The sequence below is a fragment of the Harpia harpyja genome, chromosome 4, assembly GCF_026419915.1.
Source record: "Harpia harpyja isolate bHarHar1 chromosome 4, bHarHar1 primary haplotype, whole genome shotgun sequence".
NCBI classification, from domain to species: domain Eukaryota; kingdom Metazoa; phylum Chordata; class Aves; order Accipitriformes; family Accipitridae; genus Harpia; species Harpia harpyja.
In genome coordinates this window covers 82,120,010-82,180,957 of record NC_068943.1, presented here as the reverse complement: position 1 = coordinate 82,180,957, position 60,948 = coordinate 82,120,010, and the positions used below count along the sequence as shown (strand labels likewise).

General features: G+C 50.0%; 1 protein-coding gene across 1 annotated transcript; it reads right to left on the bottom strand.

The window, feature by feature from the left end:
• Positions 1-655: 655 nt before the first annotated feature.
• LOC128140799 (corticotropin-releasing factor receptor 1) lies at positions 656-30,983 on the bottom strand. Its single transcript, XM_052785073.1, has 13 exons — positions 30,529-30,983; positions 21,965-22,049; positions 12,792-12,911; positions 11,462-11,547; positions 10,292-10,398; positions 9,804-9,924; positions 9,455-9,608; positions 9,143-9,203; positions 8,179-8,251; positions 6,931-7,016; positions 4,992-5,127; positions 4,749-4,790; positions 656-3,491 (listed from the first exon to the last, which is right to left on the bottom strand). Exons 1-13 carry the CDS (start codon positions 30,568-30,570, stop codon positions 3,351-3,353), a joined length of 1,254 nt encoding a protein of 417 aa, XP_052641033.1. The 5' UTR covers positions 30,571-30,983; the 3' UTR covers positions 656-3,350.
• Positions 30,984-60,948: the final 29,965 nt, after the last annotated feature.

Genomic DNA, 60,948 nt, shown 5'->3' with positions numbered 1-60,948 from the left:
ATGTTTGCCCAGGGCAGCCTGGCTGGAAAGTGGGCTGAAAGCTCAGATCCTCCACAGAGGATCAGGATCATGAGCTTTCCTCTCCCTCCATTCAGGCTCTGGATGGCAGGTTTTCTCCTTTGCTGGCTCTTGGTTTGCTGGGGATGTAGCACAGGGCAGTCAGGACGCCCAAGCTTTGACCCCGGGTAGTAGGGCTGAGGCTGGGGAGCGACTCCAGGGCTGGAGGCAACCTCCATGGTGGGTTTCATGTGTTAAATAAAGAAGTTAAATTAAATTCCATCTCTATGTGCTGGAGAGGCTCCTGTGAGTCTGCCTCAGTCCCAGCCTGGGATGTCCCATAGCACTGCAGGGTCCCACTTTGCCTCTCCCAGCCATGAGAGGTGCCAGGATAACATCAAGGGTTAATGCAGGATTATCTCAAGAGGCTACAACCTTGTCAAGAGCACAAGGATTGGCAGGTGATTAATCTCAGAATTACTTGATAACTTTAAATACAATCATGTAATCAGCAGGAACCTGTAATTATTATTTATGTGCATGGTGCTTACCAAATTACAGTGCTCTCCAAGGCTCTGTGTGATGAACAAATTAATTCTGCAACGGAAGAGCTTGACCAGAAAGATGTTTGTGTCTGAATTTCACTCGTAAACATTGATGTATGAAATGAAATTTGAGTTTAATTGGCCCTTCCTCCTGCTGCGAAGCACATTACATTTTTATTTCATCTTAGCTCAGCTGGTGAGAGGGAACATCAAAGAAAACTTGGAAGAGTTTCTCTAGCCCTGATGGTACTTGTGTGGGAGACCCACATGGAGTGCTCCTCACCCCCCTTATATGAGATGGTGTTGATACTTTCATGGAGAGCCTGTATCCCACCTCCATGCTATGGGCATGGGGACTTGGGGTAGAGAAGAGACAAAAAAGCCACCAGCTGCCCCAGGTGTCTCTGTGGCCAGTGGGATGCTGAGCCCACTGCAACATGAGGATGGTCCCATGGAAAGTGGGGTTGTCTTTTCCAAAAGATAAACATGCCCCAAAAGTCCTTGTGTGAGGAATTGAAGTAATTTTAATCAAACAAGGCTGAGAATACACACACTTCTCCAGCTACGGAAAGCAAAGTCATGTCAGTCGGAGCAGACCGCCAAGAGGAGAAGGAAAAAAAAAGTGATGTGAATACAGATGCTTCTGTTTGGGTTTCTTTCTTTGGTTTTTCAGTTTCCAGCTTCTTTTCCACCAAAAATGAGCCCGCTTTAGAAAAATCCAAATTGAACGTGTAGCACATCACCTTTTGGTAACATCACTTGTATGTATGATGAAAAAAGCTCCCTGGGGCATTTCCCCTTCTCTGTAGCCAGCAGATCTTTATTAGCTCCTGCCAAAGCACCTGGCAGAGAAATCAAACTGACCCACGGTGGGGACACACAAGTCTGTTCCTTGTAGGACATCAGCAGAAAGTGTCTGTAAAGCTGGGAGCTGCCACTTTTCCCATTGCATAACTCTCGGGGTCTTTTTCTCACCCATATATTGGATAAGAGGCAGTTTCTGGGACTGTTCGTGATGGACAAGCTTGTACAAGGACCAAAACTTGCCCCATGTGCAGGGTATGGTCCTTGTTGTTGTCATTCCATCATACTGGGAGCTGTTGCTGCTCCCAGCACGTTATGGGAGGCAATGGGGTATTTCTGGTTTTGGCCGCACGGTAGACATGTAGGTAGGAAATGTTAGTGGGAGGGAAAGGGGAGGAATTTGCTTCAAACTACTGAACTTCTCAAATATTTATAGAAAGAACCTGGAGGTTTTTGCCTATGCTTCCCTTTAAAGCAAAAAAAGAAAGATTTTATTCCTTTCTGGTGGTGTATCCTGAGGAAATCACAGAGTAGTACAATTTCAAAGAAGCTTAAACCTCCCCAGGGCAGGAAATACTTATGACTGTTCTTTGTAGCAGGGAAACTGAGGCACGGAAGTGTGAAGGGACTCATACCAGACCCGGTATGGCCCCAGTGCCAAAATCCCTGGGATGCAGAGAGCAGACGCAACCTGTAACCCCTCTGGCATCCCCCCTTGCCTGAGCATCCCCAGACCTCATATGGGACAGGGAAACCGTGGCTCCGAGGAGGTCAGGGCAAAATCCTCCACCTTGCATGGACCTCTCTGCTCAGCTGCTTTCGGTGACCACATAAAACAGGGCATTGGGGTCGGATCAGGGACTTGGCAGCTGCACGATCTGAGGTCCCCAGCATGGGGAAGGAGGCTGCCACTCCTCCAAGGCACTTAACCCCAGCGCAGGAATGATTTGGCCCCGTCCCCTGCATAACAGCAAGGAGTAGCTTTGGCACTGAGCCCCCCCACATGGGTTAAAGCAGGGCAGGGAGGAGGGGAGCAAATCCACAGCATGTCCCCACAGTAGCTGCCTTCGGGGAGCTCAGCCACCGCTTCACTGCAGTGCTCCCTTGCCTTTCCACCCCCCGAGCAGGGGCACGGAGTCAGCCTGAGGTCCAGGGGCTTTGCAAAGACCTGTAGACCTATCTGGGCTGGGCTGGACCACAGGATTAACTAAACCTCATGCCTCCCTTCAGACCAAGGCCCCTCTGTGTGGCTGTTCAGAGAGCCTGGGACCCATCCCTATCCCCTGCATGGTTCCGTCTCCTCTCCCACCCCATTGCTCTGCCTCACATCCTCAGTGTTGAGATGAGAAATGACCTGGTCAGACCAAGCAGCAGTTACAGAATGTCCCAGGGACCTAGCAAGGGGTATGGGAAGGGCTCAAATAACCCCAGTGGTACAAAACCACAGCCGCATAAAGCAAGGTCTGCAATCAGCGCAGGGCTCTCCACCCATCCCCTGTCAACCCAGAGGGCTTTGGCTCCCCCAGCGAGTTTTGGCCCCCCCCAGCAACATCCCAGCATGCAGTCACTGGAAGGCTGACCCAGCTTCCCGAGGGATTAGCCCCACAAGCTATCCCAGCAATGTCCTGCTGTCCTGTCACCTCAAAGCAGTGACAAACTCGAGAGAGGCAGCGATGGGACATGGGACATCGTGCCCAGGATGGAGGCAGGCAGGGAGACTGCTGCAACCTCTGTGGGCTCCTCCGGTTCCTTCTGCCACCCCAGCAGGTCACACTGCTGCCAGGGAGATGACAAAGCAGCATCTCAGCTGTCCTATCCTATAGGTCTGCCCCAGCAAGCAGGACAAGATCTTCTGTAGGGTTTCCTACAGCTGCAGCGAGTTTGTGCACCTTCTGCAAAACTGGTGGGTGCAGGCAAGACCTGTCTCCCGTGCTGTGCCATGTCAGGGGTCCCACGCAGAGGGGACGCTGGCTCCCCCATCCCGTACAGCAGCTCGCTCCCGGCTCAGACAGCCGTGGACTGCTTGATGCTGTGGAAGCTGACGCGGGTCGGGGAGGTGGGGATGGACATGGCCCGAGCCACGCGGGCACGGATGGAGTGCTTGTCCTGCCATCGGTGCCACCGCTTCCGTACAGCTGATCGGACCTGGGGATGTGAGACAGAGGAGGGGACATTTAGTCACCATGCAGCTGTCTGAAGTTGTTCAGAGGCACCAGCCATCCTCATCCTCAGTCTTTCAACCAAAAATTCTACTGAAACCCTGATGAGCTCTCTGGGGCCGGGAGGGTCCCAGGAGCCCCTGTCACCTCCCAGGGCACCCACCCTTGTTTGACACCATGCTGGTGAAATGCAGCCCTTGCAGCTATGAAGAGAGATGAACCAAACTGACTGTGCCTCTGAGCGCAAAATGGAAACAAGAAGGAGAAATAAATCTGAGCAGGGGCTTTGCAGGAGAGCCAGCATCTTACACACTGCACTGGATGCTGCTAGGGGCTGGGTGAGGTGCGAGTGACAGTCGAGGAGGTTTTATGGCTTGTCTGGTTCATGCTAGTGGCATTTCTTCAACCTTAATTCCACCCTACAACAGCCCAAGTGCTTTGTGTGGCAGGTAAATAGTGAAGAAATGGCTTTTCGTTGACTGCAGTGTGGGATGGCCCTGGGAGATGGCCACTGGATGCAGATGGCTGAGACGGTGCGGTTGGGTGAATACTGAAATCCCCAGCCAGCCCAGCTGGGATCAAGAGATGAAGGACCATGAATTGCGTGGTGTGATATGCTCCTGGGTCACCAGGTAGCCCTGGTCCAGTCCCTTTTCCTCCTGCATCAATTAGATATGATTTGGTAACAAAGCAAGCTTGTCTGGGGCAAACTCTCCTGAGCCAGCAAAGGTGCAAGAGCATTTGGGAGGAGGCAGGGGAAAGAGCTGCTCAAATGATTGGCCCCAGGATCAGCCTCTACTCTCACCTCCTTTGCTTTCTGCTGTCTGTGTTTTGGGTCAGAGCCTGGGAGGTGCCCTCATCCATGGGCTGGGTACCCAGGTGTGTATGGGGATCACCCTGGGGAAGGATTTCCCAGGGATGGGGGGACCCTTGGCTCTTCTGCTGCACCAAATCACATGGGTGCACCCCTAGAGCATCTGTTCTCAGGGGTGGATTTTCCTCCTCCATAGGAGGAGACCGACAGTAGCCATTCCCATCTGGACAGAACCTGTGGCTGCAGATGTGCCTGGAACTGGAGGTAAAGCACCAACTCTGATCAGCAAATACCTTCAGCTGGGGAACTGGGTGCCAGCACCCTCCAAGCCCTGTGCAGATGCAGAGCCTCAGGCTGAGCTTGTGTCTCCTTGCAAGGAAGAGTGTAGGACCGCCCCCCCCCCAGCACCCCCCAGCACCTGGTGCTCACCTCGCTGTTCAGGAAGCAGTAGAAGACAGAGACGAAGAAGCCCTGGAAGGAGACAAGCAGCAGAGTCACCGCAGAGCTACGGCCAGCAGGCAGCCCCAGGCTCAGGAGCTTTGGAGCAACCCTGGGTTTGGGGACGTCTGGTTTTGGGAGGGGGCAGAAGCGGGGCAAGGCATCAGCCAGGATGAGCTCCTCCACATCCCTTGGTGGGAGGACTGGGATGGAAGCTAGTGCTGAGGACCATACCTGGAAGGACTCCAGAAAGGAGTTGAAGTATATGAAGACGATCCTGGAGATCTCATCCTCCCCTGGGTTGACAAAGAACAGCATGTAGGTGATTCCCAGCAAGGGCAGCAGCACCAGTGTGGCCTTGACTGCTTTCCTGGGGAGGAAACATGGACCTGAGCTGCTGCAGTGCAGCCCTCGGCATGACGACTCTCCCCATCCCACTCCCAGCACCAGCACGGCTGGGACTGGTCTGACTGGGTCTGGGCAAACTAGTGACCGGGGGAGGACGGAGCAGAGTTGAGCTGTTTTCCAGTGCGATTCCCAAGTGACTGGGCTGGTTTGAGCACTGGACACCTTCTGTGGTTTCTCCATCCAGAAAAGGGCAGTGGATAGAGGAGGCCTGACCTTGAGCTGGTGTGAAATGATTGCTTGGCTGATCTAAGGCTCGATTAAAAAGGAATTAAGAAGGGTAAAATAATTCATACCCTTCAACATGGGTTTATGAAAAACTTAGCTCATTAATTTGATATCTTTTCTTGATGAGATTATAAGTGCGGTTTGTGAAAAGCAATAGTGCTGATGCAAGAGAACGTGAGAAGGTTCGGGGCTTGGCATCTCCTTTGTTTGGATTAGGGGACAAGAACAATGCCAAGCCAACAGTTTCTGCTTAAAAATCCTGTTAATGGACAGATTCCAACATTAGCTGAAAACAGGAAAAGTCATCCCTGGCAGGTCTGGGCTGGGCAGGGATGGGGACAGGGACTGTGCTGCATCATGGACCGGGAGGAGAGCCACAGCCACTGACACAAACTGGCAGATGGCACGGAGGAACTGGAAATAACCAAGGACATGAGCATCTTCACGCTGGCAAATCATGGGACGGCACATGTACTGGTGTATCTTCCCCAGGGGAACAGCCATGGTAGTGGGAGATCCATCAGCTTTTTACCAAATGCCGTTGTCTAAGGTGAGCAGGAACCCTCCAGGGCTGTCCCTTGCCTGGTTCAGGCAGGACCGCACAGTTTGTAATCTACCAAACTCTCCAAGTTTTCCTGTCCCACAAAATGTTTCTGGGAAATGAAAATGTTGTTCTGCCCAAAGGTGAAAAACCTTCCCTGCCAAAATCAGGCAAATACTGGAAAACCAAGTGTCTCTCAAAATTGCTGACCGAGGCCAACCAGCCCATTTCAATAACCTTTATCTTTGCTCACCCCAAGCTGAACCATTCATCCCAGCTCAATACTCCATAATCAAGAAAGCTGGCATTTCCCAATGACAACATCTGAATTTTTCCATTCTCAGCCGAAAAAGCCACTCTCCACCCCAAACCTGCTTCTCTTGACCCAGCACACAGTGAGATTCCCCAATTCCTGCCTGGAAAATGATCCAGAGAGAAGCACTGACGAAGACCGAGGTGTTTTCTCCTGTTCCAGGTACTTCAGAGAGCTGCTCTGACTGTGCACCTCCCAAGTTGTCTGCAAAATATGCCCCAGCAGGGAAGGGTTAAATCTTCCTGCCTTGTGCTGCCTTCTCCTTGCGGCTTCGCGAGGAGGTGTTTGGGGTGGCATCGATTCATTACTCCTTCCTCAGCCTTTGCTTTGCTGCCAAGCGGCGATCTAATTCTCACCTCCGTGCCAGGATTTGCAGCTCTGAGCCTGGCGAGCTGACCGGGTCCCACCGAAACAGACTTTTGCAAAAAGACTCAGCTCCCAACAGCTCCCTTCAAAGGCAAACCCAGCCATCCGTGTTCTCCATTGCAAAGCTCTGACTGGCCAGGATTTTTCAACAGCCCCAGATGCAACGGCCACGTGTCTCCAAAAAGCATTTGAGGTGCTCTTAGATGTCTCTCCATACTCCCAGCTCCTTGATACTTGGCTGATGGGGCTGTTCCTATCTCCCCTAATCATGCTAATGCAGTTTCTAGGTCTGCTTTCTGCAGGGTTGTTCACACTCTTACCTGTACTGGATTGTCTCCGACGTGGTTGAAGCTCGGAGCTTCGTCATGAGGATTCGGACAATGTTGAACAGGAAGATGAAGTTGATCTGGAAGGAAGAGGGCACCTGGTTAGTGTCTGCTCCCCCAACATTTCCTCCCATTTGCTCAGCAGAGGCAATGGGCCATACCAGGAGAAGTGGGAAGGTTTCCTCTTGAACCTGATCTATTGCCTTCCATGCACTGGAACAGGACGTCTGCATTTATAATTTTTAAAGCACTTTAGCAATAAGATTTACGAGTTTGTTCAAGGGAGTAGGGCACATGAGGAGACTGGAGAGGAAGGGCAAGCGTTAGAGAAAGGGCTGAAGGTGAAGACATTGGAGGGGGAGGAGGAATATAAGGTGGCCAAAGGGATTTTGGGAGAGTGGCTGCCATCACAGCGAGGAGCCACTTGGCCACACTCCCAGCTGCCGAACCGCTAATGAGGGCACGGGAAGGCGGCACAGGGAGCTGCGCACAATTGACACAAATTAGAAATGGCCTGGCTACCTGACGGGCTGGGAAATGAGAAGCAGGCTCAATTATTCAGTGAGGCCAGTTGGTGCTGGTGATTAGTACTCCCTTGGGTTTTCTCAGCATTGGACAAGGGGGGAGGAAAAGCTGTGGGACCTCGTGCATGGCTTTCTCCCTCCTATCACAGGTTGAACCCCTGGCACTGCTGCCTGTGACTTGCCACCACTGCTCTTCTTTGTCCCTTCCCAAAAGGCCAAAGCCCCAGCAAATTATGCTTCATATGACCCCTGGTTCAAGCATCGCTGCTCTGCCCAGGGCCAAGAGCAAAGTGATGTGGATCAGGGAATGGAGTTGAGGTCCCCAGGCTTCTGCGAATGCTTGGCAAAGCACCCACCTGCACCCAAATAGTGCCAGGGCAGGGATGGAGGGACTTGCTGATGCATGTGGGAGTCCATTGATGGGAGCATCCCTATCAGAGCAAGGTCCCCAGGCTTCCTTTCTAGCCCATCCCAAGCCAGCAGGATTCATGCACGCTCTTTCTCATTGTGGGTTAGGTGCCCAAATTTGCTCGAGGTACAGTTTGGGTGAGGGGAGCTGGGCTTGCAGGGCGAGTGGCATTGCTGCTGTGGAGCAGCATAACCAGCTGCAGCAGGGCGAAGCTGAAGGAGGGGGCAAGACCCTGTTCAGGAGCAGCCTTATCCCACGTGCAGTCAGGAAGGACCCTATATTTAGCAGGCAAGGTCACTTTGCTCTTACCAGAAGCACCAGGATCATGGGGCCTTGGTAAATGTAGTCGGTGTAAACTCCCGCTCGCTTCCCAAACCAACACCTGCAAGGCAAGGACAAGCGGTGTTGTGGACAAGCCTGCAGCATGAGTGATCTGGATTTACTCCTGTCCTTGCACAGTCTCTGTAAGTCACTGTCCATAGGGTGAAAGCACTACAACTTAAACTGCTGTAGCCGCTATAGAATAGCTTCCCCGGGAACCTGGTATAGGGAGGTGCATGGGGGCTTCTGGGGATGTTTATGGATCCTGTATGGATGTGGGAACCAGTTATTGTAGGATAAGCAGGGACAACCTTACACGCACACAGGTCCAGGTTGGCTCTGTCCCCAGCAAACCCCACAGGAGCTCACACGGGTGTATCCGTGTCCTGGGAGCACCTTGCTGAGTTTTGTTAAATCAGTGCTGTGCCTGCGTCTGTAGCACAGGGCTGCTGAAGTCAGGGGGCAAAACGAGCACTGAAAAACAAGACAAGCTGCCATTCATCTAAATGGGCTCCTTTTAACTTCCCAGTCTGCGTGATGAACTCTCAAGTGCCTGCTAAGACCTCCATTAGCAAGTCTCTGTGAAAATGGCTCAGGTGGTGGTAGTTTATATCTCTGCTGGTAGATTAAATCCCAGCTCCATTTAGCAAACACATTGTAGGAGCTCTGGATTAATCTTGCCTTTTCCCCCTTAAAAATCTCATTTGCCCTTTGAAGAGAAAAATGCAGTGGCAGGCAGCTGCAGGCAGGGCTCATGCAGCAGAGAGCCTAAAGGTGGGATGAAAGAAAGAACAGAAGAATATTATCTTTTTTTCCTCCCACCCTTTCTATGTACCCTGCCTGGTGTCGGCCATTCCAGGCAGGATCCATGCCTGCCACAGCCCCTGGCACAACTGATCTCTGGGGAATTGGGATAGAAAGGAGAATGGGGAACGAGAGCAATCAGGCTCACTTCTCGTTGTCGTAGTACAGCTTCCCGATGGCCCAGGCGACGATGATGGGAAAGGGGATACCTGCAGATGAACACAGATGAGTCTCAGGGGTGCAACATTGCCACAAAATCATGCTGTAACAGGGATTTTCTCACACAGGGCAAACCATCGGGTGAGATGATATGGCCATGCAAATCCCATCCTCCTGCTTCTGGCAGCTTTTTTGCAGCTATTTGAGTGCAAGAAGAGCTGGAGCAGAGGATGGAGGTGGGAATCACCCATGACTAAAACCCTGGGTACCCAGTGGGTGAAGGAGAAATCCTGGTACTTACACCAGCCAATGCAGATGAACATCCACTTGCGGAGCTTATCCGTGGAGTAGGTGAGCACGATGGCTGTGTGCAGGTAGCAGCCCTCGCCGAACATCCAGAAAAAGTTGGTGACGTGGAAGTAATTGTAGGCGGCAGTGACCAAGCGGCACCAGACCTGCCGAGGGGGTTAGGAGGGAGACACGGAGGGTGAGGAGCAGAGCTCTGCGTTACAGTGGTGAAACTGATGCACAGAGCAACACAGACCCCAACAGAGCAATTGAACCCATGTTTCTCACAAGCTTGGATTGTCCACCAACCACCAGGCAGCCCTATTTGGCTCAGGCCAGCTGCCTGGCAGAGCTGCACCTACCACGTTGCTCTCGTGCACCTCTGGGTTCATCGTGAGCTGCACCACGAACCACGTGGCATTGCGTAGGATGAAGGCTGCGATCAGGTTCCAGTGGATGATGTTCCTCAGGCACCGAATGCTCCTGGAGAGGGGGAGACAAGGGACCATCAGAGCGTGGTGGATGGCTGGGGGACAGGGCTGTTTGTCTTTGTTGGGACCCCAAGGATAAGCTGCTGGGGCCATGCCCTGGGTGAGGTGGGCAGGACCAAGGCCAGGAGGTGGAAGGCACCAGGGAGGACCCTCTGCCTCCATAACCCACTGCTTTAAAAAAGCAGCAGGAGGAAAATAACCCTGAGATAGGCACGATCCCTCCAGACTGGAGAGCGATGGCTGTGGGGGAGGACACGGCAAAACACAGGGGCTGGGTCCGTCCCCAGCCCAAGGGCTGTGGGGTGACCTCCATGGGCTTGTGCCCTGGCAGGAGCACAGCAGCGGGTCAGGTCACTCACCGCAGGCGCATGAAGAGGACGAAGGCCACCAGGAGGGCCCCCAGCGAGACACAGTGCCCCAGGTAGTTGATGATGACGGCAATGTGGTAGTGCAGCTTGCTCTTCTTCTGGTGGGGGGAAGATGGGGAAGGGGGTCAGCAGCAGTCCCACCTACCACCACAAACCCACCTCCTCCACCGTATCACTTCGGAGAGCTGCACTACAAAATTTGGGTGCTTTTTCAGAAAGTAACTGCAGCCCACCTGGTGCGGGACAGTGGAGATGGGGCTAATGTGGACAGGAGAGGCACCAGTCTGGCCCTGCAAAGGGCTCAGGCATTTCATATCCTACCCATGCCAGGGCAGCTCATGGTTGCTGCTACTACATCACCCCTGCTCAGCCCTGGGACATCCCCAACCCCTCCTCTGGGGAAATCCTGCTGTAATTCAGCTGAGCTCACTGACATCTGGTGTCTCAGTTCATTCCCTGCTGCCCTGGGGGCACCTGAGAGGCTGGGATGAATTTGGGCAGAGGGAGCAGGGGATCTCGGGAAGGTGTGAGTGATAATTAAATTAATTGATCTCTCCTGCTGTTAGGCCCTCATCCAACCTGTGAATTAGCAATTAACTGAGTGAGAAAACCATTCCTGGCAAGAGATATCAGCATCTTAAATACCAGAGGTGGTTATCAACTGCAAATGAACAGTCAGTATCTCTTCTCGCTGCTCTGAGGGGTGGCTTGACCTACTCAGGGGCTTTTAATTCTTGGTCCCCATTTTTTTATCCCTTTTAGCTTCCTAAATTCCTCCTTTATTTCTTTGCCAGCAGGGAGGGACGGGGTTTGCACTGAGTGCTTGTGTCAGGAGAGAGCGGGAGGAGGGTGATGGGGCTAGAGAGCATGCTGATCTGCACCCAGCGGTCCTGGGGCCAGGAGACCTCACATTGCAAATTCTCTTAGATTTTTAACAGGAAAGGAAACAGGTGTGGCTTTGTTTTTGGCAGGGAATGAAAATGCAGATCAAGAAGGGGTTCGTGTATACTGCATGCAGCCTTACATCTGGGATGCTGCTGCACACCCAGCCCACGGCTCCCTTGGGCCTTTCCTAACCTGATGCTGTTGCCCTTCAAAACTCCATTGTCTGTCCCTCACCATCCTGCTAAGATCCCGCCTAAGGGGCTACCAAGGTCCTACCTCTTCACTGAGGATCTCCTGGCACTGGGAATAGTTGACCCGTGCTGCCCAGCTCCCGTTAGCGAGGCATTCCCTGTAGCCATTATCTGAAAGAGAGGGTGCCTGTCAAAGGGTTAACGGTGCGTGGGGATGGGGACAAAGTTGTGACCTGACGATTGTCACTAATGCAGGGGTCATTGGCATCAAGCCAGTGGCATCTTTTGCTTTGAAGCCAGCTCAGATGCTGCCTCGGTTGCAGTTGCAGAACCAAAATCCTTGGAATGTTTCAGACCCGCTCAAGGGCTTTGGGTCTGCACCAGCTCTGCCTCTCTGTGCTGGGGGACCCTGACACCTCCCACCACTGAGATGCAATGGGAGCAGCACGAGTTCGACTTTCCTTTTCCCCTCCTCTGTGCCATTTGCTCGAGCGATCACGTGCCGTCCTGCTGCAACGGCAGTGTGAAGTTTTCACTTCTCTCCCTGCATTAGTTTTCTTTGCCTCCCAGCAAGGATGGCGAGCGGCAAGGCTAATTGGGTAAGAACGGCCACGACAGCCCCGGAGCAGTCTCCGATTAGCGTCAGCACCAGGGTCATGCCAGCACTGGGGCAATGCTGGGCTTCTGCTATTAGCAGGAGAGACTGTGAGCCTCATCAGAGCGATGGGATGGGACAAGGATGGGGATGGCTCTTAGGCAGGCACAAGTATGGATTAATGCAAAGAGACTCCTGCAACGGCATGAGAGGCACCACAAAGCAGGAGCCGTATGCATGTGATCTTCCACTGTGGCAAAAAGGTGTGGGATGGAAAAATTGATGTCTTCTGTGGGAAGCAAGGTGTTTCTTTCATGGAAAGCAGCGCTTGGGTTGTCAGAAGCTCAACCGTGTGCTAGGAATGACTTCGGGCACTTTTCAAGTGCTGTTGCTTTGTCCCCTGCTCCCAGCACGTCATCAGCAGTGACAACGCAGTCACCCGTGCTGGGAGGCGATGAGCCGCAATGTCCCCCCGTCCTTGCTCAGCTGGGTGTTGCAGACCTCTGTGCCACGTCCAGCAGCAGGGCAGGCTCACTCCTCTTCCCCTGTCCCCAAGATGGGTACATCAGCCCTCTCCCCCTTCACAGGGGCATGTCCAGGAGGACCTGCTTATAAAGCTGCTGCTGTGAAACCACCCTCCCTGAAATTTGGGATATGAGGGCTTTTTTCTTTTTTGGTTGATGGATCCCACAGACCCCACAACGAGCTCTGTACCCAGAGATGTATTGTCCCTCGTGCCCCTGCAGCCCCTGATGCACGTGGCTCTCTGAGCTCCCCCATCCCTCCTCCACCATGTCTCCACCAGTGCTGCTCATCTTACTCGTGGTGTTGTACCGCACGCCATAGAAATATTCGGGGCAGGGGCGAGCTACCAGCTGTCCCACTGCACTCCGGGGCCAACACGTGCCGATCAGGTCTACCGAGGCGTTGCACTGGGGACCTGCGAGAAAAAAGGGTAGAGGGTTAGTGGAGGTCTGTGGGCCACTGTGGGCCACCTCCAGGCTGTTGAAGGGTAAAGATTCACCTGGAGAGCTGGGGCTGCAGTCCTGGCTGAGCTGATGGGTCACTGCAAGCTCAGCCCCCAGAAGAGCCTCATGGCAGACAGCAAACAGGGTCTGTGCCAAGAGTCCCCAAGGGCTGGTTGATCCATCCTGGCCATGCCTACTGCCCTGGTCCTGTCTGAGCACTTGGGTTAAGCCCAGTTCTGGCACAAACCTAGTTTTCTGACCTGGCTTCCCATTCAGCTTAGGGTTCCCTGGCTCTGGTCTTCCAGCCCTGCTCCTTTCTTCAAGCATGACTTTGGCATCCAGCCCCGCCACAGCAAGCAATAAGCCAGATTTTGTCTTTCCCAGTGGTGCTGGTGGGATGCTCCTCAGAGCCCCTCCAACCCTCTCACACCTCCTGGCTGCAAGATCTGCTTCCTAGCTGTTCCCGTTGGTCTCTTCCAGCCTTTCCCAGGAAGAAAACTCCAAGTCTGCTGCTGCTATTTCAGATTTCAAGCAGGACTTGTGTGCTTTTCCCAGCTACACAAGTGTGCTAACGTAAGCATTAGGTAGGCCAGATTGCAGGCTCTTTTATGTATAATTTGTGTATATTTAGAACAACATGTACTGCAGCTAAATATGTCCTAGCTACATCTCAAAGTGAGGTAGGAAGCACAACGGCTGTAATATCCCTATAATACAATCCTTGACAGGCAGCAGATGGATGGGCAGCAGTCCGTGGAAGGGGCAGATTTCGGTGCAAACTGCTCCTGGGTACCAGAAATGTTTGTGCTGCCGGCACAGAGGCAGACATTGCCATTTCCTAAGGCAAAACACCCCAATTCACAGTTCTCTGGGTGCGAGAACACAGTGTTTCCTCTCCACCCGGACTCAATGGTTGTATTTTGAATGCCTTTCCTGAAACTTCCTATGGATAGAGCTGGCTAAAGGGTGACTGAACAACAAAAGCAAAATACTGTGTTATGAATATGATGAAGGTTTTCATGGGGGAATATTTGTTTTCATTGATTATCTGAAAAATTTCCTCCTTAGTTTCTTGGGATGTTGTCAGAGCAAATTTTCAGTGCAAAGAAAAGGAGGGTTTTCTTCAAACGTCTTCGCAAGGGAAAACAACTTCCAAGCCTGTGAGCTGGGGAAGCATCAGAGCGTGGTGAGCATTACCTGCTGCCTTCCATAGCTTGTAGTGAGAAATTAATTTCAACAATGACCTTTGCTTTTAGCTTTGCTAATGTGTATGGTTGCTGCGGCAACCTTCACTTTAAGTTAACTGTTTAAAGCCTGTATTTATTAGGAAACAAGGTGCATTTAATCACATGTACTGTGTGTGTCTGTGCTTATCTGCATCCATTAGCATTTTTTTGAGCTCCTTAGTTGTTTTGACCCAAATTTGACAGAGATACAGAGGGTCACAGAAAATGAAGTCCCTGTTTAAAATTTTATGATAATATTCATTCAGGTGGAGAAAAGACAACCGGTAATTGCTTCAACTAAGGACAAAGTTAAATTGCAAGTGCTCTCCCTATTCGCCACTTGGGAATCCACCCAGGTGAGAAGCTGCTTGAATATCTGGAATAGGAAAAGCTTCACTTGGAATAATCCAGCACATAAAAATGGGGCTTGCACAGCGCTAATGCCCCGAGCAGCTCACGCAGTCATTGAAAACGCTCCCTGTGACCAGTGGGGCTGAGCACAAATTCCATTTTCTCCCCATTCCCTCATGTCTCAGTCTCCCTCCTGCATCCCAGGGGCTGTGCTGGGGCACAGATGCAGGCTGCTCAGGGAGGACAAGCAGGGAGACTCAGTAATTAAAAATCAGCAAAGCCAGAGGGCAGCAGTAGCAAAGGTACTTTCCATCAGTAAAACAAAACCACAGCAATGCCATTAATAACCAGAACCAAGATAGATTCATGGAAATGATGTGGTCAGCCAAAGGTGGCATCGTTCTGTTATACGTCTGCTCAAGTCTGGATTTAATATCTCCGCATTTCTCCAAGGCACTTGATTTAATGCTGCCTGGCACTCCCATTAGAGTGCAATGGACACCCACCAGATGACAAACTGAGTGGATGAGTCTTGGAGCCCCACCACGGCAGGGATGCAGAGTGAAGGTGGAGCAGCATCACCAGGAGCTCAGCCCCCTCCTTGTCCCGTGGGTCAGGGTTGTGGGGTGGGGTGACATTTGGGCTTGGGGGCTGTAGTCGGATGAGCAGAGGTCAGGCTCAGCCAGGCTGTAGGAGGCTCCTGGGACTTCACCCTGTGCACAGCAGGCTTTGTCCCAGCACCGCTGTAGGCAGCATTTTGAGGTCTGTCCCACCAGTTTTTAATCTAGTGGGAGGCTGTAATATTTTTCCCGGGCTCACACTGAGAAAGGCTTGATGAAGAAAAGCTGCAGAAAGCAGATGCTGCTCTTTCTGCTCTCTCCGGCATACAGGGAAGAAAAAAAATGTCCTGCTGGGGAAGGGTTAAGTAAAAGAGCAAAGGCAAAGAGTGCCGTGAGGGCTTCGATGTCCCATTTGCCCAGCACAACCGTCTGCTCCAGCTGCTCCCCGGTGGCATGCGGGTCCCAGTATTTGGAGCACTGTTGAGCATGGAAATTATATATATCAGTGCTAAATGCTTTCATATCTGCTTTGCGGCCCATCCATATTTGCAGGGGAATTATTCCCCCAGGTTCTGCAGACATCTGCTCCAGCTTTCTCAGCACCGTTGGCTGCACAGACAGTTTTGGTCTTTGCAGATTTACAGCAAGAAAGGTCAATGAATTTCCTACCTGCACCCAGTCCCCCTGATTTGGCTCCCTCCCATGCAGAAACACAGCATTTGGGGTAGGAAGGAGCTGGTCCTGCTCTGAGATGGGGAAAGTGGCATCGGGGAAGTCACTCGAATCCCTTCTCACCCTATTTCCTTTGGGTTGTGCTACTTTGAAGCAATATAAAGCATTTCCTTTCTTCTGAAGAAAAAAAGTGCCTGTCCAGGGACTTACGCTGAGACAACTATATCACAATAACTGTCTCAGGATAACTATAGCAATATCCCTCCTGTTTATATAAAACATCCCTCTCCAGCCTGCTTCCACCACTCACAGAGGCCCCTGAGATGGCTCCAAGCTAAAGGCGTGCAGCCGTGTGAAGCCTGGTAGTGTAAAGCTCTCCGGTCGCAGCTAATCTGCCAAAAGATTTTGAGCAAATTTAAAGAGGATGGAGTGTGTTTATCCTGGGCCAGCACCACCAGACATGTGGCCACGGTGCTCTTGAGCTGATGCCAGGAGTTCTGAAGTGTTATTGTACCATCAAACCATTGCTAGGATGATATGAAGAGGACTGAAGCAAAGGTTGTGCTGATATAACCATGCTGGTAAACATGTCCTCACCTCACACGGGGCAAAGCAACATACCAGTGCAGCATCTTGGCTTGCTGCTGTGCCCCCAGCAATACTCCGGCTGCTAGAAGGGTGAAGCCTCTCTCCCCTTATGCAATGCAAAGGGGCCAGGAGAGATGATAGAAATCTGAATCACAGACTCATTCCTGTGGTTGGGAGTGATGGGGTTATTTATCTAAGGTGTCCCAGGAGGCTGAGTAACAGCTGAAAGGTGTTAGCTCATATCTCTACCTGTCCTGAGCTCTTACTCAACCACAGTTATCTCTGTCCATCCCTGGTGTCCTCAGTGACTGCATTGCTGCTGCTGCCTGAGCAGGCTGAAGCCTCTGGCTCCTTGAGGGTGTCCCTGCTGTAGCATTGGCATTTGGTAATCAGGGCTTCAACTCCACATCTAATCAAAATATACTCACTGCAGCCAGCATGCAAAAGGTTGTTTGTCCCTCCCAGGCAGCTCCACCACGCTGGTGGAGCAGCAGGAGCCATTTCACACCTTATTGCCCCAAAGCAAGGGCCTTTGGGGGGATGCTCTTATTTCAAGAGGAGGGCTGGCTGGATCCCACCTGTGGAGCCACTCAGGTGCTAAATCCTTGAGTAACACCCTGAGGCATTGAGGGAAATGGCATTGGGGGACAATTTGTGTTAACACAGGCTTGAAATTGGGGTGGTGGAGCTACTCGCCTTCCCTCTGAGTCAGAGTTGGGTGCTCAGTATGGCTGGGAGCAACTGTGGTTGTCTCAAAACACTAGATCCTTGCTCACACTCTACCTCCAGCACTGCTTTCAGTGGCATTGGGTGTTTCTGTTTATATTTATAAGAGTCCAGTCCTTAAAAAATCCCCAGCAATCCTCTCAAGCATTCAAGTTCCATGATCCTCAATGTAAAATTACACAGGCTAATTAAGTGTTATGATAGCAAAGTGTCTTTGTAATGAATTTTCAGCTTGTTGCTATTCACCATCATTGACTGTCCCCTTGGGTCTTTCCTGCTATTCTGGAGAAGAATAAATAGGAGGCATCAAACCTAGCTTCTGCCATTGGTATTTGATGCATCTGCTCAATGTCGTCACTTAAGACTGATCCATGTACAGCTTCTGTGGAGCATATCTATTTATTGAGTATATAATGTAGTGGGTTGGGTTTGGGGCATAGCTTGTTCTCCTGATATGACCCGTAGAGTGGTTGGAGTTGTGTAATTACCAAGGGTAGCAGCAAGTGGTTTATTCCCTGGTATTGGCTGGGCTTTGCTGGTGGGTGAGCGAAGAATCATAATCCCTCGCTGGCAGAGTTTTCCTAGCAAAGACTTCTAGTTTGGCTACAACTGAACAGAGTAGCTGGCAACGATTTTACTGTATCCAGTCCAAAGTACAGTTTAACTGCTGTAGCTGCCGCTCACGCTGAGATGTGCCAGGACACTTTCCTACCAGAAAAACCTCATCACCTTCTTCCCTCCTCCACTACAATAAAATCTATGAATATAAGCAAACTTCTGTTGACACCCCTGTTTCCTAGATGATGGAGAAGGATGGCTTTATCGATACTAGTATACTTTTAAACCACTATGATTTTCCATATAGGTGAGTTCGCATTTTTTGGTTCCCAAACCTGCCCCAGTATCACTGCTCTCCCTCGGTGCTGAGTCCCTGCCAAGACTCATTGCTGCCCCTTTAGCCCCTGCTCAGTTCTTTTATTAGTATTTCTGCCTTGGTGGGAGAGATGCCAACGAGGCTGAAGGGAAAAGAGGTGCTGATGTTGTTAATTTGACCTTTATGAATTTAAATTCCAGTCTCTCCCCAGGGGAGTCAGTCAGTGAGTGAATGAAACAGCAGCGGCATGAGAAGGGACTGCTGGAGCAGCATCAGCGGTCTGGGGAGCCGAGCTGGAGCGGGTGGAAAGTCTCTTGGTCAAACTGTCACCCGCTGTGAAACGTGTTTCCAAACCTGTCTGATAAAGCGCCTGCGAAGGAAATGCTCTCATCGCTCGCTGCTCTCCTGTGCTTCTCAGCCACAGGCTTTTGCTATATCTGGACAACTTGATTTGCTTTATTTAAATGCAAAGCTACGCTCCCTTTCCTTCCTTGTAAAAACCTGCAGTTAAAAAAAAAAAGATATTTCTCTTCAGTTCTGCCTAGCTTTGGTGTCATTTCCCTTTGCTTTAGGTGAACTTGTAGTGGCAGGAAACATTTCTGTCCCAGGAAGGAATCAGCTGTGCTCCCCTCTCTTTCCTGAGCATACACATGGGATTGAGGATAACCACTTCTTGTGATAACAGTTTAGCAGCTTAAAGAAGTGAATCGTGCAGCTAGGACCAGCCGGGGCTATTAGCAATTGGGTGCCAACTCCTTGGGCTGATCCAAGCTTGAATGCTATGAACGGCAAAACAACCCCATGAGCGCTCTGAGCTCGCTCCGCTCAAGTGCTTGCTTCTGGGCTGCTTTGGAAAAGCCTCATCTATTAATTAGGAAGAGGCTTTCCCATCTGCTCAGATTCCCCCTTCCCTCTCCAGGGAAGTGCCATGATGGGAAGCGGTCCTGTGGCTGCAGGGGGATGCTTTGCCCCGATGGGTGAGATGACCTTGTCCCTCCCTGACGGGCTTTGTGGCAAGGCGAGGCAAGAAGGAGCTGCGCACAGACCCCAGGGAACTGAAATCATCAGGAAGACAAATTTGTGGTCTGAGGCAATCTGTAGGCTGGGAGCCCTTGGGATAGGAACCCATCCACCCTGCACAAGGGATGCTGATCCTCGCTGCATTCCTTTTCAAACCTAATCTGGGAATTTCTTGGCTTCCAGATGTTTGGGGGTGCAGCTGGCCCGACTTCCCTAATGCACCACGCCAGCCTGATATGTTTTCTACCTGGAGGAGAAAATATTCACTGCTACTGAGGAAAGCAGCCTTTCTAACGGAGTGGCCAATTGCACATGGATGCCCACGTGTCCCAGCAGTGGCCAGAATCAGGGACTCACTGAGAGTTATTTTTGATGCATACCTAAAATATCAGGTTGGACCATCACACCTGTGCAGGGAGCCTGAATGCCAAGGGACATTGCCCTGCGTTGGGGACAGTGTGCTTAGAGGAAGATGGGTAAATCAATGCTGATAAGAGGGCAGGATAAGGGAGCTCTGTGGGGCTCAGCTGCTCCGCTTCCTGGGATGAGGATTTGCTTGCAACTCCTGCACCCCATGAGCCTGGTGAGCATCACCCCGGGTCTGTCTCCACTACACTGTTGTGAGCAGAAACATTTCCAGATCAGTGCATGTGCCTTGGAGAGTGCTGGCACCCTGGTGGTATCACTGTCCAGCCATGCATCCTCATTAAAAAGTGTGAGATTAAATAATGAAGGGACTGGTGACCCGAGGGAGGAGGCGAGCCCATGCTGGGCTATTTTTTCGGAGGAGGGATGCTGCACACGGGCACGAGGCAGGGCTCCTTTGTGCATCCAACTGATGCCCTGCCGAGCCGCGTGCTGGAGGACCTCTGGGCTCATGTTATCAGCATGTGCCATTTCCCAAGGGTTATGCAGACATTAACAAATTAAGTCTCATGGCCTCGCTGCAATTCTCATTAGCGTCATCCTAACAACTCTCCATGTTAAATAGCCTTGAAACAAAGTTTCCAGTTTTCTAAATATCCCTCCCTAGGAATCGCTGCTTGAATCAGGCAGGGCTTAAATGGACCCCAAGGATGAGGGCTGGCGCTGAGCTCCACTTATCAAGCAGGAGACATAAGACAATTAGTTTCATCTCTGCCTCTGGTTCTAAGCCCCCTCCTCGAGCTGGCAGCGGCTGTCACATGCGCCAGCCCCATCCCAAATTAATGAGTTACTCAGGGATGACAGGTCGGATGCGCAGAGGCGCTGGAGATTTTGCAGATCTGAAGCCTGATGTGTTGTGCTCCCCTGTCCCAGGGTGATGGGCACTGAGGTGCGCTAAATCCTGCTTGGAATCACGCTAATAAATCCCTACTGAGCAAAGCCCAGTCCTTGCAGAAAGCAGCACCCACTGCTTGAGGGTGGCAGGGATTGCAGGGCATATCCATCAGCAAAACCATAGCAGAACTTCTCCCTGCTTTCTGCCCTGTCCCCTGGGTGTCCTCAGGACGTTCCAGCAGTGGGTGGCAAAGGCCATGAGCTGGGCACGAGGAGGCTCTGGGACCTGCCTGCTGCCCTGGGTCGTGCCACCAGCTGGTCCGTGCATGGCAAGAGGGTCCTGCGGTGCTTGGCTGGTGCTTCTGTGGGTCAGAGCCCACAGAGCTGGACACATGTTGCACCAGGGGAGGTGAGTAAGAAGAAAACAAATGCCACTTATCACAGCCTAACATAGCCAAGGACAACCACCTTGCTGAGCAGAGTGGTGAAACCTTCAGGGAGCAAAGCACGTGAGTGATGACCAGGTTTCTCGTCTGCACTGTGCCCAGGCCAGAGACACGCAGGCATTTCCATTTCCACCAGCAGCCTTACTCTCCCTCGGCTTTCTGCCTCCATTTCTTGAGTTGGGGATGCTCTGGGGATGCTTCTTGCAGGGCAGCGGTGGCCTGGGCTCAGCCAGGCACTGAATCAGCTGGTGCCAAGCTGTAGTTTTTTAAGGAGTTTTTAATGTTGCTGTTAATGGGTGCCGGGTGGCGGGCAGCCATCTGTCAGCACCGGGCCTCTGCGACCATCCATCACCCTGATGGATAAAGCTGCTCAAGCAGCAGGGATCAGGGCAAACTGGGAAATTGCTTTGTGCCTGCTCTGGTCTTCATTCAATCATGGGAAAACAAACACTGCTGCATCCCTGAGCTGGGGAGGACTTTTCTCCTTGTCCCTGTGAGCTCCTCTCCTCTCCCTCAGCCACCTTTCCTCCCCCAAAACCTGTCGCTGAACCAGACCTGTCACTGCTGAGGCGACATCCAAGTCACGTCTTGAATACAGGCTAAAAGCCAGTTTTGGCACAAACACATCTTGGGCCTGACCCGGTTGGATGCAAACCCATGTGCGGGTGTTGAGTAGGAGTGAGCTGCCCATGACCTGGCGGGTCTCACCCAGCTCAGCTGAGCCAGCCCTGGCCACAGCCATGTCCCCAGAAACTCCTCGGGGCTGGTGGCCTCCCAAAGTGCTCAGAGGCACACATTTAGGAGCGCTGGGGGACGGAGGGTGGCCGAGCCCTGAGCACATGGTGGCCACACTGCACTGGTGACGTGCTCTCCACAGAAAGTCATAACCTCCAGTTGTCACCCCTGGGCAGGGGGATGGCAGAAGGGGGTGGACATAGGGGACGAAGGTCCTGGTGTCCCTGGGCATGGCAGAGAATGGGCAGCGTGGGAGCAGGGGCCAGGCAGATGTCTCTTTGCCCATGTTCCCCTTGAGCCCAGCCCAACAGACATTTATTTTCTCTATTTTTAGCTCTCCTGAGCTCTGTATCTTCAACCTGCCTCAACTGTCACCCTGCACAGAGGCTGCTGCAGCAGCCAGCATGGGGCTGCAACGCAGCCTCGGCACATCCCATCTCCCCTCAAAAAGGAGCCAGGCAGCTTCAGATCAGCCCAGAGACACTCCACTACGCCCTGTTCCAGCCATTCCTGCCACTGGGGTCCTCTGGGGATGGCTGGGGTGGGCTGGGGATGCAGGACACTCACCCGTGTGGTTGGTGACAGGCGGCAGGCTCTCGCAGTATTGCTCTTGGATGGAGGCTGCAACTGGGCTATCCCAGAGGAGAAATGCCTGCATGGGGAGAGAGCAAACCACAGGAAGGGTTATATGTGTAATATGCTGCTTGCCCAGCCCCCAGTCCCTCCTTGGACATGGCAGCAGGTGGGTCAGATCTGAGCTTGTCCATGTCTTTGCGGATGCCACCCCCCAAAGCTGCACAATGGACATGTACCCATTTGCAGAACGGGTTTTGCAGCCCAGAGGAGCTGGGCTTATCCAGACTGGGGCTGTGGGACTGATGCTCTCTGCTCCGTTTCCCACCCACCGATCCTCTCCTGCCCCAAATATCCCCCTCAGCAAACCATACTGCAGCCCTGCTCAGCCCCTGCCAGGCTGCGAAAGCTTCTGCTATTTAGCAATTTAATCAACACTTTTAGTTTTAGCATCTTTGCAACCTGAGAGCAGACAGGGGAAACACGATGAGCCTGACACCACGCTCAGATTTTCAATACCTTATTGAAATCACAGCCTTGTAAGCTGTCAGTGGGAAGATGTTAATACACGTCCTTAAGGAGAACTGATCCACAGTCAACCGGGTCTGGCTAAAGCCTTTTTTCAGGAGAAAGGCTTGTCTGCAAACACTGGCTTTAGCATTGCATTGGAAGCATTGACCAGGATCTATCCCATCTCTTCTCCAGAGCAGCTCCCGGGCGGCTCTGCAGCTCTGCTGCAAGTGAAAACCATGGACTCCATCTGTATGGGGAGCTATTTTGGAAAAACTACTACTGAATTATTGTGCCTTTGCAGGGGTTTGGGGAAACAAAAACCAAGTAAGGCAATTGCAAGTGGAAGACGGCAGAGGCATGGTGCTGTTAGACCCAAGGTTCACCAGGGAGGCAGATAGGGGAAGGAGGGGACCTGCTGTTTTGCAAAACACATAGATTTCTACCAGAGCAGCTGCCTACTTTCTCCTCCGGCTCAGAGATGGGTGACGCAGTGACACAGGCTGATCCTCCCTGCTCAGGAGATGAATGCCAATGGTGGATGAGGCTGAACTCCAATTTTCTCACCCCAAGCCTGTCCTGCAAGGACTGACTAAACCCCTTGGATGAAAGCTCCCTGCTGACTGATTGAATGGCAGAGCCGTGCCCCCAAATACAAGCACATACAGATCCCTTGGGAAACTCAAACCTGAGCCTGGAGGCAGGAAAGGCTGCAGCCTCCTCTACTTGCAAGCAAGCTCCCGGTTCCCCAGGGCAGTAGGCTCGGACACCGTCCTCTGCTGAGCCGATACAATGAACAACAACCGCCGCCTCCCGCACTGGCCAGGCTGGTGCCCTGTGCCTGATCTCCCTTCCCGAGTGCCATTTACCTTCAAAACTGCTCTGGGTAGGGAGAAGACGGTCCTCCTCTTGCCCTTTAGCCATATAAACACCGGCTGCTCTTGCTGGCACACCCAGCAATCCCCTGCACCTTACCAAAGCATTAGCAGGATTTATTCAGACATGGAGACAAGCTCAGCACCCACTTGCTCTTTTCCAAACAACTATTTACTGTCTTGGGAAGCTGGTTTTGACAGCAAGAGAGATGTCAGGCAGACGTATAAATGGAGCTGAGAATAGCTTCCTTGTTATGACTGTTCCAGATGGCACAGGGGATCCGGCAGCAAAACCCTGCCCTGAGCGCAGGCGCTGCATGGAGCCCCTGTTGTGCTGGTCCTGCAGGAGCTGGGCACCTCCTGGGTCTCTTTGCCAAAAGCTGAGACCACTCAAACTCCAGCCATGGGGTAAGCGATGTGTTAGTGGGGTTGGCTCCCCTCTGCGTTGATGCCTGGAGCTGGTGCCCGCCGGACCTGGTGGCTCTTTGCACAGGTAGCTGGGACAAAAGGGTTCCTCCCAAAAGGGGCTGGGATGGTTTGCCTACCAGAACAGGCTCTCAAGTGTTAATTGGATGTGTTTCCCCTAATCGCAGCCTGCTCCAGCCTGGCAGTGCTCGTTCTCCTTCCAGACACAGGGAGAGGTCTTGGCACTGAGCAGCAATATGGACCAAGCTACAGCTAGAGGGGGGTATGGATGGAGTGCAGTCTCTGGCTCTTTGCAGGCTTTGTAAATGAGCTGAAACAGCTACAAAAGGAAGAAAGAAAGAAAGAAAAAAAAAGGTTCCCCAAAATACAACAATCCCTAACAGCTTTTTTACCAGGCTCTGAGTCTTGTCTCACTGCAATGTGGCCAACGCTCTTGACAGAGGCAGAGCTTTTTCCCCGCTCCTGTCAGCCCCAGCTCGAGGGGGATAAGCTGGGGAAGGTGGCAGCTGCAGGTGGATTTGCACAAGCCAAAAGCATCCTGATCTGGTACCCTGATGGTCGGGCTCCCACCTATTTTGCCCTTTGCATGTTACTTTGTCCCCTCCCCAGGCTTTGCAGAGAGAATAGGTCAAAGCTCCATCCATGAAGAGCTTTACCTGCCAGAGCATCGCTGCCATGAGATGCCACATGGTGCCCAGCAGGTCCCAGGCTGGCCAGGCTGGAGCCAAGCATGCCTCAACAGCCCCAAAACAGCAGTGGGTCGTGCTCGGGCCAGAGAAGGGCCGTGTCCCTCTGCCCTCCCGGCCCTGCTTTGACATAGGCTACGGCAAATCATGCTCTGCGGTGAAGAACACCTCCGTGACCTCTCTCAGACTGCCAAAATCCTGGAGAGCTTGAGCTGAGCATTCAGCTGCATGGGGAAGAAACACAATCTGCTTTTCTAGAAGCAGCCTCTTTGCACAGAAGTCCCGGTCAGCCCAGGGAGTTGCTCCCATGGGGTCGATAGTTCTGCTGGGAGCCACACTGGCCCCACACTGGCAGCAGCTTCTCCTTCATCAGGAACAACCAATGGCTCCCCTGCCATTGCCTCAGCATCCATCCAGCTCCCTTCCAGGCTCTGCTAACGTCTCTGTTTTACACACGGGGAGGCATCGCAGCAGACACCAGTGGTGCTGGGTTAACCTCGCACCTCAGCGAGCAGCAAGCTCATTCCTTTTGCCCCCAGGTTTCCTGCAGCGGGATCAGCCGACCCCCACCAGTACTCGTTGCACAGCTCAGACACCAAAACCTGATGCTGCTCCAGTGTTTACTCCATCCCACACATGGCAAACACCAGCTGCAATTGGTGTCCCACCACCCACCAAGTCAAGGCTGTCCCAGAGGGGAAACTGAGGCACTGAGGACCGCTTGCCTAAGGTTGCTCCGGCTGTGCTGCACCATGTGGGGCAGGTTGCTCCTATCTGGACCCACTAGCCATGTCCTGATGCAATGCCACTGGGTTTTTTGGAGCCGTTCCATGTGCCCGTGAGGGGCACAGGGTGGCAGGTCCCCTGGGCCAGGAGATGCAGCACAGTGGGCTGAGACAGTGTCAGCTCTTCGGCACGAGGAGGCTGGGGGTCTCGCTGCTGGTATGGGTGTGAGCAGCAAAATCACACACACACACACACACACGCACAGCATCAGTCTCTGTGACCTGCCGCTGACCTAGCAGCACAATTCAATTAATAACAATTAGGAGTTAATGTCCCCCTGCAGTGCTTTCCTTCTCCAAAGCAATCCACAGATATTAATTAATATATTCACATCTGAGCCAAACATCAACCCCCTGCACCATACTACCCAGAGACAGGCTTGTCCCCCCTTGATATTTTATTGCCTCAAACAAGATCGGATCTGCGTGGCAGGAAAGGCTGACAACTTTGAGCAGTGAGATAGATGGCTCGTAGCCTAATTAGCGATCTAAGATGGGGCTTGGGTTTTCCACTGCCGACAGGGCTGTAATTGGAGAGCGGAATGATTAGCAGGATGAAGCAGTGCGAGCCAGTGGCTTTGCACAAAGCTGGAGAGGTCAGCGGGACCGATGGATGGTGATGGCCACTGAGACATCCCTGGGAGGGGGGTCAACACCAGCCACCCTGGAGCTGTCCTTGCTGTAGGGACCTTTTCACCCATCACTTCTGCTGCCCAGCTTGGCTGGGCTTGCTGCCTCCTGCGACACTTGGTGTGGAAGAAGAACGACCTCCTGGGACACATGGACACGCGAAAGGCTGAGCACAGTCTCTGCCCTGGACCTTTGCTGAGGTTCCCTGGCGTGTTAGGCTGGGATCGAGCCTGCTCTTGGCCCCAAGCCCGCAGAAAAAAGTGTCAGGCTTTGGGCATTAAACACAGTGAATGTTAAAAGAGCTGCATGCCAACCTCGGACGGCAGAGCACCATCAGTGGCGTGGGAAGGGAAAGCATGGAGCGGCATGTTTTGCCAACACCTCAGCTGTAGGCTGGAGGTGGCCTTGAAAAGCCTGACCAAAAGAGCTGCCTACCCAAATGTGCTTGGAGGTGGCCAGGGTGCCTCCAGCCCTCCCTATCCCCTGCCTTCACTCCGCTGTGGGGGATCCCTTTTGCCCTTGTCTCCTCTGACTTACGGGCACCGTCTTCTGCAGCTGGTGAGCTTCTTACCACCTCCACCTTGAGGGCTTTCACTTGGATAAATCCCATCCCCAGTCCAAGCCATGAATGAAAGCCCCAGGGAGCATCTGGCCCATGAAGGACCCCCTCTACAACCCCCTGCCTTAGCCCTGACAGTGACCTGCTTTGCCCCCCCCGAGCTCAAGATTTCCCCGAGATCTGCACTTTACTAACAAGCTCCTTCACTTGCTTTCATGCAAAACCACATCAGGAGCCCTGCGAGCGTCAAGGCATCAAGGCAAAGTGCAGGCAGCAGAACGAGGCTCAAAGCAAGAACCACGGGGGGATTTTCTGTGGCTGATGTTACTCAGGGGGGAAGAGCAGGCAGTGAGAACGCCTCCATCTGGCATTAAAATCTGTGAATTTATGAATTTAGCCAGATTAGAGGGCCAGCCCCTGTTGTGTGTAGACAGAGGCTTTGGTGTGAGTATTGATTCTGTTTGGACTCTCTCTCTGAGCACGCTGGATACAGATCCTAACAAAAGAATATCAATCAGGGCTAAATGAATGCCCTGTAAAACCTGATTTATGAGCAATTAAAGGTTTTCCTGGATTAAGCTCTGGTCTCTCTCGCTTGCCATAAATAATTCTGACTTCATTTACCTATCAAAAGGGGCATGGATTTTTGGAGACAAGTGAAAAAAAGAATAACGGCATTTGGATATTGGAAGCTAAAGGCACAAACAAGCTGGGGAAGGGGACACTGTGTGAATCAAAGCGGCTCCTGTGGCATCCGGATTTGCCAGAGCAAAGGCTGCTAAAGAAGAGTTGGAGTGATGGACACAAGCACAGGGGAGGGCTGTTTTTCTAAGGTGGTTGTATTAAACTCTCCTGCAGATTGTACATGTGGGACCCATGTGCATTCACAGATATTTTCATTTTGGGGTTGGAGATTTTTCTTCCCCAGCAGTCTCCCAAGACCCACATCTTGGCTGCCCCAAGCCCCCTCTCTCATCCATCACCTGGGCTGAACAGCCACCATTTAATTCACCTGTAATTTTCCTCCAGTTTATCTGCATTCACAGCTAGGGAAAGCTTGGCCACACCAGAGCTGCGTCTGCCATTGCCTTTCCAGGGCAAACAGTACAGGATTTCAGCGTGGAAGAGGGACTACGATCTGCAAAAGGCCAACACCCTTTGCCCTCCGCCACCTGAATGGAGGCAATTGTTTCTGGGTGGGTGACTCATTGATAAAGCAGGACACTGCAGAGAAGGAGGGTCTCTTCTATTAGCTCAAAATACAGTTAGGGAAAAAAGAAAAAACAACAGATGGGCCTCTGGGTATGTTATACCATCTTCAGAAAGAGCCACCCGCTCATGAGTGACAGCTCTCAAGTGTTGGACAACGGCTCCTGCCTGGGCTCTGTTTGTTGAGGGAACCCCGTGCTAATGATTTGTGCTTTCCTTTGGGTCCAAATACTGTTCTCCAAGATAAAACCACAGATGCAGCCTCTCTAAATGCTGCAGACTCAGACCTCAGCTTGAGCTTGTTGCTCGCAACAAACTTCTGGGCCAGCCCTGTGCAGGATTTCTGGTGGGCAGAGCTGTATTTCAGGGCAGGGTTGAGCCGGCTGTGCAGGCTATTCTCATCGTATTTCTATATATTCATCCTATGGTGATAGAGCAGCTATTCTGGGAGCAGGCTGTGCCATTTCCATTCACTTTTTTACTGGAGATGTGAAACCACAGGGATGATTTCATACATGCTGAATCAACTCTGGCTTTTAAGGAAAGCGAGGACTAGAAGAGATCCCCAGGGTCAACGTGTCCTGCTACTGCAGCACCGCATCTTATGCAAGGATTTGAGCAGTGAAGGGGTAGGGGGCTGGTTTTTTGGCTTATTGGTGCTGGAGCTGGTCAAGGGAGGGGGGAAACTACCCCAGCCCCAGCATCAAACTCTGTTTTTTCATAAAATGCTTTTATAAACAGTTTTATCAGCCCCAGAAGTGTCATCAGTTCCTGACAAAGCTGTAGGTGAACTGTTTCTTTTTAACCACTTTAGTTTGTTTAAATGACTTGCAGGGTGCCAGAGAGCATTCTGCAGCAAGTTTGGCTGCCTCTCTCCTGGTCTGTCTGTCCAGCTCCCTGAGGGATGTCTACCCAGCAAGGCAAGGTGGACAAATCGATGCTAAACTGGAGCTGCTGGCCAGATGCATGGGGAACACCTGAGCTGTGCCAGCCCAGGGATCTTCAGGCTGCAAAATTTGCCCAAGCAGGGGAGATTCGCCCCTGCTGAGCTCTGCGTTGGAGCTGGACCGCTGCAGGTCTCTGCACTCACAGGCTGGATGCTGCTGTGGGTATGCCTGGCTGCAGGGACACGTTCACTTAAGGCTGGAGTTTCATGGTCCTTTAGCCCATGCTGTCCCCAGGAGAAGGTTGGGACTGTGCTGGAAAAGGGTCTGAATTTTGAATGTGTATATTTATAAGAAAAAAATAGATAGTTTGACTGCAAAGGGGTGTTTTGTATATTGGGTGTTTCTTTTGGGGGGTGGCTGGGAGAGAATTCTCTTCGCTTGGGCTGGTTTTTGTGACTCCCTCCTGGTCTCAGCCCTAGCACAGGGGTGGTTTTGCTCTCAAAGTCTGGAAGCTTTTTGAGGATTTGGCCCCCCGTCATCACAAGGACACCATCCTTGGGGAACACCTAGGGATCTCTAGGGAAACCCCTGAACCTGAGGAGGTTTAGCCGAGGATGGGAGCTGTGTTTCAGCACCTCTGGGCTTTTTTTCTGACCACTTTTTGCTTATATAGTAGCTATCGGGAGCTGTCATGCTTGCTTGGCTGTCCCCATCTCAGACCCTGCCCCTATTGCACCCGGTCTGTGGCTTTGCCAACCGTGTCCCCACATACTGGCCAAGTAGGACCTGGGTTGGGGGGAAGAGATCCTGCTCTGTCTCACCTTCGTTTCTTGCATTGGAACCAAACAAAACCCCAACCGGGGAATATAACCACCAAAGAGCTCTTATAAAGCAGGATTAGGGGTGTGCAGTTATAGGAGAAAACAGCTGCTCAGGAGCTTTTAAAAGCAACACCAACTTGACAAGGAGGTCGCCTGGTGCATATCAGCTCTTCTCATTGCTTAGGTGAGAACTTTCCTATCCAAAAGGTGCAGCTAAATACTCCTCCCTGCTCTCACTGCTGGTGATGCACAGTGAGAAACCAGCCCGCGGGGTATGAACTGCAACGGTGCTAACAGAGAGGGTTGACCCTTTGCTTTTTCTGCTGTTTTAACTCTGCCATCACAACTGGGCCACTGAGACAGCATTTTGCACAGAGCCAGGCAAATTTTCTCTTTTAACCCTCTTTGACACAGAGGTTTAATCAAAAACCTGATCATTTTGTTTAACTGCCTGCATAGGTTTGTTCAAATAATGTTCAAGATTTCACTGGAAATCTTTTCATCTCCTTGTTTCCCCAGGGTTTGGGATTTAAACATGCTTTGGGCTGGGAACATTTCATTTCTTGATGAGCCCTCGGGGAGGAGGAATATTGCTTCTGACAAAGCATTTGCATTTTGTGCAGAGCTGCAAAATTAGCAGTGGCTACAGTTCCACAGCAAGCAGTTTAGAGAGGGAAGTCTTATGCTTTGCGGGTGGGGGAAGGAGAGGTTTCTTTAGAAAATCAATCAAGGGGGGTACAATTAGCCATTGCATTTGTGTTGTCTCCATCCATCACACCCCCAGAGCGGCCACCCCCTCCCAGCAGCCTAAGGAAAACTGGTGGCAGCTGGTTTCACTGGGAGGTGTGAGGCAGGAGCTGCTGGGAGAGCTGGGCTGCGCTCAGGAGGACCTGGCTGTGAGTCTCCCCACCCTTTAATGATCCTTTCACTGACTCCAGCCCCCTCCCTGCTAGTTTTTGGGTATCGTGAGCTCTTGCCAAGCCCCCATGCCTTGACTGGAGGAATTCTCCCGAGGGCCCTTTGTGTAGGGATTTCTCCTTTTACTTTTCCCTTCCTTCAAAGAAATGGAAAAGTCATTGCAGAGAAAGCGAGCGGTGCAGGGTGCGGAGGGCTGATGGGGAGGAAGGCAGAAGGGCCCTTCTGGGAGAAAAGGACTTAAAAGCATCTTACCTGCAGGAGGAGGAGGAGGGCAGGACGCAGGCTGGGCACCATCCTTAACTCCCACTGTGCCCAGCTCTCCGGGGCATGGTTGGCAGCGGTCCCCACTCCTGCTGGGCTCCTTCTGCCGTCGGGGATAAAATCCTCTGGGCTTCGTGCGAAGGAGCGTGTCCGGGTCCCGGTGGGGCTGCTCGGAGGCGGCAGGTACCTTTCGCCCTCCCCTTTGCTCAGCGACCCGTTCCTGCCTTTTATAACCTCCCACGGAGCCGGTCCTCTGCCTTCCCACCTTCCAGCTCGCCTGGCGATGGGCTACATCCCTCCTCACCAGCCTCCCACTCCCCCCTTCCCTCCCTCCTCCTCTTCCTCCTCCCCTTTTCCTTCCTCCTCCTCCCTAGTGCTTTCCAACTCTATTTGATTTTTTTTTTTTCTTCCTTTCTCCTTCCCTCCCTCAGCATCTTTAGCAGCAGAAACTTCCCACCGGCCCAGGGACCCCCACCTACCCCCCCCCCCCAGCTCCTCTTGGACCACGCTGTCCCCTCTCTGCCCCCCGCACTCCCATTTTGTGCTGTGGGCTCTCCTGCGGAGGCTGTGGGCTCCAGTGTGTGTATGCAAAGAGCTTGGGGCTGCAATTTGCGGGAGGGTTTATGTATTCGGGGATTTGGCTCCAGGGTTCTGGCAGAGGGACTGGGGGAAGGGGAGGCTTCCCCTCCTGCCACCACCCTTTGCAGCCCCTTTTGCTGGTGAACGCGAAGAGAAGTGAGAGCCCCTTTCCCCTTCCCACAGGGATGGGGTGGAAGGGGCTTCAGACCTTCCTTGTGAGGGAGATGCTCCTGAGACAAGGAGGGGGCATGGGGCAGGTGGATGTAGGTCCTTCCACGCAGTGGGACTCTGCTGGGGGCACTTGATTGTAATGGGGGGAAACTGAGTCACAGAGGAGGTGGGGGTGCTGCTGGGAGGGTGGTTTTCTTTGTAGGATTGTGGTGGAGGGGGCAGAGGTGATGGGGCAGGAGCAGGGAGGCTTGAACTGACAGTGGAGGGGAGCACCGTTTTGGGGGACATGTGTCCTGGGGAGGGTGGGCAGCAGCAGTGGGTGGTGCAGGGGAGCCTGGATGATGCTCCTGGGGTCTTGGCAAATGACATTTGCCCCCCCCAGCCTAACCCTCAGACCTTAAAGGGTCTCTGTCATGCCTCTCTGTCTCACCTCCTGCCATCCCCTGGCAGCCTCCACCCTGGCTCCTGGGGAGGGGTCCCCCACATCCCCTGTCTCTTGGGGACACTGTGGCCAGGCATGGGTCCATCTCTGAGCTGGATGAATCTCTCTCTGAATGAAACCTGCTCCTCTGTGCCAGGGCAGTTCCAGGGCATCCCTTGTGCACCCGCCTGAGGCCTGGGGGGGGGCTGTCGCGGCTGTGGCTGCTGCACCCACCCCGGGGACGGAGCCAGGCTCCACCTGCCCATGGTGACCTGGCAGCAGAAAGCCAGGCAGCGAGTTATGGTTTCTTCTTTCCTTGAGGAAATAAGGAGAGCCAAGGTGTGTTGTTGGGAAGGGGATGACGGAAGACATTGCCATTGGGGTCACAATCCTGGGGGGACCAAAGATGTTTCCCCTAATTGATGCTGGTGCATCCACCAACAGCCTCTCAGGGGGTGCTGGACCATGCTCCCCTCTTCAGCCCAGCCACAATCTCTGCCTCTGGGAATGGCTGCAGAGCGCGGCGTATTGCAGACGGATCGATAGGAGGGCAGTGTCCCTTGATGGATTCACAGTCACAGCCTCCATCCATCTTCGCTGAGCCACTTTCTGTCTCTGAAGCATGGAAGAGGGCAGGAGGTGATTGAGGTCCTTCCTGCATCTGCTGGACCGAGGCACAAGCAGCCAGCCAGGGCTGCATCCCAGCATGTGGGTGCAACCAATTGCTCATCCCAGGCCCCAAAGGGTAAATACTGGCCCAGTAATTAAAGGGAATAAACAACACAGACATAAATCTTCCGGCATTAGCTGGATTTAATCAACTGTGTCATTGCTTTGGCAAAGAAATTTGAAAATATGTAAAGCTCTGGTAAATTCAGGAAACTCTTTGTTTCTTAGGTCTCCTAACACCTCTACCTCTGACAAGTGACAGGATGAGACACACGCCAGAGCCACCTCTGCGTCACCTTTCACTTCAATATGCCTAATTGAAAATGCAAAATTTTCTAAAAGAGGCTTGAGAAAACTCCTGCACCCTCAAGCAGCCTGGACTCAGCCCATTCACCCAGTGCATCGTGGGACCAGGACACAGCCCCACGCTCTGGTTTTGGGGGGCTGCTCAAGGCTTTGTGCACCCCAGGGGACAGAAGGCACCTTGCAGCTGGGAGCACTGTGGTCCCCATTTCCATGCTGAGCCCCTGAGGCTCGTCCTTGGCCATCTCAGCCTGCCCATGGCCACTGAGTGGGACACGTGCAATGGCCACACTCTTCTCAGGTTCCCAAAGTGTGGGGTGATGGAAGGAAAGCAAAAGTGAACATCAACTATTTTTAGTCAAGGAATTGGTTGCCAGGGACATGAAGATAATTCCTTCCCCATATATCAGGGAAACGGTTGCAGTGCTATTTGAAAGGCCTAATTGAGGGGATTTATAGTAAAATGCAAGTTGTCAGATGTGGCAAAGGAAAAATAAAACAGTCCCTGAGACAAGGAAATCAGTCCATTCGTCATGGTTAATCTCAAACTCCTCGGTGCGGCGCAGAGACAAACGTGGGAGATTGGTATTAGGGATGGGGAGGATGAAGAGAAATATCGGATCTCCAGGAAGGAGGCAGAGGAGCGATTTAGCCTGACTTTATCTGCCTTTGGTATATTATTATTATTTTATGTAACTGCATATGGTTTGACATTCCTGTTTCTGAGCTGCTCCATGACGGCTGCTCTGTGGGGCTGTTTGTGCGACTTAGACCACTGCAGTGCTCCTACATTGTCCCCTGCAGCTATCCTCTCCCCTTGTTTGGGGAAAACATGCAACTCCATGTATCCGTCCTGCACAATGGGGACGAGACTGGGGCCGGTCCCTGCACTGGACCAACGTGGCACATGTGTCCCCACTTCCCGCATGGGGCATCAGTAGCAGTGTGGGCCATGGGGCTTTGATTCCAAGTGGGACATCTGCAGGAAAAAAATAATCCTTGGTGTCATGGACATATAGATCAGGTTGACGGAAAAGTAGAGTTTGTCTTCTCAGCTAAAAACACAGCTGAGATCAGCAATATGCCTCAGTTTCCCTACCAGTGTGGGACTGTTTCTTTCCTGCATAAATCGAGTGAAGCTGAAGATACTTTTCAGCGTGGTACTTGGTGGAGGAAGGACTGTCAGCATGTGGAGCTGCGTTAGCAGCTGCAGGCTGAGAAAAAAACCAACACAACGCATCAAGTTTCTCCCAGGGGACTTGCTTTTTGCCCTGGTTTTAAAATCCAGTTTCAGGCTTTCTGTCCTGTGTCTGACCCTTTTCCCTCCTCCTAGACCTGGAGTGAGGGGAAGAACATGCTCTCAAATTCTGCCTGACAAAAGAAAGTGGTTGCTGGGACCAGGTTACCCTCATTCCAGGTCACCACATCATATAAACATGCCCCAAATTCGGGTAGCCCTGCTGTATTTCACCACTTGGTATAGCCTGCCTTGTCCCTGCAAGCCTTACGGCTGCTCTGAAAAGAAGAGCAGGAAAGCTTAAACCACAGACCTGCTGAATACGTTGCAGGGAGGGAAGCCAAAGGCTTGTTACTCAATCAACAACATCCTTTAACGGTTATTACCTTAGAGCTGTGCTGCCAGAAAAGTTTCTTGGTCCTGACGACCTTGCAAAAGGCTGGGGTGGCCTCTGGATGCTTCAGACCCCTGTTCATCCCATCAATCTCTGCTGGAGATGCAGAAGTTGTCCATGCAGTCGTGTAGGGAGAGAAACCAGTGTCCTCCTGGGAGAAGGAAAACTCAACTAAAACACGGGTTGGGCTGGGTTTTGCTCTGACTCATTGCTCCATGCAGCAAACAACTGATTCCTCCAGTATATGGATAATTCCCTCCTGCCCCTTCTTTTCCCCTCCCTGGATTATATGCATCAGTAGGAGATACCATGTTAGCAAAAACACCGAAACAGTGTCTGCAGATTAAAACAAGCAAACTCAAGGAAGCTGGGAAACCCACAAAGATCAGGAATCTAACTGAATGTCTCATTTGATTTCCGAGTTTCTTAAAATAGCTTGTCATATTTTTCAAATTTCTTTTGGGAGGAAGTGTCAATTTTGAATAGAAGAGAAACACAAAAGCTTTTGTTTTACAGCTAATTAAACCTCAAGGCAGAATGCTAAACTAATCATAATAATAGTCATAATTATTATTTTTCTCAATCAAAATGCTTTAGCTAAGTCAATTGAAATTTGCCAATCAGCAGATTGGCATTTCCCATCAAATGAAACGCTGCAGTTTGTGGTTGGGAAAAACTCCACGGTTTTACTTTGGAGACTGATCCCATCAATCCGCCAGCCGAAAGCGCTCTGCTTTCATGCACCAGGGGACAGAGAGATGCATGACCCTGTCAGCATGCTGTCGGTGGCTGTGTCTGCATTAGCAGCACAGGGACCCATTCCTCCCTTGCAAGGTGCTGTTGCATTGTACGTGATGCTGTTGCATGGATGTACATGAGTTGCATGGGTGTACACGATGCTCTTGCGTGGCTGGTGCAGCTCTGCTGATGCGGGGACATGCCTGTGCCTCTGGGGATCTGCCAGTGGCCACATCCACAGTGTTGCACATACTGCAACAGATACACCCTTCCTTTGGGCATGACCACACAACATCTTGGGCATGGACATGTTATGGGCAATCGAAAAGTCCTGCAGAGATCACGGCAAGGATTGTGACTTCCTCAGAAACAGCTTGTGGCAAAAATGTCTCCCCACTCATCAGGTCTGTAAATGCCAGTCAAGGCAGGAGACATTCTGGATGTCTTTCAAATCTGGTTATTTATTCCCTGTATAGTTGATGAAATATTAATCTGCTCATCTCCAAAAAGGCAATCAAATAAAACCCGGAAGGAATGACGCACAGGGCCTCAATGCAGAGAACAAAAAGAAGCAAAATAAAAATAAAATAAAAATCCAAACATAATGTAAAATTCTATAAGAGGCATCTCTGTGGTGGCACGAAGGGCAGAGATGAAGTGCCCTCGGGGCAGATGGGTTTGAGAGGCTGAGCGAGACCACGCGGTGTGAAGAGGACTCAGATCAGGCAATTGCTTGGGCAGATCTTAAGCTTTCCTCTAAGGGTTTTTGGTGGGATTTCTTTGAAGGTTCCCCCTTCCTTCTCTTATGCCTTAATTAGAGGGTGGGTTCATGCCAAGACACCAGCCAGCTTGGGCCATTGCGCTGGGAGATGGGAGGAATCCAGACGGTGGATGTGTCGGAGGTGGTGCCGGCTGTTACTCATAGCAACCGTGCCGTTTGGCATGACGGCGACTGGCAGTCTTGCAGGGAAAGAGCTTTGATGTGGGGATGGCTCCGTTCGAAGCTCGAGGCTGATACAAGGCCTCATCTCCATCTGCTTTCAGGGTAATGCAACCTGAAAATGGACTCAGCTGTTGTTTGAGGTGTTTTGCATGAGTAGGTCCTCCAAAGCCACGCTCCTTCGTCTTTCTAAGCCCAAGAACATGGCTCTTGGAAAACATTCATGGCTACTGTGGATGGTGCTGGTACAAAATGGTTTGCACGTGCAGCCAAAAAAAAGTCTGGCAAAATGTTGTCCAGTTTTGTATCCTCTGAGCCCACTTTATTTGCAAGGTTGGGATGTTGGCACATCTTTCCTTTACAATAATCTCACAGACAATCTCCTGATACTTGATGAGTCCAAAAACTTTCCACCTTCTCTGTTTCTCCAGCTGTGGCCTGTGTACAGATGAGGTGGTTATTGTGGGAGGTGATGGGAAAGCTAGCTTGCCTACTAGTTGCAGTGATAAAATAATTTGTCTAAAAATACATAGGTAAAAATCCTCTTTCTGTCATGTATTTTTCTCCAGGCACATGTTTAACTATGATCCTGTAGGTCCTCACTGCTTCAGCTGGGGAAAAAGTCCAGTCATTTACTTGGTATGTCTTTTGGTTTGCTCTCTTGTTCTATAAAGTCCATCGGTCCATAAAAAGCACAGAGATTATTAATACACCTATAATGCTTCATTCCATAGAGTTTAAGGTCCTTGACAGTTTGTTAACTGTATTTCTCCTGCATGTTTTATTCCATCATTGCTCAGCCAGGATTTTTCCTTCATTAGGAATAATTAACTGCTGAGTAAGGGTCAACCAAAGGACTGCAGTTTATTACAGGGGGAAAGAGGAAATCACAAAGCTTGTCTGTAGAAAGGGATCCAGTTTGGACAGGGATGTATTTCCCTCTTCAGCATATGTTCTTGAATGTCTTAATGGTGGGCATCGTGTGTGAATGGGAAAGTCGTGCTGGCCTGCGCCTCCCTCCACACACGCGGAGCATTGCTGTGGCAACTGCAGTAATTGCTTCTGCAGAGCAGTTAATAATAGGGCAGAGCTGCCTTTGGAGCAGTGCATTCCCCTTTTCTGGATGAAGAAGAGAAGAGAAGAGAAGAGAAGAGAAGAGAAGAGAAGAGAAGAGAAGAGAAGAGAAGAGAGAAGAGAAGAGAAGAGAAGAGAGAGAAGAGAAGAGAAGAGAAGAGAAGAGAAGAGAAGAAAAAATCTCCGCTTTTCCTCCTTTCCCACCTCTATACAAAGCAGCATATCCCACTTGCAGAAGATCTCTCTTCCTTGCAGCCTGACTCCTCCACCTCCCCTGTGCATGTCCTAGGCTATCTGGGATGGAGCCAGGTATGAAGCTAGAGGCATCTTTCACATCCAGACTTTTGCACGGGGAGTTTTTGACCTCAGGCTACCAGGGAATGCCTGCTGGCAGGAGTGATGCTCACTAGTGAAAATGCAGCCTGGGTCAGGCTCCATCTGCTGATGCTGGGCTGCAGAAAAGGCTCATCTCACAGTTCACCATGGTCAGCCCCAGACAGTGCAAGGTCACCAGTCCATGTCCCGGTTCAGGTGTGCACTGGGGAAGGGCAGTCCTCCCTTGCCATATCCCAGCCGCTCGGCACTAGGTGTGCTGAACCACGAGACGGGACGCCATCCCTGAACCTCTCAGCACTGCAATTCAGTGGGACTGAATCCAGCAGCAGAGCCTCACGGATGCTCTGACAGATGTCTGCTATAGCTCATTCCTCTCTCCCCATCCATCTCCCCTGCTTTTTCCTGCCTGCTGCAGGGATGACAGCCTCCAGGGTGCTGGGACCCCGGAGCAGGGCCGGGATGTACAGCTAGCAGCCTCAGCATCTAATTCAATTCTGCAATCAATCTTGCTGCTTGTGGTTTGCCAATTATCCAGAGAAGCGGCTCAGAAACCAGCCGCACAGAGAAGTGGAGGCTTACATCTTAAGCATGGGAAGGAAATGGGCAGCAGCTGGAGCTGCCTCTTTGTTCGTGTGCCAGCAGAAGGTGCATTGGCAGCACTCTGACCTCCGAGCAGATGAAACCCACATTCAGCTTTGCCAGGCACAGTCCGTTGTCCCAGCTCGTCAGCTTTACAGGAAGGCAATCATATCCACTCTGAAGCAGGGATGTGGTCTCATGGGTCTTTTTCTACTTGGGGTTTGTTGCTAAATAGGATGACTCAACACAGCTAAAGCCTCCACGTTCCCATTAACTTCAGCATAAGCATCTAAATTAACTAGTTTTGCAAGGGTTGGCTCCAGCTTGGCACTTCAGTGCACTGGTCTGCTCAAAGCTACCTGCAGCTGGAAGGTGTGCTCAGCAAGATGCACAATGCAAAATTTGCCTTGTTTAACGCTGAGTGAGCTGTTGCCTTTGAAGCACTCTGCACTTTGAAAGCTTTGCTGCTGCTAAGAAAGTCATTGCCGTGTCCGTGAATTCCTTTCCCATGGGAAGGAACTGGCTCTGCTTGCTTTCTAGGCAGAGAGGTGTGTGAGCTGCTCAGGTTTACTGAGTCCCAAAACACTGGTGTGTGTTCAGGCTTGAGATCTTGAATCTGCAGGAAAGGTCACCTTCCATTCAAACAGGAAAATTAGGAAATGAAGGCTAGAAAATGTGACCCAAAGGCACCCAAACTGGAAGGGTAAGAACCCCAAAGTGGATCTTTTATTTTTTATAAACCACCTGGAAATTTAGGCTTTTTAATAGCTGGAGCCTTCCAGTCAGTGGGAGTGACTCATTCAGCATCAGGTGAGAGTCTCCCCTGAAGCTGAAGGTGCTAAAACAGGTCAAGTGAGGCACAGAAATGCCCTTCGAGAAGTTCTGGTCCAGGAGATATTTTTCCTGGGCACTTCCAAGGGCAGATTGCAGGAGCTACGGCTGCTTCGTGGGAAGCTGTCACTTCTGCCGCCCTCAAAACCTCACGAATATTTCCCTTCGGAAAGCCACGGGGAGGAGACTCGGTTCTTACAGAATGCTTGGAGCGTACCGGAGGCTTGGCAGCTGATAAAAGGCCTTTAAACTAAAATTAGCTGTGGAGCAGCAGGCAGGGGAGAGGGCAGGGGGAAGCAGGTCAGACCGCGAATGCAGCGGCTGCTCGGGCTGCTCACCCAGGTCTCCAGTAACATCACTTGTGGTTCTCCTCCACTCTTGGGATTTCTAGTGCTGGTTAATCTTTCTGACAGCTAATGCCAGCCCAGAAGAGCACCTCTTAGCATCACCTGCCCTGTCTTCTTAAGCTTGGCTTGTACAGGTTCAGTTATTTAGTAAGTGGTGGGTTTGCCAAGACATCTCTTTTCCTCCCCACGTACAAGCAGCTCAGGTCTGTGAGTGTCCTCCACAGATTCATTTTGCTCCTATGGACCAAGCCATTCTTGCAGGGACCAGCGTAAAAAACCTCTCTGGGCTGCTGGGGTTTTAGATGAGCACACTGAGCTGCTGGGCATTTACAGCCAAGGCTCTGCAAGAGGATGGGAGCGTGGTCCAGCCTCAGAGGGATGCTCTAAAGTCTTGGTGTCCTTAGATGCCTAGTAACAAGGATCCAAGAAATGACTTAGCAAGGTAAAATTTTTTGAAAGAGGAGGGATGTGTCCTTGTCCTTGGCCGAGTTATGTCCGAATGGCTTCCGCTGTGGCTGAATCCTTAGCTCCTGAGCAGTGCCATGTGCAAGGAGGTCAGAACTAAACGAATCGCCAATCTGTCACTGCCTCCGGGCAGAGATCAGACATTTATTATCCCGCGTGGTACACCTATAGAGAACACGTGTCCTGCACTCTCAGCAGACAAAGCAGCATGGGCAGGGAGAGGAGCGGTGATTTATGTCACGCTGCCAACATGCTGAGCCAGCGCTGGAGCCTGCTGCACCCCGTCCCTTCCCAGGGCACTAACTGCATCCCAAGCAAATTCACATGTGCTCTGTAGGCAGCACCTTCGAGACGACATCCCGCTCTCCAGTGAAGGTCAGAGAGCTGCTTCTCTGAGGCATCTCCATCCCTTTGACCTTCTCCAGTGGGGGAGAGGACAAATTCCAGGATTATTTCTAGGGTCCTGCAATCTGACATGGGTGTGTTTAATCCATCAGTTGTTTGCTTGCAGGGGTCTACACTTGCCTGGCATTTCCTCAGCTCCTGCCTTCAAGAGCTGGGATTTCCCAGCTGTTCCACTTTCCCCTTCCCAGTCTGGGCAGAGCAAACTGGGGCAGGCACCAGCAGCCTGGCTGGGAGTATGCAGGGGTCCCCAGGAGGTGCTGGCTGATGGGCACTGGCTCCGAGGAGGCACATAGGGAGCGTGGGGAGATGGAGGAGAAGGGCTCACGAAACAGTGGAGGGTGCTGGGAAGGAGGGAAGCAGTGAGAGCAGCAGACCGACAAGGCTGGAAGAGCAGACCGCAGGCAGATGGGAACCTTTTGAAAATTGGGCTAAAACAAACTGGAGTCCCAAAGGCCAATCTCTCCGTCACGAGAGGGACCTGGACTAGCATCACCCCATGCAACTTCCTCCGCCTGCATCTGCTGGAGAGCAGGAACAGTTTGGGAAATCAGGCCCTTTTCCAGTGTTTTTCAGTCCTATGAGCAATCTGCTTGGGCAAACCAGGGGCTCCTCTGTGCTTTCATTTCCCATATTGCAAACTAAGCTTAAAGCCCAGCTTGCAAAGGATGTGTAAAGCAAAGTGTATCAACGCTTTTAACAGGGTGAATTACAGAGCAGGATCCCAATGCGATGCGTGTGCAGGAACTTCACAGCATTTCTTACCACAAACACAAGCAGCCGGCTTCAAGCCCAGGGGGAAGAGTCATGCTGAATTAAGAAAATAGGTATCCCTGAGGAAATGTTATTTGTGCCTGGCAGAGGGGTTTCAGGAGGCCCCATGCTGCTGCTGCGTGTGGGGCTGTGTCCCAGGGCTGCCAGCCTGGTGGGGACAGCGTGGGGACGGTCACTGCACAGTCTGTAGGTGCCACCAAGGCGACACACGCAAGTGCCTTCTCGTTTGCAAAATAAATCCCAGAAGGACCAAAATAGGGGGCCCAGAAAAAACCGCCAGTTTTCACAGGGGTGCTCAGCTGGCCGGCAAGAGCTCGTTGCTGATCCATGAGTCTTTTGATGAATTTTCTGTATTTCAGGCTATACCTGCCACTGAGCAGGTTTCATCTGGGCTTAGATTTTGCCGTGGCTGGCAGGAATGGCACAGGCTGCCGTGACGGGGACATCCTGCCACTTTCAGGGGGTGAAGGAGTACAGAGAGACAGATGAGTAAATAGCCTCTCGGCTGCTGAGACATGGCTTTGCTGTCTGCACACATAATTTTTTAGCAAGGAAAGAAGCAAAACATGCAGGGATATAACTAATGCGCACAGCCATTATGTTTATGCTGCAATGAGATAGCTTTGTTGGTACAATCCTGTCTAACCTGAGGCAATCCAGGACCTTTCTCGGCTTTTACAAGCTCAGGGGGTTGCAGAGGCAAATTGCTTCTCAGTGACACACATCAAGGAGTAAGGGTTTGTTCTCAGAGCAGAGGTCTACCACCGCAAACCAAAAAGCTCTGGTTTGACCTCTGCCAAGGACCTCGGGTGCTCAGAAAAATATTAATATTGTCAAACTTTACCTGGGCTTTAAGTATTGCTTGGATCAGAGATATCTTGATGAGCTATGGTTTTTCTTCCAGTCTTCAATGTGGGTTTTTTTTTCCTATTCTCACTCTGTTATTATCATTTAGCATGCTCAGTTAGCCAGGGACCAGAAGCGCTTGGCTTAGCTTGGTGGGGAGAAGGAGCCTGTGCATCTTGTTTGAGATCAGCCCTTCTTCCCTGTGATCCCATCAGATCCTGGGGTTGCTCTGGTCCCTTCAAGCTGCTTTTATTTCATGTGAATCTCTGTAAAAGCTTGACTGTGCCTTAGGTTTTACTCTAACATGAGCTTTATAGGGCTGCAGCTCTCATCAGGGGCCAGGAAGGGAAACCCTGCTGATGCAGACCAGGGTTTGGCTGTGGGATCCTGGGACTATGGCAATGGTTCAACCAGATTTCTATCCCTAAATCCAGTGTCTGGAAGCTGAAATCATCCTGTTTCCCAATAGCAGGACAAGCCCAGAGCCTGGATGTCCTCCGTGACATGCCCAGTGGCTTCTGTACTGTGTTTCTGCTGCTGTGATGAAGGTGCACAGGGAGTTTGAGCCACAAAAGTAATAGTCGTGAAACGAGTTTGTGTGATTAACCTCTTTATTCCAGCCAAAGGACCTGGATCAGCCCCAAGTCAGCTTAATGGCTGCTCTGCGGACATTACCCAGCTGATAGATCTTCCATGTAATCACTGTGCTGTAAGGATGAGACAGACTGATCTATGGATGTTTGCCTGCCGTTTAACCAGCCCTGTAATGGTGACTGGGATTATTTAACACAAAATGATTCACGGGCTGGGAAACGCTGTTCAGTGGGAAACAGTGATCACGATGGGTTCATTGGGGAAAAGGCCCAAGGGCATCCCGGTATTGAGCTTGGGAGAGTTTTTTTAAGGCACTGAAATATTTTGTAAAGCAAAACCACATCTTTCTCCATTGTTCTTTCAGTTTATTTTGTTTTAACTTTTATATTACTTGGTGGGGGAAGGTCGTCATCTGTCACTGTGGAGGTCTCGACACTGGGGCCGGTCACCTTAAGGTCCCTTCTTCCCACCCCAAACAAGACATCTGCTTTAGGTCAGATGAATCAAGCCCTCAGCAAGGCAAAGCTAGAAGAGGGAAGAAAGTCATCAGATAGATACAGGGGAAAAAAATGAGCTCAAGGAATGCATCCAAAGCAGCGAGTGAAGCACCGGCCAGGCTGTGCGAAAGCTCTGCAAAGCAAGTCAGAGCTATTTGCTGAGCCTTGTATAATGCATACAAGCATTTCCTAAAATCTTCCTGGAAAACGAGATGTAGTTGAGCTGATGGAAGGGAATTATCCAGAGATACCCTGCTAATATGTTGTGACAAGCTCCCTGCTGCAATGCATTAGGTCTTCACTTAAATGCAGCAGCACAGAGAGAGTGTGAATGAGTGAGAGCTATAGAGAAAGGTTCCCTGTGCTCCGCTGTGACACCGAGAAACCTCAGAGAGGGGAAAAAAGACAACCAGAGTCACTGGCACTGATGCATGGGGGGACATAACCTGGCTGTGTCAGTAAATACTTCGGATCATCATTTGCTCTGAAACTGGGGTGTGGGTGGTAGGTTTCCAGCTTTGATGCTTCGTGAGTATTGGAGGTGAAGCCAGCCAGGCAGGATCAAACCCTGGTCTAGGGGATGCTGGTGAGCTACAGCACATCATTGGGCTCTTTGGTATAACCTGGAAGCCAAGAAATCTTAGTCAGATCCCAGCAGCAAAAGAGCTGGTCCTAAAAAAGTAATTAGATGTCTCTCTCTCTCTGCCTGCATATGTCTCAGTATGTATGAAGTTATTTCCCCAGCTTCACTATTTCAATAACAGCTTTTCCCTGGGGATGTAAGAGTTGGTACCAGCAGGAGAAAAAAGGTTCTCACATTGCACAGAGTGATATGTGAACTGCAGGCTTTCATTCCACTATGATTTGCAGATGTTTTCTGTTTGTGTTTGTGAGGGTTTGAAGGACCACAGTGTGTTCACAAGGAAGATGCCTCGCAACCAGCAGGTCATTGGAGCCAACAGACCAAGGAGGTGACATCCTTTGTCTGCCTGGACTGGCTGGATTCAGATGAAATGAAGACATGGGGAATGACTCAGTGGGCCCAAGGAATGACTGAAAGCAGCTCTACTCATGACAGAGATGATCTGCAAGGCAGAGTCCAACCCACCTCTTGAAAGCAGAGATGGACAAGGCTGAGTTTGTCCCCTTCTACGCCCCCAGCACTGCTGCTGGTGGAGCAGGTGAAGATGGGACAGGTGCCCAACGCTGCATCTAAAGCCACAGCTGCCATTTCCAAGGACTGGACCCCACTTTTCCCCTGCATGCAGCGGACATTGCACGCTCTCACTGCAAACCAGCACACATCACTGGATGCCAAACTTTCCCTCGATGGTGATGGGACAGTGTCAGGCTGAGCTTCACCTCACAGGGCTGTCCCGCAAGAAGGGCTGGGATGGAAGGACTTTTCCAAGCAGCTGCGGCTGCCTTGCAAACAGAGCAGAGACCTGTTTGTCTCAGCTAGGCTGACAGCACAGCAGCCTCTGCAGAGGGAATTGCCGGAGGCAAAGAGCAAATCTAAAGGATCAGATGGAAAACAGTGAGCAGTGCCAGGCGGGCAGGCAGAGCGCTGGGCTCCAGCGACAGCACCTGGGGAAGGCAGATGGGCAGAGGAGAGCCCTGCCAGTCTGCAGCGTGGGACCAGCTGTGATAACTGCTCTGCTCCACCGGCAACTGCCTGGGGGGACCTTTGCTGGATTAGAAAAGTGGAGTATTTCTGCACCTAATTGACTTGACAAAAGCACACCATGCCGGAGGACATGAGACAGCCCCAGGAGCAGGCTAAGCAAGTGCCATCGCTCTTGCCCTGGCTGCTGAGGCTGCCCCAGACATTGCTGTGGGCAGCGTTTCCAGCCAAGTAATTTCTGATGACCATAAAAGTATGACCCGTCAGTTCCCACATGCTTTCTTTCCAATGCTCTCCTTTAGCTTCTTGAAAAGGATGTGTGGGTTAGCTCGGTGACAGAGCTAACCAATTCTTTCAAGCATGCGGAGAGAGCAGCAGGGTCCCATTCACTGCACCCTGCTGGCTCCACCACCCCACGGACCGTTCAAGCATCACTGCCCTGATCTAAGATACTCTCTGCTGAAAAAAAAGGGAACTTGGGGAAGCCAATGGAGCAGGTTCATAACCCAGCTCTCATTACAGGAGGAGTGGAAAGCTTTGATTTCATTCACAGCAGACCCCCCAAACCCACAGGTCGGGATTTATTCCTACTCAGGTCTTCTTCCAGCACCAGTCCACTCACTTCTAGACAAGGGCAAGCTTGTAAAACACTCAGCTGCTGAATAAGAAAGTCACCGCTGTAAGAATTTGGCTAAATACATGAAGTTAGGGGAATCACAGAATAATTTAAGTCAGAAAGGATGTCTGGGGGGCTTCTGGGTCACGTTTCAGCTTGTCCTAGGGCTGAATCCTGAGACAGGCCAAAGGACGTCCCTGGAAGAGCTCGCATCTCTGCACCACGGACGGTGTCTGCGGACACCCATGCCGTCCCCTCCTCAGCTCAGACACAGGCGGGTTTGGGTTCACCAGCTCTGTGAACATCATGCCAGTGGGGACCTGAGCAAGGAGGGTGACCCCAATGTCCTCTGTGAAAGAGCCACCCTGCCTGCAACTGCCTGGAGACAACCAGGCTGTCTTCTCCACCCAAAGGGTCAATGCTTCTCCTACCACCCTCGATTTTCTTTTTCTCTTTTTTCTTTTTTCTTTTTTCTTTTTCTTTTTCTTTTTCTTTTTCTTTTTCTTTTTCTTTTTCTTTTTCTTTTTCTTTTTCTTTTTCTTTTTTTCTTTTTCTTTTTCTATTATAGTTCATTATAGTTTTCATAGTTTTTCTTTTTCTTTTTCTTCATTATAGTTCATCTTCAAAATCTATAGAAATGGTATTTAGAAGCAATTTGTATCTTCAACCCTCTCTTTTTCATAGCAGCCTGGTCATTTGCTATTCACACTTTGTGAGGATTTAATGTCATTGTCTCCTGACAACTTCCATTTTCACTTGCCAGGTACTGAGCTCCGGTGAGGCTCACACTTCAGCTTAAGTCACATTTCTGAAAAGCTCTTTCAATTGGAGGCAGATGCCTGGCTTTGCTGCAATTTGAAAAGTATTTGCATATGAAATAAACCCGGCTTATTTCAGGGAGAAGTGCCAAAGGGCTGCAACCAGCTGGGGCCAAGTCCGGAATGCTGGGAGCTCATATGTTGGGCAGGAGGAAGAAGGAAAAAGGTGTATTGGGGAGGGGGAATAGAGAGAAAATGAACAAGCAAGGGTGAAAGAGAGACAGGAGTGAGAGAGAAAGCAGTGTGCTGCAATCTCTCTCTTCCCTTCAATCTCTTGCAAGAGAAATGCAAATTTTTCTCTTTTACAGGAGAGAAGAGAGACAAATTATAAGGTTGTCCTCCTAGACATCACCTCTGGAGAGCCTAGGGTGTTTTTGGGGAGTCTCAAGGATCTAGTGGTCTGCTGGCACACAATAAAATAGCCAGTAACCTCTTAAAAAATCCATCCTTTCGCACTGGGGGGGATCCAGCCACATTGCAGCCAGGGTGCAGCCCACACTCCCCTGCCCCTGTGTGGTGGAGAAAAGCCAAGGCTGTTCCTGGTGGTGGTCTGCCTGTGCAACCTCTTGGGTTCAGGTAGCCCATAAGCACACAGCCCTGAGCTATCTGAGCTTGCCTCCAGCCCTGGACATTTAGCTTTTATCACTTGCCTTGCACTGACTGCAAACTTAGGGCTTCCCATTTATTATTCTTTTAAAGAGCATCTTCCAAATCAAAGACAATTGCAATAAACTGAAAAGGAACTGAAATGAAAATAACCCTGCATGTGACATTCCTTGGAAGCTGCCTGAGTCTCTTTGCCCCCATGAAGCCACCAGCTGTAATTTGCTCTTTGGAGGGAGGCTCTGATCTCCCATGGTCTAATGACTGTGTGCATGGCCGTGCGGCTAATTGCTGCTTTTGTTTTCTCAGCATTTCATGTTCTTTTCCAAAGCAAACTAGGTTTCTAGAGCAGACAGGAGCAGCTGCAAAATAGAAAGAAAAAAAAAAAAAAGTGCAAGTGCTAGAGTCAAAGCTCCACTGGGCTAAACATAGGAATTAATTATAAAATTCACACATATATGTGTGTACATGTGTCAGGCTGTCCTGGTTTCGGCTGGGATAGAGTTAATTTTTTTTCCTAATAGCTGGTATAGTGGTGTGTGTTGGATTTAGGATGAGAATAATGTTGATAACACACTGATGTTTTAGTTGTTGCTAAGTAGTGTTTACACTAAGTCAAGGACTTTTCAGCTTCTCACCCCACTCTACCAGCAGTAGGCTGGGGGGGCACAAGAAGTTGGGAGAGGACACAGCCGGGACAGCTGACCCCAACTGACCCAAGGGATTTTTCCAGACCATAAGACGTCATCCTCAGTATATAAGTTAGGGGGAAGCTGGCAGGGGACTGCTGCTCAGGAACTAACTGGGCATCGGTTGGCAGGTGGTGAGCAATTGCATTGTGCATCACTTGTTTTGTATTTATTATTATTATTATTATTATTATTATTATTATTATTGTTATTATTTCCCCTTCTTTTTCTGTCCTATTAAATTGTCTTTATCTCAACCCACAAATTTTACTTTTTTTTCCCAATTGTCTCCCCCATCCCACTGCAGGGAGGGAGTGAGCGAGCGGCTGCATGGTGTTTAGATGCCTGCTGGGGTTAAACCATGACACAGGCCTAGTATACGGGAGAGGGGGATTGCAGAGTGAGATTCATCATCTGGAAGTTTGTGTGACCGTTGAAAAGTAGGCTTTGAGCCATGCACACCAAAGCCAAGAAAAAAAAAATGACATCTTGTTGCCGTTGGTCACGGCCTCATCCCCTCTGGTCTTTTCCAGGCTTTCTCCAATGCCCCTAGTTTTGAGGGTACTTCCCAGGCTGGGTTGTCCCCCTCAATTCTTCACCCTTTACCTGCCTTTGCTCACTGTGTAACCCCTCCTGCTTACAGCTCCCTGGTCTTCCAGCTCCAGGCTGCCATAGAGCTGTGCAGATGCCTAACACTTCTTTCTTCCCTTGACTCTCCCGCCTTCTGTTGAACATACGAAGGCTTGCAGATGTCATTTGCAGAATAGATAAATACCCATTATATGTTCTAGCCAGAGCCTTCGTAACGATTCTACAGCCTCAATACAATTTTCTGCAGCTTTCCAAGCTGAGTGCCAGTCAATCCTTCTGATTCCTCCAAAGTGTCAGACTGAAGTCAGAACTGTGTCTCCTTCCCATGGGAACCTATTAGCTCCTACTGTCATGAGCAATGTTTGGTTAATAATGTTCCTACTTTCTCAATGCGCCATATATGCATGGAAGAGAGATAATGCCAGCACAAAGGCTTTGTTAATGCAACAGAAATATATTGGATGTTTTCTTTTCTGAAAGTGCTCTGTGCTGTGTTGTGTGTGAGAGCAGGAGTGCATGAGGGTGTGCAAAGGGGGATGGGGAAAGAAGCCATAAGCTTTATCAGAGGGATTGTAATTGAAATTAAATTGCATTTGATATACCATGATTAGCAATTCCAGAGTGAATGGGAGACAGGCAAAGTGATAGTGCTCATGTGAAATGCCTTGTTCAATCACTTCTCCATGTTATTAAAAAGTCATTTGGAAGCACCATTTCTTGCCATTAGCACAGACTCACCTGACCCAGGAAATGTGTGCTCCAAAGACATCATTCATGGGCCAAAAAGCTAAGCAGATGGGAAGTCCTTTGCTTTTTTCTATGAAGTAAGCCTGTCTGTTGCTGTGGGTGTGGAGCTTTGCCTGAATTGAAAACATCGGTCTGTCTGCTGGGGGGTCAAGACCTACCAAAAGGCTCACAAAAAGGAGTAGAGGAGGATTTTGAAACAGATTTTGAAAGACTGGGCTAGCAAGAAGTCTAGCCATAGGTCAAGATACAGCTTAAGCTGTAAGTGTAGAAGTTTCTTTCCCAACGGATGGGCCTGCTGCAGCAGGCTGAAGAGCATCCGCTGAGCAGGCTGCATGGTGTCAATGGTACCATCACATACCAGTAGGTGTGGCTGGACTCCAGACCTTCAAAACAGGCTTTCTGGGGGCTTCAGCCAGCCCTGACAGTCCTCAGTGTCCCACTGTGTCCAGCTGCCACCTTCTAAATGGTTGAAATTCAACTGGAGATGCAGAAGAGACCAACCTGGGAGTTCACTGGGGCAGTTTAGCAGAGGCTGCCCTGGTCGACTGTGCCGTTATCTCCTGCAAGTCCCCTGAGCTGTATCTTCTGACCCATTTGACCATGATGCCAGGGTTATTTTCCGTGGTGGTGGTGCCTAATTAAGCAACTCCTGCCTCCTCCTCACCCCGTTCCTCACTCCCTCCCAGTCCCATATGAGGCTCTTGGTTGTGCTGGAGGTGCAATTTCTGGGTCTGCTTAGTCAAGTGGATGAGGCAACCAACTGAAACTTTTAGTTGCCCCCTTCTCTCATTTTCTTTCACTTACTTCTGCCAGCATGAGTGCAGGAGAGGCATCCCTAAAGGCTCTGCCTTATTGGTTTCCAGGACCAGTGGCAGGTTTCACCGAAGGAAGTTGTCTGAATACAGAGCAACAGCATCTCTTTATTGGTTTATTATACAAACGAAGTTCCTTAGAGGCCAAAGGGTTTTCACCGCACTGAACTTGCAGTAATGGAACACTAAAACAACCATTTTGAATCCTGAGAGAATGAACTCTTAAATAATTCAGTCAGGGAGAAAAACGATTCCAGGATGTTTATGAGATGGATGAAGGGATTTTAATTAGTCGGCAAGATTTCATTTAAACTGCACGGCACTCCGGAAGGGGGTATATTAGCTCCTTTGTGAAGTTTTATGCTGTTTCTAGCATGTATCTGATGAACTTGCTTTCACTGCAGGAGTGACACGCATCTTTTTTTAACCACTTTACAAGTCCTGAGGACTGGGAGAGGCTGTCGGGCGGTCCCGGTGTGCAGCCGGAGGTGCTGGGGAAGCGATGCGTGGAGAAATGCAATGTTTTCCTCGAAACAGGAGGAGGCTGGTGCTGTCTGGCAGCTGTCCTGAGTAGAGGCTGCAGGAATTTCTCCCTCATCGTAGATGCTACTTCCAAAAAAGTGGAGGGAAATATCCCAGGGAGCAGCAAAAACCACAGCTGCAATAGCTGGAACGAGCTAAACCAGTGTTTGAGTCAGCCCTGCCCAAGGAGGGCTTCAGTTCCCAGGTATTTCAAACCTGGCCCACTTTTACTTTTCATTAACGGATGAAAAAGGTAAAGTTGTTCCTGAGTCATATCATCCACCACTGCCAGGGATGGCATATTCCTGTGCTGCCTTCGGACCCGCAGACATCCCCCCACCCCGTTCCTGCGCTGTGAGTCACCCCCCCCCCATGCCATTTACTCAGCACATTCTCCCACTCGGGCTGAGTCACTCACGGCCGCCTGGCTGCGGTGTATTCCCCACCAGGATGGCACTTGCTCAGCAGGAGTTAACCTGGCATGTGTAGTATTGCAGTATAAATCTGGGAATGGCCCCATGTTTCTGAGAGGAGGATGTTAAAGGCAGGAGCTGGGCTCCTTCTGCTCTCTGCAGAGTTTTTGGAGTAGGTGCACACATCTCCGTCCAGTTCCCCGTACCTGGACCACTGCAGCACAGGTTAATGGCCTAATATGACACTCCTCTCACCTGGAGGAAAAAACCCACAACCTTTTAGTGTTTCAATTTTTTTCCATTTTCTGCAGAAAGCCTAAATTTGGATAAAGGTTGTATATCGAGGACCCCACCTTTCTGCTGGACAAACTCCAGCTCTGGGCTGCTCCAACCACGGGCTCATCCTCATAGCTGAGCCTATGATTTCCAGCCCCACTGGAGCCTGTTGCATGTAGATGGAATTGCAAACTCACTATTCAGTTTTTACGTCTCTAAGCTCATGAGCCTGGTCATTTCTGCTGGACATAGCCTGTTTGCTAGAAAGGCATCCAGCTTTGCTCTGGAAACAACAGGATGGCTAGTGCCTTGTTGCATGGATTAGTCATGCTCATTGCGGGGGGGGGGGGGAAACTTGTGCCTCATTTCCAATGCAAAGCTGCCCCAGTTCAGATCCTCACCAGTGATTCCTTCTCCTCTACATTCAAGAGCACTTGAGTACCTTGTATTTTCTCTACGGGGAAACACTTATTCACTGTGATCAAATCACCTCTCAGTCTGACTTCTTTTTTTTTTTCTTTTTGATCAGCTAACCAGATTGAGCTCTTTAAATCTCCCACGGAATGGCATTTTCTCTAGGTGTCCAATCATGCCTGGTCCCTGCTCTCAGTCCCTTCTGATTTTTCACCTCTTAAAGATTACAAATGCTGGCAACACCTGAGCTGCTTGTGTAGGCAGAGCCAGGGAAGCACATATTTATTAGTTGGCCATTTCTGGCTCTGATGCAGATAGGTATCGCCTCCAGCCCTTTCAGCAAGGCTGGTATTTGGTGCTTATGTAGCCTGATTCATTTTCTGAGCTGTCAAATGCCAGGATACAGACCCCCATAGGTAAGCCTGGCTTGTCCTTTGATGCAGAGCTTTGTTTCTAGGGAGAGATGAAGGCAAGGAAGAGGTATAAACAGATGGATTAGAACAGGCTTATTGTATGGGAGACTTGTAATCACTGGCCTGTCTTCTCTTCTTTGCTGTTCACCAATTTATCAAGCTTTGCTCATGACTTTATTGCATGTGATTTTCTATCTGCTTCAGCAGTGGTGATCAAACAGGAGGGAAGCATCTGGTTGCAGTTCTGCAGCACTCCACCAGAAACATCTCACCCAAAGGTGATTTCCTCCTGTCAGCTCTTTATTCATCTGCTTCATTAGCACTGGCAAGCCAGGCTTTGTCAGGAAGGGTAATATCTTTTCTCAGTCCGGTTGGGCACACAAAGTCATTTTTGGGCTCAGTGCTAATCTTTTAACCAGTACTAAGCCAAAGGCCTTTCAGAAATCAAAATCTACTGTATCAGAGCAGGTACTTTTATCAACAACGTGTGAGACTGAAAATCCACTTGACCAGAGACAGCCTCAATCAATCAATGGCAAGACATTCCCACCTTTAGTTTCCAATTAACTGAATCCCATGATCAACTTTCCCATTACTTGGCCCTTGAGTGGCACCTGTTTAGCGAATGCGTTTTGGTCTGGGACATCCTGCTTGTCTTCTCTGCACAGTGCTCCATCAGCTTCTGCAAGTTCCCCCATAAGAAGGATTTCTCACTCATTAGCATTTAATATCAGCATGCTGGAGAACTCCTTGACCAGCTTTTTGAAGACTCGTGAATAAAAATTATCTCAGATTATCAATTTGAAATTATACGAATAAAGTTTTGCTCCTATCAGGTGTTGCTGAACAACCTCCTTAGTTACTAATGGACCGAAAACTATTTTATTTCTCTCATGTCATACACGCATGTTTTTCTGGTCCTTCACAAATATAAAAAAATAAATATTATTGCAGATCTTTTCAAGACTGCCAGTATCTGTTCCTTGGAGATGTACAAAGGAATGAAACCTCATCAAAGGACAAGTCTGGAAATAACCCAGTTAATGTTCTTATGGGAAAAAATGACTAGTGTTTTTGTGAGAGAGGAAGCTATTTCTTAAAAGACTTTAAAAGAAAAACCAAAGGCAACCTCTGACTCTTGTTCTGGAAATAATACAATTACACAGAGCACATTAAAGCCCCAAGTGATCATTTATAGGACACGGTGTGAGAAACTGAAGCCTCCAGGAAAAGCGAACTGAAAAGGAAGAAGGAAACAGAAGCGATGGAGTAACTATCCCACTATTCACTCATTTCTGTGGGGGGACATTGCACATCTCAGACACCTACCAGCTGCCCTCGCTCCCCAGCAAGCAGCTGAACTGGTGGAAAGTGTGAGCATTCCTCATACCCAAGGCTGCCAAAATAATTCCTGTGCCGGATAGTGAGACTTGATTCATCCCTGAAACACCTTTCAGCAGAAAAGTTGTTTGAAATATGAATCTGAGTTCCTGCAGACACCTCAGAGGTTTTCTCCCTGCCTCTGTTGCTGACTAGAGTCAGATTTAAGGACTAAGGGTGTGAGTGCAGCTCACTTCTTGTGCTCCTGGGCATCTCAGTGTCTCTCGGTGGAAGTGCTTTGCTGAGGGTCGGCAGAGCTGTGCAAATAGGAGCTTTGACTCCTGTACTGTAGTGGATACGCAGCTGATTTACTGGAAAAAACTTATTCTCTTATCTCTCTATTGACAGGGTCTTCATGGTCAACAAAACAGGAACTTGCAGGAGAAAGTACAAATATATCCTTCCTACCTTGCCCTTCTACTGCCTTTCTGTCCACCCCGTTGCTGACCTCCCATCCCCATGTCTTCCCCAGCGAAGGCTCACCCTCCTCACCCTCCCCACCTCTCCATCTTGAGCCAACACTTCTGGAGCAAGCACTTGCCTAGAAGCCCGGTTCAAAGAAGAAGGGATGAAGGATTTGTGAAGCGGGGTGGGAGACAGGGGGGAGCAGGGGTCCTTGCGCAGAGCGTGGGTTCAGGTACATTGAGTGAGGGTGGGGGTGAGCACCGTCCGGGCTGTAAGGAAGGGAGTAGGGCAGATACTGTGCCCCTTCCTAATAACAAATACACATATGAACATAGGAATAAACCAGCTCCAAAATAAAATGGAGTTTTGCCCCAAAAAGTGCATTGTGAATTTTAGGGGCAGGATGGCTCAGGTGTCCTAGTCCAGCTCTGCAAGTTTAGACTGATTTCCAGATTTGAGGAAAAAATTACTTTCCTCCTCCTGTCAAATACCTGCAAATGTAGTTATGGGAAGCAAAGTGCTCTTTAGAAATCCTGAGTGATGGGCGCAGGCGTGCCTTGACCCTGCTAGCCTGGAGCTGAGAGCCCCAAGCCTCGAGTGTCTCTCTGCCATCACTGTCTTTCTTGTAAGGCTGCTCTGACATGTCAGGCTGCAGCACTGAGAATAGACAATAAAATGAAATCTGTGTTGCTTCCTTACATGAATCTTGATGGTCCCATCAAAAACCAATTGGGGATGGTGCTAGAAATCCAGTACAGTTTGAAGCAGGGGGGTTATAATTTGTGCTTGCAGTTTAGTTTGAAATCTTTGCTTTTCCCGGCTTAGAAAATCAAGAAGCAACTTGAAAAGACACCCAGAGTTGATTATAATTTCTAAAATATTGTGACTTGAATCAGTAAGCTCAATTTGATGGAGAGGGGAAGGATAAATCCTGATTTCTCCGTTTGGTGGGGGAAGGGCCCTCCTGTGTTTAACAAAACCAAAATGAGACAAGAAGGAGGTTGCATCTTTGCGAGATGCCAAGCTCAGCCAATCTCCAGGTGAACTGCATACATACATAATCCTCATTACATATTCCACAAACAACTTCCACTCCACTTCCAGACAGCCGCCCACCAGCCATTGAGCATGATGATGTTCCTCGCATGACAACCACAAAGTTTGGCAGCTCGGAAGCTGTGGAGCACAAATCAAAAAAGCAACCCTCCCATCTGCCATCACCTTCCTCCCGTGGCTTCATCTGAGGCACAGCGAGGCCAGAGGATCACTGGAAAGTGGGGAGACGAATCTGGAGCCAGGGCAACAGGGTGTTTTCCCATGCCACATTTTGAGATTGGGAAGGTGCTGATGTAGAATTGGAGTATCTGGCAGAAAATGGAAGTATTTCAGCAAAACTTTCAATTGTTTTGGGTCAGGAATGCTTCCTTGGTGCCACATGGCTTCAACAGAGGTTGCCTAAAATAGACACATTGAGTTCAGTTGCCCGAACACAGGTGGCTATTGCTGTCTGAGGTGCTGCAAGCTATCTGTGAGGTCCCTGCGGCTGGAAAACATGATATAGGACCAGTGGAAATATTACACCCTTCTAAAGAGACAACCAAAGGCTGAGGAGTACCTTGTTGCATCTAACATGGAGCTAGACACCTCCATCTAGGCAACCACGACAAGCCCGCATGGCTGGTGAGCTGCCTCACTCTTCTTGCTCCATTCACCACCTTTCTGCAGCTGAAGCTCAGAAACCAAACCCATGTGCTGACACACACGCAGGCAGCTCGCACCAGCTACTGGCGTTGAACCCGCGATGAACGCACGCTCTGAAGTAGGCTGCCAGAGGAAAAAAATCACCAGGAGTTTATAGGAGAAACAAACAGACAAAATCCCTCGGCTTGTGTTTGGCAGCCAAGAAGAGGAGGATGACTCAGCCCTCCTGGCTTTCAAGTGCCTGAATTTGTGACATGAGCAAATGCAGCAAAACACGATGGGATGCAGGTCCTGTTCCTGAGTGCACTTCTCGTATTTATTCCAGTATGTGGAGGCAACTCTGAACGCTGCAGAGCTGCTGAAAGCTGTGCTGCTGAATGTGCCATGAAAGCGAGGGTGGGTTTTGCAGTGGAATAAATAGTACTTCAATAGCAGTTTCTCATCAGGGCTGTCACAGGTCTTTGCCAGCCTAGTTGGGATGGGGGGGTACTTTCCTCCACCGATGTATTGTTTGAGCTGTGGTGGTGGTGGGAGTCTGGCAGCTGGGGGAGGGGCCAGAAATCATGCAAATTAGCAAGATGCAAATGAGAAAAGTGTTGTTCTCGTAGAACTGCACCTGAGATTGAGGTCTGGAGCAAAGGGCTGAGGTACTCTCTGCTTGGAGAACAGACAGTGCTCTTCACCCGATGAGCTCCAAACATTTGACAATGCTACTCCCCACTGCAAGAAAACCTCATCTTCTCCTCTAAATCAGTCATCTGCAGGTGAAAGAAGCTGAAAAGAAGTCCTGCTTAGCAAACGAGGACATCTTATCATCAAACATACTTGTCCTCCTAAACCAAAGCCCCACTCCACACAACGCAAGGCGGCAGTCCCAATACAGAAATGTTTCTTTCTCCCTACCTCTTCCACCTCACCATGGGAGAGATCATGTTGTGGCCATGATGAGAGGTCAAAGCAGATATAGGAAGCTGATAAAAGAGACAACATTCCAAATTAGACAGATGAAGGGTGGGAAGAGGTAACTGTTCTCCTGCCTCTAATAAGGAGGAGGGGCTCAGCAAATGGGAGGACTTGTTCAATGCATTTGGCAATTCGTTATCTTGCTATACCTCTACGTTTGTGAAAGGAACCCACTGAGCTGTGACCTTTCCAGCCACTGCTTCATGCTCCAGAGATTTCCCTCCTCCTGGGAAATCAACAACAACAAAAAGAAACTTGTGCTTTTGGGTGCCCACAGGTGTCCCTGCAAAATGAATGTGGCCGCAAAGAGAAACAACGGAGCGTTGAGGGGACCTGGCAGGACGAAGGAAGCAAAGCTTATCAGGCAGGGCTGTGAGGAGCAATCAGGAATTGGGGTCATGCTGGCTAGAAGCAAAAGGAGGAAACCATAAACGTTTCAAGCATGGAAAGACTTCCTTGTACTGAGCAGCCAAGTTACGAGTGTGTGCCTAGGTGGTACTCAGGATTTGCACCTTATCAAGAAGCTCAAAGAGCAGCTGCCACAAGGGTGAGCTCCTGCCTACAGATCTCACCTGAATGGGACAGGAACTCAGCAGCTATGGATTGTGGGGAGAAAAAGCTTCTTGTGGTTTCCAGGAATTTCTTTGTCCCTAATGCTCTGCAGACCAGGAACCTCAAACGCCAAAGGAACCCTGGTGTGAGACACCAGTTCATCCAGGGATGAACAAGCATGACCTCTTCTCCAAAGCTCTCTGGGGGAGAGTTCAGTGGGTTCAGAGAGTTCAGTCCTCTGGGTTGTCTCTCTGCTCCTGGTGCTATGTCCCTGGGGTCTTCAGAGGTGTCTTCATCCCTCCCCAGCAACGTCATGGACTTTCTCCCAGTTCCTGTGACTGAAACAAATACCCTGGCTGCTTTCGGGAAAGCTGTGCAATGGTCTGAGAAATGCCGGCTGTAGCTGTGCAACTGGAATAACAAGGGCGCTGAGAGTGAGTAATAAGCAATTAGATACTAGATTAGCAAACAACATGACTGTAGACTGTCAAAGGAATAACACAGGTTTCTGAAAGACACTGTACTATTGTGTGGAGAAGGATGTGGAGAATGGGAAATGTCCAAATGTAGCTTTTAAGGAGGATTAGGATGAATTCAATGCAAGCCTTATTGCTTGTGCATTTGATATATAGATTAAGCAGAAACATGACAGAAGGTAACCAGCTTGGTACTATGTCTGAGGGACAGACTTAATGTATACAAAGGAAAGATGCAGGTTACATTTATGTTATTGGGTAGCTTACACTGCCCTGCTGTTATCAGCTGATGGAGAAGAAGGTTACACTTGCTATTTGCTACCTGACGGAGAAACCCAATGGATGGATCTGCTCCTGGATCTGGTTGTGTGTCTGGCACTCAGGGAAGTGAGCTGGGCAGCGGTGAGTTAGGGACAGAGTGATCCGTGGCCTTCCAGTGTGAGACCAACTCATCTTATGCCCTTGTAAGGGCCATATGAACACAAGTGAGATCTCCCTTTTGTGTCAGCTGCTATGGGTCTCCAGTTTCACACTATGCCTGTGGACTTAAATACAGGTAAAACTCAATTTGGCCACTGAATTTGGCTAAGTTTTCCACTGTAAGGGGAGAACAAATTGTTGGGTTGTCAGAACAGCAACCTTCTGATTGGACCAGATCTGCACAGCATCTCTCCATGTCTTGGTTTGGAGCAGATTCTCAGGCTGGACATTTAGTTCAGGATGGACTAGCATTTGCATCTTTGGCATTCAATATCCCTGGCTGGGAATCTCAGCAAACTTTGTGACATAACCCAACCCCAGTTATGTTTTCCCCTTGATTCTAGTGCTGGTGGTTTCCACCAATGCCCCCCAAATTAAAAAAAAGAATAATTTTTATGCTCTTGGTGACTTTCAGCACTGATCTACAACTGGGCAAAAGATCGGAGGATGAATGTCAGCTCTTGTTTGTAGAGATCAGAGCAAGAGCCCTTTGTGTCTTGGAGTGGGCAGAAGAAATAAAGCAAGGGCAATAAATATTTGTTCTTTGCCTGCAAAGGAATTTCCCTGTAAGCCTCGCCAGTCTCCAAAAATATCCTGACATGTTATTTTCTCCTTTCTCCTATTGATTCTTGAAGCTGTCACTGTGACAGACAGTGGAAAGTGCTCTGCAAACACCCCTCTCAATAGGGAAAGCTTTCAGCTGCCTTTTAATTTTTTGTTTAATTTTTATTTTCATACCTTCACTGTCTTTTCAGTACCAGCTCTTCAATTCAGGAGGGGGATCATCTGTTTCAAGCCTGACTAAGTCACTGACTATCTGATTTTCACATTATTTTGTGTTTCATAATTCCTCCCTCATATTACTCTGGAAGCAGTTTTCCATCTGAGGATTAGGTGCTGAAAGCTAATAATGGGCTGGTTAAAAATTAATTGTACTCCTTTGTAAGGAAAATAAATAAATGAATAAAGATTAGCAGCTGTGCTACTAAAACACACAAAATACTAGTGTCTGTCTGAAAGCCTGCCTGGTGAGATAGATCTTTTTGTGAGCTGTTTGAGTGGTCTGTGGAGATAATTTGTCAGATGGATTTGCTCCATACCTCTGTCTTCACACAATAAGCAGAGTGTATTTCCTGTGCATTAGTTAGCCATCTGAAATTGCTTGAATATATTTATGAACCTATTTCAGATGCCTGAATTTCAGTTCAGGCATCACTGGCAGACTGATTCTTGTTTTTATCTTTGGGCACTGAAAAGCTGCTTGATGCCTCTTAAGTCTGGATGACAGATATTACGAAGAGTTTCAGAGATGGTTCAGATCTGGGATGCTTCACTTCATCCCCAGGAGAAATGTTATCCAGAACAACAGACTTTGGATACAAGACATGAGGAGCAGGGCAAAGAGGAGGGATGATGCTGGGTGGTGGGACTTGGCAGTATGACACAATGCAGATTTCTTGTCAAGGGATTGCTCCTTGTGTAGGTGACTGTAGCTGCTGAATGGATCTGGATAAATTCACGTGAATAGAATGAATCTCAGAGATGTTTTGGATGCCCCGGTTAACAGCTTGTGTGTGGACTTGATCCAATGTCTGCTACAAAATGAGCTGGTTTTCATTCTGGGAATAGTCAGAGTCTGTTTATCAAATTAGCAGATTTTCTCCTTTTATTAAGACATAGCAATCAACTGTTTGCTCCTTCTTAATCATCCCAGGTAAGAAATAGAGTAGGTCCATTTAACCCATCTGCATGGTTGCATGTGATCAGGCACTATAGCTCAGCTGATAGCTGGTAACATCCTAATTCAGCCTTGGCTAATGACTATTCCCCTGCCCCACTCTGAGCCCTTCTCCTCCTAGAGAAGGAACCAAAAGGCAGAGAGCGATGGCATGGGGAGAGGAGATATAGTCTGCAATTTTCTTTTCGGCTCCCCCAAAATATTGCAGAGTTGGCTGCTGTGTTGCGGGGACTGAAGGTGCATCAAGGTGGATGTGGCAGGACCAGGAAAGCTCTGTTAGTGAGGTCTTTCCTGGCTATAAGGTGCCCGTGGGCATTCCTGTGGGATCCAAACCTCAAACTGAGGATTTACTCTAGCATTTCTTTCTTCTCTTTCCTGCATAGCCAAACTGAATATGCCTTATTTCTACAAGCATGATAAAGGGAAATTCTGAGGGACTAAAAAAAGTTGTAATTTTGGAAATGTCAAAATATTTTAACAGTTTTTGATTGACGTGAAAGATCTCAGCGTTGTCAAAATGGAATGTCTCTTGTGCTCATTACAAGACCATGAGATGCTGTTTCACCTCTGCTCAAGTAAGAAGTATGAGATGGCAGTTGCAGAAAGGGTACTAAAAAAGAGAAATGGCTTATTCCATGTGATTTGGAAATCCCATGGAGTATATGGGGAAATGTAATGAGGGGTTAAAAGTGTTGTGTAATTGTAGGACCCCCTTTGGCTCCTGCATCTTTTTGCAGGTTGGTGAAGGTGGCCTCCAAATCAGCAGCTATCCAGCTTGCTTTACCTCCCACAATTATGCAAGACAGGCAAGTTTCAGGAATTGTGCTTCTGGCTTTTCTGAAGCTCACTGAGTATTTGCAGAGCAGAGTAAAGGGCTCATGCAGGAACTAATGGCAAGATCATCTGCTGAGACTTTCTGGGTGGGTTTCTTGCAGCAGGTGCTGTCACAGAGCTCAGAAGCAGTGGCAATGAGCCTGTAAGGACAGCAAGATGCTCTCCCTGCTGCCATGCCTGTCTCTGAGAGCGGCTTTGCAATGTAATAACCAACAAATTGCAGTGCATTGTCTTGGGCAATGTGGATGTGAGGTCCTGGCTCCAGCCCACATGCTCAGCCCAAGCGAGACCCTTGGAGGGTTAGAGAGAGGACCCAGGAAAAATGTTGTTGCCAGCAGAAGATGCCTATTACTTGCAAACAAAACCAGGCAGATGGCCTGCTGAATTTCAGTCCTTAATTAAAAGTGCTTTATCCTCTAAGCTAATTATAGAATAATTCCTGCTGTGGGAGGGGCTCCTTTGGCATGGAGAGGGTGGTAATGAACATCTCAGTTCGCCTCCTCGTCAGCAGGCTCAGCCCTTCATTCTGCTGTCTGAGGGATAAAGATACCCTTGGCTGTTAGCTCCGAAGTGGACCCTGTGAAGGGAAGTAGAAGAAAGGAGCAAGAGGTCTCAGACAGCCCCGGCATGACGAAATAGGATCTCACTGCCATGTCTGTCACAGCATGGATAACCCAGGGAGCTCCCACGTGAAGCTAGACCCCAAACCGCGTTGTGACTATTAGTGAAAGCTCTGCTAAAGCAGATACATTTCTTCCAAGTGACAAAAACCTGGTTTTGGATAATGTTTGACATGATTAGAAGAGGTTTCAGCTAGCACTGTGATTCTTTTCTTCGGGATTTGCACTTTAAACTAACTTCAGCCTCCCCACGTTGCATGATCCTGGAAGTGCAGCTCACTGCATGCTCCTTCCATGAGACCCTATGGGTATTCTGCATTGTGGAGGAAAGCTCAAAACACAGATGGCAAATTACATGAAAAAGGACCATTTGCATGTGAGATAGAAGTTTAACAGCTTGAGCAACACCAAGCCCTTACAGACACCAGGAACCTAGGATGGCCTTGCTGTCCGAGCAGCTCTCATGCCAATGCTGGTGCAAAGTGTCTCCTAGCTCCCAAACTCATCATCCATCACTCTGATGGCTC

Excerpts from the sequence above, each read along its gene's own strand:
- LOC128140799 (XM_052785073.1), bottom strand. The coding sequence starts at position 30,570 with ATGGTGCCCAGCCTGCGTCCTGCCCTCCTCCTCCTCCTGCAG. Across the intron at positions 12,912-21,964 it reads GCCTGTCACCAACCACACGG|GTCCCCAGTGCAACGCCTCG; the intron begins GTGAGTGTCCTG and ends TTTTTCTCGCAG. Across the intron at positions 9,925-10,291 it reads GTCCTCTTCATGCGCCTGCG|GAGCATTCGGTGCCTGAGGA; the intron begins GTGAGTGACCTG and ends CCCCCTCTCCAG.